General features: G+C 39.5%; 2 protein-coding genes and 1 pseudogene across 3 annotated transcripts; 2 read left to right on the forward strand and 1 right to left on the reverse strand.

The window, feature by feature from the left end:
- Positions 1-1531: 1531 nt before the first annotated feature.
- Positions 1532-10686, forward strand: LOC118816533 (CD209 antigen-like protein C). Of its 2 annotated transcripts, none has more exons than XM_036582963.1 (5): positions 1532-1670; positions 8195-8446; positions 8863-9008; positions 9290-9393; positions 9494-10686. In XM_036582963.1, exons 1-5 carry the CDS (start codon positions 1565-1567, stop codon positions 9633-9635), a joined length of 750 nt encoding a protein of 249 aa, XP_036438856.1. In that variant the 5' UTR covers positions 1532-1564; the 3' UTR covers positions 9636-10686. The 2 variants fall into 2 exon arrangements, with proteins under 2 accessions (XP_036438856.1, XP_036438854.1); XM_036582961.1 differs by lacking the exon at positions 1532-1670 and adding an exon at positions 4047-4385.
- A 9986-nt stretch (positions 10687-20672) lies between these two features.
- LOC118816928 (CD209 antigen-like protein E) lies at positions 20673-29001 on the forward strand. Its single transcript, XM_036583526.1, has 5 exons — positions 20673-21026; positions 22619-22774; positions 25296-25438; positions 26321-26433; positions 28785-29001. Exons 1-5 carry the CDS (start codon positions 20876-20878, stop codon positions 28930-28932), a joined length of 711 nt encoding a protein of 236 aa, XP_036439419.1. The 5' UTR covers positions 20673-20875; the 3' UTR covers positions 28933-29001.
- Positions 29002-32939: 3938 nt separating this feature from the next.
- On the reverse strand, positions 32940-45314 carry LOC118816534 (annotated as a pseudogene).
- Between the last annotated feature and the right edge of the window lie 26775 nt (positions 45315-72089).

Below are 72089 nucleotides of genomic sequence, written 5' to 3' on the forward strand. Positions count from 1 at the left end.
ACATTTTACAGGTTAATTTAAAAATTCTGGGTGATGATCTGCCAGAATATACAGTTCTACAGTGAACTGGGCTGAGCCTCAGATCTTTACACACTCAGCCAACTTATTTTCCCATCTGTATGATTTATATAGTGTAAGGGTTTATCTGCTTGTCAATTTCCACTGGGTGCATGATGGGAAATAATCTCAAAACTCTAGTTCCTGTCTTGCAAATAGTGACCTTGCAAGATCCCCAGTAATTGCAAAATCATAGTCTGTGACTGAAAACTGTGACATAGTCTTTAGATGTGAGAGGGTGTCAGACTTGGCAGCATTGGTCTCAGTATATGATTGAAAATACATTTTTTGCCTGAAAATAAAAGATTAAAAAAGTGATAGAAAGTGATAGAAAGCTTCACTTGCATTGTGGATCAGTGATAATCAGTAATCCGTGCTGTCCGTTTTTTAAAGTCACCTTCCCAATCTTGTCACACAACTTTAAACAAAAATAATTAAAAGACTGACAACCCGAGTAAACATAAAATACAGATTTATATGATAACTTTATTTATTAAGGGGGAAAATCTCATTATCCAGCACTAACAGACTAAATAGTAACTCAATCAGCCAGTTAACTAAATTTAGTTGATAGTTGGGAAGAGTTAAGCTAGACACTTCCAGACTTGATTAATTCAGTTTGGTCTTTATTTAAAAAAACATTGCAAATATATATATATATATATATATATGTTTTTTTTATCAACTTCATTGTCTTTTGTAAGAGCGCTTGTTCTGATATTAAAACATATATTCTGATACTGATATGAGGCGTGTCAAAAATTACGCAAACAAACACAGCACTTCTGACACCTGTTCCATGTCGTGGAGAGTTTTTTTGCAACTTGCTGTTTACCACATGCTTGAAATGACTGAATTTAAAGGGATTTTTTTACTGAGCAGGTGGGCCTCTACAGGCACTTGTATGAGACTTCACTATAAACCCTACATATTCACTTCAGGTTTGTGTGCTGTCTATCTTGTCTTCATTGGGGTTGATGTTTTGATTGCCAAGAACAGACGCATGCATTACAGAGACTTGCTGCATTGGTTCTTGGAGTTTATGTTGAGATAGGTGGTGACATGCAACACTGCAGTTATGCTGCCATTGTGGTGCTGCATTGGCCTTGTTTAACCAAACATACATTTGCACCCAGAAGCCCATACCCTGATGATCTGGTACTTGTCAGAACAGACTGCGAGACAGAGTATGAAACTGTGAAAGTATGAACTAGACTGGATTGGAGACTGGACTGCTGACCAGACTGGACTAGACTAGACTGGTGACCAGACCAGACTGGTGACACACTGATGACCAAGCTGTGCCCGTGCATGATCTGCATGCACATGAATAAGACTAGACTCCTGACACCGCTGATTGACTGTTGATCAACCACGCTGTATATGAAAATAAACTCCAGTCAACGCCGAAGCTCCAGTCTCCTGACTCTTTTTGCCGAATTTCTAACAGAGTGTTTATGATGATGATCTCTGGATCGAGGAACTGAACACAGAAGATTTAACAGAGATGGTTGTGGTTTATTATCAAAGTGTGGATGCTGTTAGAGGTCATGACCCCAACACAGACACAGAGGATGCCAACATAAAGACAACCCTACGATCAAAGAAAAAAGGTAAGAAATGCTTTTATACCCATCATTTAGACGTAGTATAGTTATCAAGCAGCATCACTGCACCACCACATACTATTTATCCAATTATTATACTGTATGAAACATTTTCAGGTCAGTGTTGTACTGCAGTTTCCTGTAGAGGACAATTAGTAAGGTCTGTTTTATCTGCGTTCTAAATCCATCTTGATTCTCAGCACACGTTTAGCTTCAAACTGCAAGGCTTTTACCAGTAGAGGTGGAACGTTTCTTCAGCACTGTAGTTCATGAATGGAAAAACAAAGATATGCCTTTTTTGCAGTCTGGTAGCAGCATGTTGCTCTTAACAAGCAGCAGAATCAGAGACTGGAGCAGCAGAAAAATGTACTCACTGCAGGGAAACTAAGTCTCATAATATAGTTAAAATCTCGAATAAATTTAATATGCTGGTGATTTCTGTGATTTATGCCTGATAATGAGCTGGTTGGTGACTGTGCCACATTCAGATATGGCTACCTGCTTGGAGTTACTGTCTATCTAATGCTGTATGGTGTGGTGGGCTACTTTTCATTCTCTGTATTCTCAGGGCTTTTTGTTTCCGAGGTCCTGTATCCACACTGTCCCATGTTCTCTCATTCAAGTTTTCAATCATATTTCCTCAACATGAAAATAAGAGTAAGGTCCAGAGCCAGAACTCTGAGTACTGCTGGTATATTTTATATACTCTGATGTTAAATATTCAGTAAATAATCTGACATTTCATCTTATGTACATGCTGCTTAAGGACAGGTGGAGGCTCTTGCTGGTGCAGACAGGCTTAAGGATCTGGTTGGGAAAACAGGTGGAGGCACTTACTATACAATTGAGGAATGAATTGGATGACAAATATTAGCACAGATGCTTCTTATATCAATGAACAGCTGACAGCCACCCAGTGGCAAGAAAGGACCGTCAGGTATTAAATACCTATTACATCTATATCTTACCTTGTTTGTGCTTCATTTGTTGTTCCTGAAGTGCGACTGATGATTTGGTGCTGCCTCACTTTGTTGGGTTAAACATAATGAGTACAGAGGTCTTTAGGAACAAGCAGCTGGCTTAAGAGCTCCTGATGGGAATGAGGTCCTTTTGCCACATAGTCAAACAGCAGATCCATGAGGTTGTCAACACAGCCTGCAGCTGTTATGAAATATAACGTAATTATTCTATTGATGATCAAAACACAAATGCTAAATGGAAGAATTTATAGTATAGGCTTTAATCACTGACAATTAATTCATTCATTTCTTTACCTCAGTGGATTAACAAATTTATGAGCAGCATCTAATAAATAGATTATACTTGTAAACCAAGTCATCAGGGTCAAGGTCAAGCCCAGGTCTCCTCAGGAAGTTTAAGGTACTAAAATTTTTCAGAAACGGCTTCAAGAGAACTGACCTGTCATGCCACCTTATTGTTATGTACTCTTGCCTGAGTAGCCGCACATTTCATAATAGAAATAATAATGCAGACTTTCATACCTACACAAACAGATATAAGTGAGCTCATGTGCCTGGACAAAGACATCATGCAGGCCCGTTGAATCAGTCTGACATGTCATGTCTCTGTAGTTTTTCACCTAAAAAAGAAAATATTATTATACTAATAATGTCTTATAACACCCGAAAAGAGCCAATTTGGCAAAGTCGAAAAAAAAAATCCTAATACTTCTCACCTAAATATTTCAGTTACAACTGAATCCATGCTGATGGATTGTGATAAGCCGTGTTGATAAGCTGTGTTTCTCTTCGTCAGAGAAAGTGCAAGTTTGGCTGCACAATACGGTAAAAAAACGACAAATGTAGATGACGCCATCTAATAGTTCATTTCCAACTGATGAAAAATGACAAACGTGTCGAGTGGGCTCAACTTTTTCTGTGATTTTCAGTATTAGCTAAAGTAGCCAGCTAGCTAGCTAGCTAAACATATAACACAGTGGAACCAGTGGTACACGATGGCTCGCAAAACTCTTGGCTGATTGTGAGCGCCGTAAACTTCATAAATGTTTACACAGTCCAGCGACTGTATCAGCACTGATAGGCTCGTTGTTGTCATGGCTGCCATGGTGTGGCGCAAATGCAGGCAAGCCAACTAGCTAATGTTAATTCATCTTCTACTTAATTTTCAGATCATTTAATTTCAGTACTTGACCACAAAATTACTTATTGGTGGTCAATTACAGCTTCACTTGGCATGGGTCTCTAGTATGCATGACCTCATTTTGACCTCATGTCGATTCTGATTAGCTCTTGTCTCATTTCACATTTATTTACATTAAATACATTACTGTATTAGGGCCAGAACAGACTGCAAGGCAGAGTATATAAGCTTCAGTGTTCACAGTTCCATCCTACACAGGAAACAGTTTAAACAGTTCTGCTCGCTAGGTCACTTCCTTTATTAGCGGTTAAACTAGCCAGGAAGTGCAGCACAGACAGACGCAGTAATTCAGCGTTTAGGTCTTTTATAGGTTAGAGATGTCTGAGAGTGTTTATGATGATGTCTGCATTGAGGAGCTCAGCAAAGAAGATAAAGTGGAGATGATGGTGGATCTTTATGAGAGTGCAGATGCTCATAGAGGAGATAAAGTGGAGCAGTTGATGGTTATCTATGAGAGTGCAGACAGTGTTGGAGGTCATGACCCCATCACAGAGACAGAGGACGTCAACGCAAAGAAAACCCTGCAAACACGGAAAAAAGGTAACCAATCTATTTACACCCATCATTTAAAAGTAGTATTGTTGTCTGGCAGCATTACTCCACTACCCCCTTTCCAAAAATGCAAAATGTAAATAAATACAGAATGCAATGATGTGCAAATCATTTAAACCCTGTATTTAATTGAAAATAGTACAAAGACAACATATAAAATGTTGAAACTGAGAAATTATTTTGTTTTTTTGAAAAAATATATGGTCATTTTAAATTTGATGCCACATGTTTCAAGATAAGTTGTGATGGGGGGCATGTTTACCACTGTGTTGCATCACCTCTTCTTTTAACAACACTCTGTAAATGTTTGGGAACTGAGGAGACCAATAGCTGGAATTCTGAAAGTGAAATATTTCCCCATCTTTGCTTGATATAGGATTTCAGCTGCTCAACAGTTTGGGGTCAAATGTTTTCAGTAGGTGACAGGTCTGGACTGCAGACAGGCTAGTTTAACACCTATACTGTTTTACTATGGAGCCTGACTGTTACATACAACATATGTTTGGCATTGTCTTGCTGAAATAATCAAGGCCTTCCCTGAAAAAGACGCCGTCTAGCTGGCAGGATATGTTGCTCCAAAACCTGTATATATCATCAGTATTAATGGTGCCTTAACAAATGTGCAAGTCACCCATGCCATCACATACCATCACAGACACAGCGTCCATGATTTCCAAAAAAACTTCAAATTTTGATTAATTGGACCACAGGACACTTTTCCACTTCGCCTCAGTCCATCTTAAATAAGCTTGGGTCCAGGGAAGGTGGTGTTTCTGGATCCTGTTTATATATGGTTACTTCTTTGCATGCAAATCTTGACTTGCATTTGTGGATGCAGCGACAGACAGTGGTTTTCAGAAGTGTTCTTGAGCCAATGCTGTAATTTCCGCTACAGACTTGTGTCTGTTTTTAATGCGCTGCCTTGTATTTACAGCTACACTGTAGACAGGAAACAGCATAAATAGCGTTCTGCTCACTTGGTCTCTTCTTTTATTAATGGATAAACTAGCCATAAAGTGCAGCACCACACTGTTTTTACAGAGAGAGACAAGCAGTAATTCAGTGTTTTAGTCTTTTATAGATTAGACATGTCTCAGAGTGTTTATGATGATGTTATCTGCATTGAGGAGCTGAACAGAGAAGATGTAACAGAGGTGGTTGTGGTTATTTATGAGAGTAGATGCTATTGGAGGTCATGATAGCAACAAAGAGACAGAGGAGACCAACACAAAGATAACCCTACGAACACAGAGAAAAGGTAACATATCACTTCGATACCCATCATTTAGAAATAGTATTGTTGTCAAAAAGTCACTGCACCACAACATACAATGTATCAAATGATTATACTGTGTGACACATTTTTAGTTCAGTGTACTGTATTTTTCTGTAGCAGACATATTTAAAACGAGTAAGGTCAGTTTATTTTGTCTGCATTCATCATTAATCAAAAACCTCACAAATGAACGGTGCAGGCCTCATGTACATCCACCTTTAAGAATAGGGCCATTCCATGTCAGCTCATCTGTATTATGTCACAGAGTTCCATGAAAATATTCAAGCAAAAACATCAATTTAATTGTTGCAAATGCATAAAATTCTAAAGCTATAAATTGCACACTATGTTTAACTACTTACAGAATGAATGAACTAGCTGAAATATTAACTGGCTATAAATATAAAACTAAGAATAATATCACTTTAATCACTTTAAATCAACTGGATTCATTGTAATAAATGTCCACAACTGATTGATCTTATAATTTATATGAATATATTTTATTAGAGCATATGCTGTTTTAGGTCAGGTTGTACAGTATTTCAAGTCTCTGCAAGTGTTTGGGAACTGAGGAGACCAATTGTTTGTAGTTTTGAAAGTTCCCAATTCTTGTTTGATACAGGATTTCAGCTGCTCAGCAGTTCAGAGTGAGTCTCCTTTGTCAAGTCAAGTGAAGTCAAAGTTTATTTATATAGTGCTTATTACAACAGGTGTTGTCACAAAGCAGCTTTACAGAAAAATCTGGGTCCAAGCCCCCATGAGTGTCACCAATGGAAAAGCTCCCTAAGAGCAAGAGGAAGAAACCAGGCAGAGCAATGGTTAATTAGATTAGTTTTAGTTTATGCAGCAGCAGCATCAGCAGGGGGTCAGTTCTTGCATGTGAGGTGCAGCCAAAAGAAATGGAGCTCTGGTGACGCTAGCAGCTCTGGTGGCTCACCAGTGGTGGCGTGTTTCACACCACTCTATCTGCCTTGGTATTGTGCTTGCATGCAGCTGCTCGGCCATGGAAACCCATGCCATGAAGCCCCCCGGCACACAGTTTTTGTGCTGATGTTAACGTTAGAGGACGTTTGGAACTCCACTTTAAACGCTAAATGCTTCCACTTTTCAATGATGCATCCTACTACAATACCTCACTCAGATTCAGATCACAAATGTTTGTAAAGGCAGACTGCATGGTTAGGTGCTTGATTTTATACATTTGTGGCAATGAGACTGAAACACATGAATCCAATGATTAAGAGGTGTGTCCTAATTCTTGTTCAAATAGTGTATATTGCTAAAAAAAAAAAAAAAGGTATTTATAGTTCAGCATTAATGGTACTTTCACAGAGTCACCCATGCCATGTGCACAACTTTAACAGAGTGGGGAATCCCTCCCCATCTTTACTTCTGAAAGATTGGAAGACTTTTTACATCTAGCAATGTTACTGACTTGATGCCAATTCACCTTATTAATTGTGAGATGTTTCACCAGGTGTTTTTTAGCACTACCTTCTGTTGCCCCCATCCCAACTTTTTTGAAACGTGTTGCTGGCATTAAGTTCAAAATGAGCATATATTTTTAAAAAAACAATACAATTTCTCAGTTTCAACATCTAATATGTTGTCTTTGGACTGTTTTCAATTAAATAGAGTCTTTAAATGATTTGCACTTTATTGCATTGTTTTTATTTTTTTTTTTTTTTTTGCACAGCATCCCAACTTTTTTGGAAATGAGTCTGTGTAAGAGACTAGTCCTTCAACATTTTTCCTAAAATAGAACTTTTGTGTCCAATGTTTCATTTTTTTAACATTCAAATATATTTGGCCTACTTGAAACAAAACTGTGTAGGACCAAGAGATGAATAGCATTACTGGGAATGCCTATAAAATATCAGGCGCATTCATGATTAAATTACACTGTTTTAATAAGAATGTGTTGTAGTGATGTCATTTTATACATTAATGTAATAAACAATATAATGTAAAAATTTTTACACATTTTAACTCGTGGTGTACCTTTAGATATGGCAGCCAGAAATGGAAAAAAATGTAGGACAACTATATAAAATCTAAATTTTGCACAAATAAATCTGAAAACTGACAAACGTCCTTGCATGAAAGGTACATGTTCCAATAAACTAACCTGTTGTGGATTTTTATTAACATGAGACCAATTAATTTAAATATTAAATTGTAGTATTATTCTTGGCATGGTATTTATAGCCATTTAATATTTCACCTCAGTTTAGGCATCCTGTAAAAACCTGATGGGTCAAAGTTTAAATTGCATAGTTACATTATTGAAATTGAAGTTTGAATTTGCTTGAATTCTTTCATGGAAATCCATGGCATGACTGTACAGGGTGTATACAAGTTGCCATGAAATGAACCAATAAATACAATAAAAAAAAACATGAGAGAAAGGAGGAAAAGAGAGAGATTTGTATCTCTTACTGTAACGGTGATGCTTTTATCAGTATTTAAACAGTGATTATTAATTATGACTGAAGCTCATGTATCTCTGTGTGTTCAGAGAGTCACACTGCAGAGAGCAGATTCTACAGACTGACTGCAGTGTGTCTGGGGCTGCTGTGTGTCCTCCTGCTGACGGCCATCATAGCACTGTGGATCAAACTTTACACCTTAATGACGTCAAAAGAGGAATTACACACCAAACTGACCATAGAGAGAGACCAGTTACAGACCAGTTACATCAACCTGACCATAGAGAGAGACCAGTTACATACAGAGAGAGATGAAATAAAGAAGAGGCTGTCTGAACTGGGTAAGAGATTTAAATTCTTTGAATAAGAATTCTTTTAAATCTTCCACTTTCACTAATTTATAAAAAAAATGCATGATTTAGTCATTAAAATGCAAACAATTTCATTCAAAGTGTTTTGAAATCCAGTTATAGAAAAACTTATATAAAAAACTAAACGAGTAAGAGGTGGTGACAGGAATCAGATATCAGAAGTGATTAATGCATGTAAAAGCTACTCCCTTTGTTCATATCCTCTCCACTTTAACCACTCAAGTTTCTTTACTACGCACTATTATATTTCACCCCAAAACTTTGATTGAATTATTGAATTATGCTGAAAAATGGGTGGAAATCCCAGTTAACTGAGTATGTTGTATGTGTCTGTGTTTCCATGGAAATGCAGAAAACAGCTCACATCTTACATTCTGTCTGAACAGAGAGAAACATTAACAATCCAGAATGGAGATACTTCAACTACAGTGTTTACTACATCTCTACTGAGAGTAAATCCTGGAACAAGAGCAGAGAGGACTGTAGAGAGAGAGGAGCAGACCTGGTGATCATCAACAGCAGAGAGGAACAGGTGAGAGAGAGAGAGAGAGAGAGAGAATGAATGCCTTTTTCAATTACAGGTCACTTTGCACCTGCAGATTTCTGAGTTTATTGTACTTTCAGTCTAAACTGCTTTTAAATGAGCACTCGAGCTTCAGACTGGGATAGAAGAATTTACAGTAATTTATCTGCTTCCTGCTCACACAACAGTGCTGATTCTAATAGAGGAAAAGTGTTACATGTGTTCATGATCAGGTGTGTATGAAGAGTGTGTGCAGCTGGAATGTATAAGCAGTTATTACACTTCAACAGGACTTTATTGAGAAGTTAAGAAGAGGTCAGGCTTGGATTGGTCTGACAGACAGTGAGACAGCGAAGGTCTGGAAATGGGTGGACGGCTCAGCACTGACCACTAAGTAAGAGACCATTGAACTGAACTGTGATCATGACGGAGTTACTGACCTCTACTGCTCACTGCTCTGATACAAACAGTGACACTCTGATTGTCTCTTTCAGGTTCTGGAGATCTGGAGAACCCAGTAGAGCAGATGAACACTGTGTAATAATTGGTGGGGGCTCTGATCCTGTAAACAACTGGGCTGATTATCCCTGTAGTTATTTGTTTGTTTGGATCTGTGAGAAGAGAATATTTGAATAGCTGCATGTTAACAGTTAAAGCAGCAGTTATTTATGTTTTTAATAACTGTCTGTGTACTAATTAGATTTGACCTGTGTTCTGATGACCTCTGTTGATTTACTGATGACAGCGTAAACAGGGATAATTCTGATGAGAAAACAAAGCCCAGTCTGTTTAAAAGACTGAACTCTTTGTAGAAGATTACAGAAGGCCGACCAACCACTGACCATCTCTGTGTGTTTTGTAATGGATTTGACCAGTTTATATTTTTGTGAAGACAAAGTAACATGTTACAGTAATGGGAAATCTTTTCCACTAACAGAGTAATATAACACGTAGTTTAAATTCTTGTAATCACCAAGTAGTAATGGAATACATAACACCGTTACATAATCAGGATACAAAAAAGTAACTGTATTCCGTTACAGTTACAATAAAAAGAGAGTAATTAGTTTACAGGTACATTAAATAAATAGGATGATAACCAGCCGGATTACATTCAAACACAAACTCATTGCCTTTTGATCAGATCCACCATTTTGTTGCCCACATGTAGATTTTAAGGATTTTTGAAGGTCAAAGGCGACAAGTTTTGCTACTATGAGAAACTTCAAAAGAAGTCTACAGACATTTTGGTAGATATGTTGTTATTTTTATTGGCATAACTAAGATCTGCAGTGTTTCCTCAAAGAATCAGGCGTTTACTCTGGTTTTACACCCCCCCCACATTCTACAGCATTTCTGATCTGGAAGTAAACTTTTTGTTTTTGTTCTTTGCTACATAAAAGTGCAGTCTGCCTTGCGATAAATCAAACTTTTGTGAATGTTAACTTGTCAGATTTTAATGCTGAAGGGATCTAATATTAACTGACAGAAAAAAAGAGCGCAGTCTGGTGTGAGGAAAAGTTTCACTGTTACACGTATGGTTTCTTTCTTCAGTAGTTTTCGAATCATAGGTACGTGGACATTATCATGATTTGTTAACTAAGACGATCAGCTCCCTCTTAGTTTTGGTGTGAAATCAATGCATTATAAGCTCATAAAACACGTTAATATCTATGAGCTGCTGAAAGGGGTTATGAGGGAGCATCTACACATTATGAGTCCAAACACGACGCACCAACATTTGGGAGCTGTGCTTTACTATCTAAACTTCTTACCTTTTTCACTGCTCACGAGCGTACGCGTCTAAACTCAGACTATTCATACTGTATCTTTATGTTTGAAATATTTCCATATATTTAGATTTCACTTCACTAAATGTGAGATCAGGGATTGTTTATGTGAAGCATAATGTCTGACTTGTGTTAAGTTAAATTCTTGTTTAAAAAGTCTTGTTCAAATTAACTACTTTTCTCATCTTTATTTAAGTATGCAACTTTAATGCAAAAGTAATGGAAAGTAAACAGATTAGGTTACTTTAATAGAGCAATTTAATAGAGGCTACAATTACATAATTTACTTGCAACAGAATACATTTTTAAAGTAACCCTCTCAGCCCTGTGGTTAATAAGGGATCTGAAAGGAAGATTCCAGGTTGATCTTTTAACTTAATAAGCAACAGATATTTTAACAAATAAGGCAAAATCTCCAAAAAGCAGTATAGTTTTTGACACCACTTGCATTTGCATGGCTGTTGAACTTAATGAACTGAATAATTTCTACAGTGATTACTTGCTTCTCTCTGTTTTAGTCTTAGAGTGTTTAGTCTCAGAGTATGACTGAGATTCAGTTTTTGCCAGGAAATAAAAGCTTAACAAAAGTAAAAGAAAGCCATCCTTGCTGTTGTGTGATTGTTGGCATTGCCATGACAACACCATCATCTCTGAAACACTCACACAGTGTGTTGTTATAGATTTTTACTTTATTTACATTGAGGAATGTTCTAACAGGTAATTAGTAATCTGTACTGTACTGTCATTATTAAAGTAGTATTAAAGTATTAAAGATAACCTGAGCAAACATAAAATACAATTTGTACACAAAACATGCATGTCAGTCATTATATGTTCCCCTCCATTTAATCCTTTGTAACTTTCAGAGTGCTTTGTTCTTTAAACAGTGTAATTTCGGATGCTACCTTTCTTGAACTACTGCTCTGTACTGAATGCAGTCCAGCAGCAGTATTGACTACCCCCAAAATGATGCTGTGGGCTGAACTTAAAAAATAAATAAAAAATAAATACACAAACAAATATTAACAGGCGTAAACATAATACAGATGTCTGTTGTTAGCGTGTTGTGTTAATGTGGGCCTGCTGCCTCCTGATTATTAAATAGAACCTTGATGGAATGCAGTAGAACCTTCAAACCTGATTATCTCAGATTTGGCTTTTCAGAGATGGTGAACTTGTCATAACTTAAAAATCTTAAATCTTATAAATTCAAAAAGCAACATATTTAAAACTCACAATAATTATGAATGTTAACAATTATTATTAATAGTTATTAACGATAATTAACTTCCAATAGTATTAAAAATAATACTTTCATTGAAGCCTGTATTTTTTAACTTGTAGAGATTAAAATTCCAACTTCAACTCTTGTGTTTGCTACATCTCTACTGAGAACATGGCTGTGACAATAACTGCATTACCGCGATACCATGGTCATGTGATGCCTACCTTGGGGTTGAGCTCATTACCATCACAGCAATTGTTTAATGATTTTTTTTGTAGTGAAAGTTACATGACTGCATATGGTGTGTGATATTAAATATAATCATAATAATCATTATTTAGTCGTCATTGACTGTCTATGCCTAAGGGATTTTGTAGAAACAAAACTTTTCTGTTTCACCTGGTGACTTCAGTTTCATGCATGAAGCGGGGACGGACAGTCCATTAAACCTATTGGGAGTTTCTTTTTTGTGTGCCTGATTATAATTATTTCTAGGCTTGAGTACTTGTGATATCTACAGATAATGTTCAATCGAATACATACACACACAATACAAAGACAGAAGTGTCACGTAAACACTTGAAGTTAGATTTTAATTGCAAGTGCTTATACCAAACACACTTCTCTCATGTCTTGAGAAACGCTAACGCTGGCGCTAGCCAGTTGACATTATTCGATTCAACAATGGCTACAAATCTTTAAAAAATTTCTTAGCTAAATGTTACATGATTTTGGCTTTGAGCCAGATCCATTTGCAGGAAAAAAGTATTCATCTTGTGAGGAAATATGCTAATCTAGGATCACATGCTGTATTTACATGTGTGTGGTAGACACATCAAAGCAAATTAGATATCCTATTTTTTTCAAAGGAGCCACAAGAAGCTGCATTCCACAGGCCGCAGTGGTGAGCAGATTCATCCGTCATGGGTTCAATTTTCCCAGATGCTTATGTTTTGGGAGCCAGGGATGCCAAATGTCTCGTTGTTACACTTGACACAAAATAAAAGAGTAGAGAGCATTCTCTTGCCTTTACCCTCCGATAATCAGTGGTGATATCCTCAAGGTACACTTTGTTAGGGAACAGAATTATAATACATTCTGTTGCAGATTACAGTCAACTCCAGACTAACACCCTTGATGTGGACGTTTTTGAGGGATCTTGGAACACTCCTTCATGAAGGACATCGCCAATTTCTTGATATTTTTGGGCCTTCACTTGTAGACTGCCCTTTTCAATGCATACCACAGGTTTCCAATTAGGTTTGATGTGTAATTAACCACGGCACGACTAAAAAGCTCAGCATATTTCTTGTGAAACAAAGTTTGTGAAGGATGCGCAAAGCCAAAAGCATCTTAACAAGCTTACAAGCTTGCATAGTTTCTGTGGTTTCGTTTTGCCTGCCGCATCTGCTCCTCTACTGCAGAAGACGCTATGACATTTGATGATAAGTTTCATGATTCTGTCTCTTGGTGCATTGTGAAGCCAGATAGGCAGGCCAAAGCTATGTACAATGAAAGGATCTTGTTGCCACCAGCTTCTCCACTCCAACCCTTCTTGTGTTTTTTTTTTGCTTTTACAAATTTGTCACAGAGGTTTTTCCACTTTTGAAGGTAAACATTTGAAACACTAGTGAGAGTTTCTACAATTTCTCTCCATGTGTTTAAAACAATCTGTGTCTTTGTAATCTCTCAGCAAAGAATCATAAAGGGTGTTGATGCCTTTGTGCCTGCTCTAAGAGCTGCTCCTCAAAGTCACACGCTTAATGTTTTCAACTGTGGAGTTCGTCCAGCTGCCATATGCCCAACACGGCAAGAAAATCCTCTTCATAATGCCTGCAGTTGTTTGTTTTCTCTGTGAAATACGACATGTTGTTATTGCCGTCATATTGGTGAACGTTGTCTCCACAAGAAATGTGCTGAGACCTTAAGATGTATGGATGAAAAACACCCATTCATAATTTCTATTAGCTAAAAAGAGAAGACCATACATTAAATTTCAAAATAAGAAAAAAAATTACAGGAACATAAAAAAGGAAACATGATTAAAAGAAATAGGCTAATATAAAGAGTCGAGGAAGTGAGAGTGAGAAAGGGTGGGGCTTGAGGTTTCTTTTCTATTTAACTCAAACTTGTTCAAAGCAGTTATTTATTATTTATTTGAAGTATTATTTATATAAATGTTGACTTAGCAAGACTACTATTCAACTGGATTTAGCAGGGAACTCCCTCATAACACCCACATGAGGCCAGCTAAATGGGGAGGATTATGTTAGACATTTGCGTTTATCGGCACGCCAGAGCAGTATAAATGCACCATCAGTCTCGCCCAAAGCCTTAAATGTTCCTGAATAGTCACTGCAATGCCCCTCATATCCAGTTGAATATATTAAAGGTGGGCGTTGGGTTTGTTTGTAGTTTAACTAATGAAACTCTTTATTTGGCTTCCTGTCTTTTTCAGCGTAACCCTCAACCAAGTCTTTAAACTTAAATGAAAGAAGTACTGTGTGGGTAACCCTACTAACAGCTATTATCTGTGGTAAACAGTAAAAAAAAATAAAAATACAAATAATAATAATAATAACAACAACAACAACAACAACATCAGTACCATTAAACAATATGAAATCCAATAGTTCAGTAGACAAACATTAGAAAATGGGTTCATTTCTTGTAGTACCAACTCTCAGTAATCCATTAAATATTTGGTTCTCAATTTCAGCACAGACAGAAGGCAAATTCTGTTATTTCAATGAAACACAAAACTTGTATTCTCACTATGTTGAAAGCTCACAATGTGTGGTACCAAGCTAATATGGACCCTTTAATATGTCTAAGCTGGCTGACAAAACAACCAACAAAACTAGCTGCAGGCCTGACCGTGGCTGGGGTGCATTGTGGCCAAAAGGAAAAGAACACTGGCCCCTTCGCTCACTGAAAAAATATAGATACCTGCAGCTGTAGTTTAAATCCAACGCTTGTGTTCCACCGCAGTTCCGCCGTCAGACAACGAGCATCAGCCATCTTTGCCCTCGTGAAGAATCCTCTATGCCGCAGCACGCGCCACTTTTTACAAACTCTCCTTCAACTCTCACTGAGGCTTTATAAATGACTTGCTGTACAGTCCAACTTAGCCAGCTAAACAAATGGAAAGACCCGAGCATCAAGCAGAAGCTCGTCACTTGAGTGAATATACAGTTAAAAAAGTACTTTAAATTGGTAACAAGATATTGGTAACAATTTAGATAGCTGACAGTAGGCTGGCTTTTTTCTTAAACATTCTCAAACACTGCTGCATTTTTTTGTTTTTGTTTATTTTTTCACACATGACGCTGATGATTACTGATTGGCTACTGGATCATAAAGACTGTGATGAGATGGTTGAAGTTATTGTTCATTTTTTAGTCTCTCTCTTTATATATTTAGATATTTTTCCTTTTAAACTGATGTGTAGTTGTGTATGTTTTATTCTTTTTTGACCTACATCATCTTTCACCCAGTTCCAAAATGATGGAAAAACCCAGTTCTAGCTCCTGTAACATAGGCTCGTAGGATAGATGGGAGATGGGCATAAGTTCTTATCTCAAGTCACGACGTCCTTCTCAAAGAACATAATACAAGCCGAAGACCTATTATTTCTAGGTGTAGGAAATATATTTTTAAGAAAAACATTCCATATTAAAAAGATGCAAATTATTTGATTAGAGGAGATAATCCCTTCAGGTTCAGATGCAAAAATGGAGCCATTGTAAACTTCTTTGTTGTTGTTTTTCATTGTGTGATTGTGTTCCCATAACCATTTCTGTGTGGATCTTTTGTGTTTGGGGGTCATTACCTCACTAAAAGGTTGATCCCCCCAGTCAACTGGCAGAGGCAGACCAATTTTAGGGTAAAGTCTCCTGGTATTTGGTGATATTGGTGAAAAACCCTTTGGGACAACTTTGTGAAGTACAACAAAAATACATGCCAAGTGGTTCAGGCAGAGGCACCCAAAAAAACTGGAAGTATGCCTGAGTCATGTTTTTCCTTCTTACTCACCAACAATCTAGAAGGTGAATCCACCTTCTCAGCAAAACTACAGGTGGACTTCTCCTTCTTCCATGGCATGTCTGATCCATGATCCATTTGCTTTTCTTCCATGCTGCCTTTGACGTGTTCGGTAGGTGATATTTTATGCACTTGTTCTCCGCAGAAGTGGGCAGCACTGCGTAATTTCCAGCCTGCAGCTCTACTAGTCTCTCCTGTCACTGAGCCAGCTGTGGTGCTGTTCATTCAAGGGTCGACCAACGCTTCACAAAGGTGATCCAATCCAAGTCAAGATAGGCATTAGTCATTGACGTCATGTGGCTCAAAAATATTAGGACTTTGAGTGCGACTACCCTGGAGGATCATGTTTTTAGCCATGGAAGCAGCAGAAGCTACGGTACACAACTGCAAACCAGACAAGAGGAGAGTTGAGGCATAGCTAGCATAAGCTAACAGAGAAGTAGTAGCCTGCTAGCTCTGTTCTGAAAGAGGCCGCTCTGGCTAGCGCATCATCCAGAGACACAATGTGTTCACTTTGCCTGAAGTCGGGTGAGCATGGCTACTTAAAAACACTGCATAGCTTAGCTGAGGTTAGCAAAACTAGCACTGTTTAGCGCTCTGGTGAAATGAGGTGTCTGTTTGGCCTACTCTCTTAGTCTGCAGCTGGCATAGCTAAAGATCCATCCACTTGGTAAGAACTGCCCTGGTGGTCAGAAGATACAAAACATAATTAGCAATACTTTTAACAGAACCTCATTAAAAACACAAACTAAATCAGTTTCAGCTGATTTAAAAATGTAACCAGTTAATAAACAGCAGGTATTTTAATAATGTAGTAGAAGCACAGAAAAACCTCCTTAACTGCTGTACCATTTTGGTTTTTTTTCCATGTGGTCTGCCACCTTCCCAAAAACATTGGATCAAACCTGGCCACTCTATTGTAAACATTCTTGCTATGCCTCTGTTCTTGCTCACAATTTTATTATTATACTGTGATTTTCTGTGCAAAAAAAGAGAAAAAGTTCATTAAACGACCCTGTGACATTGTGAAGTCGTCTCAGAACGAGGAGAGTGGAAGCAGGGTAGAGAGACAGACTTTCTTTTATTTTGACAGACTAAAAAAGAGAATAAAAACAGTTCCGCTTTTCAGCTCTGATAACTCGAATTCTTGGCTCAGTCTTTAGGTTTTCTTCCTGTGCCTCTATTGGTCTCCTTCTCTCTCTGTGCTTTCCTCCCTACTGAAAAAAAACTATAAATAGGCTGGTAGAGACGACAATTAGGTGAAGTGTATCAGCTACTTTGCCCGCTGTTTCACTGTGACTTTCACTGATACTTAGACATAAAATAAAAAAAAAAGAAAGTCTGTTACATCATAGAGAATGAACAGAAGAAACAATCTACTGCATGCAATAAAGAAGAAAATTAAAATTTTGTTTACTATGATTGAAGATCTGCTGTGGCAATATTACTTTAGTTTGGACTGAAAATTGTCTCAGGGTAGACAGACCATCAGTGTTTGCTTAAGACACAGCTGTGCAGTAGTGATGAGCCTTCTGGCTCTTCTCAGCGAGTCAGATCCACTGGCTCAATAAGTAAGTAGAAGTTACCCTTTATTAATCCCACAATGGGGAAATTCACCTCTGCATTTAATCCATCGGTGCTGTGAAACATACATACTAGTGAACACACACTAGGGGGCAGTAAGCATGCTTGCCCAGAGCGGTGGCCAGCCCCATCCACAGTACCCAGGGAGCCATTGGGGGATCAAACTGGCAACCGTCTAGTCAAAGAATTACATGAAAACGAAACCAGAAACACACCATCACAACAGGCAGACGGTTTGGAGAAAATTAGGGGCAGAGCTAGAATGTTCCAAGGACATCCAAAACAGGGGTTTAGTTCACAAACTACACATCACTACTCCACAGGTGCACAGTTTATATTCTGGAGGTGAACTCCTCCTGTGAAACTCTGTAACACAGTCAGGTGTATAAATATTTGGACATTTGAAGTTTGTTATTTCAGCTGTCTTCCACAGCATATTGGATTTGAATAACTAATGAATGAGCTCAAAATGCAGATTTTCAGCTTTTATAGATAGATAGACAGATATATAGATAGATAAACAGACAGTAAGATAGACAGACAGAAATATATATAAATAGATAAAAGGTAAACAGACATATAAATAGATGTACAGAAAGATAGATAGACAGGTCTCTTTCTTCTAATGGACCAGTCGAGAGGGGCTGAAAAATTGTGCAGCAAAAGATGGGCTAGGTTCAGCAAATATAAACTTAGAGAGTGCACCTATATGGAGGTGTTTCTGATAATATGACCAATGACAGTAGATACAGTGTAAGACTACCTAATAAACTGGAAACTCAGTACCTGTTCCAGACAGTACAATACCAAGACATACTGTTACCTGCACTGGAATAAAGCTGCTTGACAGATTAATACTATGTCCTGGATGAGCCCCCAAATGTTACGACCCCAAGTTTTGTCTAGAATGCTGTGGAATCAGTAACATGTGTCATTAAAATACTGAACTGGTGATGATGGATTAAAAGCTTGAGGAACAGATGAATGGAGCTTTTGAAGCCATTTTATTAAAACCAACCACAATAAAAGTGGTGTGCTATGATGCCTAGTACCACACTAGAAGAGTCAAACTGGACGGCACTAAAGAAGAAAACAAAACAAAAACTTACCACGCTTACCTACTCTGAAACAGGAAGTACTTAGCTAACCTAAAAGAAAGAAAACAAAAGCTAACTACTTTACACTTCCCTGGCCAGTAACCAAAAGTATATATGGCAGTGCCTGCCCTTTGACCTAGGGAACTAAACAGAGTAGACTAGATCTACCTGGTGTGAATGTATAGGCACACCCCTCCTGTTTGAAACCCCAGGTGGTACAGACAATTTTGGAAAACAAAGTTAAAAGTGTGCACCAGTAAAATACCTAAAACAAAGCACACTCCCAACACAAGAGATTAAAAACAGTAACTAAAACACAGCACACATGATCAGTCCTCTCTCTTCAGCCATCTTGAAGGCCTCTTTTAAAACCTAGGCTCCTCCCCCAACACATCAGCCAGGCCTCTGATTGATTAGAGGTCCTCCTCACATGACTGATTGCAGAGCTGGTACATATGTGAAGGGAGAGACCAGGAGAGAGAGAGAGAGAGAGAGAGAGAGAGAGAGAAATATGTGCATACATTTAACACTGTGTGTATGCGTATAAAAGGGAGTCTACCTGTTTCTACCTGTTTGTTGTTTTTGTAATGTCCTCTTTGTGTTGGTCCTCCGCCTCTGTGTTAATTTCATGGCCTTCTGCAGCATCGGCACTCTCAAAGTTTTCCACCAGCAATCAAGAAAACACCTCAAATCTCTAAAAACACACTGAATTACTGCATCTCTGTCTGTAGAAACACTACAGTGCTGCACTGTCGTAACTGTTGTAGTGGTTTTAATTTAGGAAGTGGCCAAATTATTAGAAATATACTTTAACACTAAAAACTGTTTCAGAGTTGTGGTCCTTACTGTCATGCAAAAGTACATTTAAGAGATTTTATAGTGAAATCTGTGTTTAGTTTCTAGGGGTGTGATGATTCTGAAACCGAGACCAAAACCACAACACAAACATCCACAGTTTCGTGTCGCAGTTCCGGAAGATGGAACAACGATGCCCCCCACCACTCCCAACCCCAACCCACTGCCATAACTGTGTACCATGTTTTTTTCATTAAGTTAATGTTTCTTTAAACTTATGAGAATTTGTAGGTAATATTAGCGAAAGTTATTGGAACATTCCTTATTAGCTGGGACAAACAAGACTCACAAGTGAAAACAATGATTTTAGACAGGGTCCAGGGTGATGCTACCCTAGAATGGATAGTTTCCCAAGCTATTGACATTGGTTTGGCTTTCGCAAGGGCGCTGTGAGTGGGCTGAAGGAAAAGGACACCACAACAGACTGGCCCTGTTTTTTGTGGAAAAGCATGACTTTGTGTAATACAGTCACGAGTGAACTATCTTCTCTTTTTACAATGTCTCACACTTAAATGTCAACTGTTGATGTAGTTTAAGATACTTGTGTAGAGTTCTTTTGCTGGCTATCCAATAACTTTAGCTGCTCAGCCTGTCTTGCTCACTGGCTGGGTTGCTAGCTATCTCTTCCCTGATATAGGTAAACAAAGGGTAGCAGTATAGCAGCCTATCTAGAAAATCTGATGAATGTCAAAATTCAGTTGACTAAAGCACATGCCTGCATTATTTTGCATGATTGTACTAGTGTCATTCTACAATTCGCACTCTATCCATGTACCTGCTAAAATATACTCAGAGACTAATCAGATCAGGGCTGCCCAGTCCTGGTGCTGGCAATCTACCACTCTGCGGAGTTCAGCTCCAGTCCTAATCCAACACACCTAATCCAGGTTATAAAGGCCTTCAGTGGCATCTGAATATTAGAGTTAGTTGTGCTGGATCTGAACTCTCCAGGGTGGTAGATCTTCAGGATCAGGATTAGGAGATGCTGTTTCAGGCCTTGTGGCTTATTTGACGTGTCTCCTCTAATACAGCATAAAACCACAGTCAGAAACACCAGAGTAAGAAAGGGGAAGTGGACTTTTCAAGGGAAGGAAATCTCAGTTGCTTCATTCTCAACTTCCTATCCAGAGTTCATGAATAATACCACCCACACAGACATGCATTCACACGCAGACAGACAGTCACCCTGGAAGCTGCTGTAGATTAGGTACCACTTAAAAGTGTTACTGATACATCAGAGCTGGTTTTCATATCAAGATCAGGACTAGTGAGGAGGCCAGAATGGATATGAGAGAAGACCTAAATAAAATATCAGTAAGAGCTGCAGAGAAATTTCCTCATCCAGATAACAGCTTTAACGTGTATGAAGAAATGAAAGGAGGTCGTGTGGAGTGTCACATAAGAAGAAAGAACCAGAAACAGCAGAGTTCAGGTGCATATGTTCTCTCTTTCTCTCTTTTTCTCTCAAATACACACGCAAACACAAATTCTCTGATGGTTTGTCATTTACACTGAGGGTGTAACTGAATATGAATGCATTATTCAGAATGAACAGGCATGGCATTCTAAACAGTGACCAATACAAATACGTATTTGCATTCATGACTTTTTGCTTTAGAAATATGTTCATTTATAGCTGGAAGATGAGCTGAAGTTGAATCCTGTGCTGAGTGCATTTGGAAAGCATGTGATATTACATAGGGGAGGGTGGGGTATATCGAGCCAGTGGGTAAAATGAGCCATCCTTGAGTTAACAAATCCAGGAAGAAAAGCTCAATTCACACGAATTCTGACTGAGATGAGCATGCAAAGAGAGTGGTGGGGTAACCAGAGCCGAAAATGTGATTTTTCTCATGCCATGTGAAATTATAAAGGTTGAGATGTTTTCAGTCTTGCATGTTGAAAGAAACAGATAAGCGTGGGTTTTTTTACATACTAGTTTGCAGCAGTATGAGCTTCAACATGAGCTCATAAACATTGCATAACTGTGAGTGTTAGTTCAGGTGTGCAGCAGTTTTCTCAAAATAGGGGTTGTGGGGTAAACTGTGTCACTAGTCTTGGGGCAAAAATCTAATGTATACTCACTTAATCTTATTCTTCAGGGTATATTTTGGTTTGTCCATCTGAATTTACGTGACCAAATCGTAAGGCAAGTTATTCAGTAACTGCATGAAATAAATGTAAATTTTTATTTTATTTATTTTATTTTTTTTGTAAAAGTTCCCCTCAAATTAACAGAAAATGTTTTTTATGATCATACACATATTACTATATGCTTACAATTTACAGATGAAAGCCAAAAATCTTAGACGCTCTTTGTATTATTTTATTAAAAATAATTTTTACAGAGTATATCACTGAAGAGACGCCATCTGTTTATAGTTTATAGCCCAGACTTGTGGAAAAATGGGTCGACTTTCAGCTTCTTTTATTATAAGGGTTTAAAATTACATTATCCATCTATTTGACTGGAAAGAAGACAGTTACAGCTCTCATATGACCCCCACCTTTTGAATGTAGCTTATAAAATATGTTTGAAGGTATGAAGAATATGACGAAGTGCATTTACATAATTAGATTAAACACATTCATGATACTGTAGTGATATTGCAAAACACAGAGCAAGTTGGTTATTTAAGCTTTCTAAAATTGTTTATGGTGCTTGTTTTATTACACCGTTGTTTGTAGCATAGCTGACTTTTCGCCGGTTCCGTCCCCTGAGCCGACAGGACGTGACTGATATCCTTATGTAATTAATATAATTACAAGATTTATTTAACAGACATAATCCAGATTTCAAGTATTTCTATGTTGATTTCATTTGTCATAACTTATTAAAATGAATTAGAATCATTAAGACATAAAACTGCTAGACAGACAGTTCTCAGCACAACAGTGATACCAACAGCAGGTGCATGTTAGTGTGTTACACTGATACGTTTGTATATTTATTCTATATAGAACCCCTAATGTGAACAATTACTCACATACTGTGATGCTTCAGTGTTGTTGCTCTCGTTACAGCTCATGAAAAAGCTAAGAGCAGATGCTACAGGCTGGCTGCAGTGTGTCTGGGGCTGCTGTGTGTTCTCCTGATGACCGCCGTCACACTGCTGTGTGCGAAGCTTACTGCAGAGAGAAACCAGTTACAAAACACTTACACCAAACTTTCCTATTTGGGTAAGCAAACACATTTAAACCATGATGAATTAAGTTCTCATTCAAAAGAATAAAAACAAACAAAAATGAAAGAATCTGCAGATGGGCAGACGTGCAGAGAAACAAATGAGCTAGGTTGCTAACTTGGTCATGCTTGCGACGTCAACTTTCACTTGCTGTAAGTTACTCAGACTTGAAGAGAGACACTGAGGTGCTGTGTGAGCAGCACAGCCCACATCAGATTACGACCTTCCAATTTACACTGTAAGGGAGATTTTTAGTGAATTGCATTGGTTTAAATTTGCATCATATTAGTGTGTAACGGGCAACACTATATGTTTTGTTCCACATGTTACAATTCACAATAAACAACATGTAACAGTTCATTCTTTCCACCAAACTCTTGCGAAGTTGGGTGGGTTTTCAGATTTACAAATACGCTACAGTATATTGCCAAGTTTTTCAAAGGTATTCTGAGCACAGTTACAGTTCCTAGGCTATGAACGACCAGCAGGGTGAACTAATATGCTATAGCGCCACCCTGAGGCAGACCAGTGCTGTGTAGTCAGGTAAGAGAAATAAAGACAAAAGCTCACTGATTGTGAAGTGGGATAAACAATGGCCATTCCCTGAATTTGAGTGTATATGATTCCCTAACAGACAGCATAGCTTCATAACAAGTTGATTTTCAGGGACTCCCCAGAAACTTCATTTCCAGACATTCAGGGGGCCAAGTGATTAATTAGGAGGTCCCAGACCCCTTAAGACCCCCTGTATTTCACACCTTGCCAGTATACATGTTGTGCATTGGATGTTTCAGATGCTATAGCTAAGCATGAAAAATGTAGAGCAAACACAAAAATACAACATGTAGTGGCAGCAGATGAAGACTCAATTTTGGGGTTTTGGAGTCTTGCTCTAATTTGGACTCAGCCCCCTTTAAACTCAGTCTTGACCCAATCTTGACTAGTTATGATCTTGGACTTGGTGGTGGACAGTGCAGGTCTTGAATACAGCCCTATCTAGAACCAATAGGAATCAAATGCTGCCAATAAAGACTAATAAGATCTGAAATCACATAACAGTGTGTGCTCAATAATCTGCATAACAAAGTGTTTGTTGTGCATTATTACAACTAATAATGCAATTATTTGTGATTTTCAAGTAACTGCCCCAACTGTATTAACACAGGACACAATTTATAAGGCTTAGTACTATAAACATCTGCCTGTTGAAGTTTTACCTGAATCAGTTATTCATGCTAAGCTATATGTTTTCTCACCTCACTAGTATACATGAAAAACTTGGCTTTAATAATGTTCATGAATGTTCTTCATATTCTTTGAAAAGGGTTTGTTTGGCAGGTTGGCTTGTTTAGTTGCAAGACACAGTCTTGTTTTTTGAATTTAGAGAAAAGATTTTTCATACCAGTGGTCTCTAAATCTTCTGTCCATGTACTCAATGTTACTCTTTGTTTCCATCATTGCCTCATATGTGGTAGCTACATACAGAGCCAGTCCTAACCTCCCTGAGGTCCTAAAGAAAATTCTGCAAAGGAGCTCTCCTACCTCATCTGTGAGGCATGTTAATCATTTGCAATCGCCACACAGTCACACCTGACACCCCAGTGCTCTCACTACAACCCTCCCTCAGGATGCATTAGCCCTTTCAAACTGTCTCTCCTAGATTTCCTTTTATAGATTTTCAAATGTAAAATACTATGTATACTATGGCTTGGCTGAATCCTTAATTACTTAATTATTATCTACTGAGAGATGTGCCTCCATATTGCCCAGTATGCCCAGCTAATCAACATTTTAAGCCAATATTTAATCAATAGTCAATGTCAGTCCATTGCTTTCCATTTTCCATTAGTCCTGAGTTGTAACTAAACCTTGACTGAGAGACTAGATAGACACTGTCTTGTTTTAAAACGATGTGCACCAGATGGATACTTCTTTATTATCTCATCAAAATTGTAACGGAAAGCTTTGACACCAGGGGGAGGCAGGGCTCTTGTGTAATTTGCAGGGCTCTACGCACCATGCATGGTGACAGCCTACAGATGTGCTGTCACTTCTGCATTGCGGTTAATGATAACTGTGTGGTGTAAAAGGTCATATTTTTTTCTTTGTACATTTTTTTAGCAGAATATGTAGTGTTTAGAGTCAAGCCAAGATTTATTTGTATATTGCTTTTTACGACAGTTATCACAAAGCAGCTTCACAGGCAGTCCAGGTCCCCCAAACCAGCAAGCCAAGGCCAACAATGGCAAGGAAAAACTCGAATCCTTGAGCAGAACCAAGAAACAAAAGGGAGACCTATCCTCCTCTGGTCAAAGCTTAACAGCAAAACAGTAACACAGCACAAGCGATATGAATAAGAAATAAGATTTGACAGTTGATAGACAATATTGAACATAGGATAAAAGAAAAGAAACCAGCCTGTGTTTCTGGAAGTACCAGCATTTACTATGTCCTGTTTAGTTTAAACTAGCCTGTTATAGACTGTGGCTAATATCATCGTAAATTCTATTCATTAGAAAAGGCAATCCAGGAGGGTTGGAGGTATTTCAACTCTAGTCTGTATTTCATCTCCACTGAGAAGAGGAGCTGGACTGAGAGCAGACAGGACTGCACAAAGAGAGGAGCAGACCTGGTGATCATCAACAACAGAGAAGAACAGGTAAACAAAATCATAATACATTAATTAATCATTATTCATTATAACAAATTAATAATGAATAATACGTAATGTACTACAAATCCACAAACTGAATTTATATTAGCTCAAATACATGTACATAACAATATTATTACAAATATACTTCTGGACAAAATATAATTGTTCTTACTTATGTTTTTTGGGCTGGTCAGAGTCCAGATTTAAACCCTAGAGAGAATTTTTGGTCTCACATTAAACACGAACTCAGCCATATTTTCTAACTATTTGAAGCCATCAGTGCTGAGAGCAAAAGAAAAGACTCTTCTTTCTGTAAAACACAAACTATCTATCTTTATGGGTCTTGGGGGGTGCCGGAGCCTATCCTACCGGTCAATGGGTGGATGGTAGGGAACACCCTGGACAGGTCATCAGTCCATCACAGGGCAGACACACAGACATGCACACTCACACCTAGGGGCAATTTAGCATCTCCAGTTGGCCTGACTGCATGTCTTTGGACTGTGGGAAACCCACACAGACACAAGTAGAACATGCAAACTCCCCACAGAAAGAACACTGGTCGCCCGGCTAGAGAACCAAACCCAGGCCCTTCTCCCATAAGGCAACAGTGCTACCCACTGTGCCACCGTTATTAAATGGATGATTTATTGTTAAACCATTACAAGCTTTATGTTTTGCCATGTTGTGCCATTTGGGCTTGGGCCATTTGTTTTGCCCAGAAGTGTATATACAACTGTTTAAAATCATATAGTGAAGTTGTTTACCAAATCAAGCTTATATCAAATAAATCATTGTGCTCTGTCAAGTAAAAGGACTCTTAACAGAGGAAAAAAAATGAATATTTCTAAAATCTGTCCTTGTTGTTCTGTTTCACCTCAACAGGAGTTTGTGGATTCCTTGAGTAGCTGCAAAGATGCTTCGGTTTTTATTGGTCTGACTGACAGAGACTCAGAGGGGGTCTGGAAATGGGTGGATGGTTCAGCACTGACTACTGCGTAAGAGACCACTGAACTTTGGCCATGTTGCAGTCATTCACTCTTGTCCTTGATTAATAGGGTTTAAGCCATTATTTCCTGTTTTTGGTTGACCTGGTCTCACTGTGGAACAATGCTTAATTACCTCAATCCTGTAATGCAAAGTCGGGTTCTTTACATCTTTTTTTTCAGGGCAGGGATTACGATTAGGTTTTAGGTTTTGGGTTTAGGTTAAGATGAAGATTAGGGTTAGGATTAGGGCCAGGGTGAGGGTTAGGATTAGGTTTTGGCTTTAGGTAAAGATTAGGGTTAGGATTAGGGCCAGGGTGAGGGTAAGGATTAGGTTTTGGGTTTAGGTTAGCAATTAAGATTAGGGCCAGGGTGAGGGTAAGGATTAGGTTTTGGGTTTAGGTTAGCATTAAGATTAGGGCCAGGGTGAGGGTAAGGATTAGGTTTTGGGTTGAGGTTAAGATTAGGGTTAGCATTAGGGCCAGAGTGAGAGTTAGGATTAGGTTTTGGGTTGAGGTTAAAGTTAGGATTAAGGCCAGGGTGAGGGTTAGATTGTGAGTTGAGGTTAAGGTTAGGGTAAGGTTGGGTATGGTTAGGTTTTGCTTATTAGAAGTACCATATAAAGTCTACTTCACGTAATACATCAACAACACATCTACTTAATGTAAGTAATGTATCAACAGAACATCTTCAAGATATTTACCTCAATGTATTCAGATGCTGCACTACTGCTACTTCACCAATATGTTGATGATGTGTTACTGATAATCTGTTAAGAGTTTATTAATCATCTACAAAGGACCACTCAAAATAAATAGTTATCAAATGTATAAATAGTTATATGACAATAAATACAAAATAAGAAATAAAATGGAAATTGAATCTCACATGACTTAAATTACAGGGAGAACAACAATGAACAAGTTTTTGGCTTTGGAAAATTGTTCTCCCAAGTCTTGGCAATCGGGAAATAAAATGAACATTCTAACCAATATACATCAAGAACTAATTACATTTTTAAAGAAAAGTCCATCTGTTTTCATTTACAACAAACATTAGTTTTACATGCATGGAAAAAAAACTTCCTGCTCCACACCTCCCATCATCTGCACTTTCAAGAATAAGTTCAAGTGCCTTTTCCCTGGTATATCATCACTGTGATGCCATTTTAGGAAAGCAGAAATAACCCTCCGTGTGAAAAAAAAGGAATTTGTCCCCATGCCTCATCTCCGTACACTCGTGAAAAGCACTATTATTTTGAGTGCTTCCCTAATTATATATATATTATGAAAAGAATGGTCAGGACCCCCATGGACCCTCACAGGGCAGGTACTATTTGGGTGGTGGATCATTCTCAGCACTGCAGTAACACTGATGTGGTGGTGGTGTGTTAGTGTGTGTTGTGCTGGTACGAGTGGATCAGACACAGCAGTGCTGCTGGAGTTTTTAAACACCTCAGTGTCACTGCTGGACTGAGAATAGTCCACCAACCAAAAATATCCAGCCAACAGCATCTTGTGGGCAGCGTGCTGTGACCACTGATGAAGGACTAGAGGATGACCAGCACAAACTGTGCAGCAGCAGATGAGCTACAGTCTCTGACTTTACATCTACAAGGTGGACTGACAAGGCAGGAGTGTCTAATAGAGTGGACAGTGAGTGGACACAGTGTTTAAAATCTCCAGCAACACTGCCGTGTCTGATCCACCCGTACCAGCGCAACACACACTAACACACCACCACCACGTCAGTGTTACTGCAGTGCTGAGAACCACCCAAATAGTAGCTGCTCTGTGAGGGTCCATGGAGGTCCTGACCACTGAAGAACAGGGTAAAAGGGGGCTAACAAAGTATGCAGAGAAGCAAGTGGACTACAGTCTGTAATTGTAGAGTTCAAAGCTGCATAACAAAGCTTCTGAAAAGGTGATGATTGCACTGGGGCCCTCATTGAAACGGCATAATGCTACCCTTCTGGGCAAAAAAGAGTAATTCTCTAGCTTACAGCATTCCCAACATATTTGGTTTCTTATGTATGTCGCCTACAACATCATTGATCTGTGAAGGTTGAATGGGTTACATCAGAAGATTGTACCATACTGTAATGAAATGCCTGCTCCACAAAGATTTTGTTCCATATCTAACCTTTTCTTTTCACAAACCATAGTTGGTCAATTCAGTCACATTTGCAGCCAAAAGTCAGGAGATTCATTATTATTTTGATAATGTTACCTAGCTGACTTCTCTCATTCAGGAATAATGGTAAACTAGGCCTCACTGATATTGCCCAATGATTACAATGTACAATTATGTGTATGCCCTGTTATTTATGAAAATGACAATGTATGTTATCTGTGCTATTTCAGATACTGGATGAGTGGTCAACCCAATAATGGTGGATGGAAAGGCCCACAGGACTGTGTTGTAACGAGGTCTGAAGCTGGGAAAAGATGGAATGATAAACCATGCCAAGATGTCCTTTATTGGATCTGTGAGAAGAAACTCTTTTCCTGATTTCCAGGAACCGAGAATGATCACATGCATTTGGAAAAAGTTTATAAAAAGAGCAAAAGATACACTCTATGTCCAAAAATATCTAGACACCTGCTCTCCCTTATAAAAAACTCACAAATATTTCACATGTGAAGTGTGCAACAACATCTGTAAGAGCTTCCAACTTTTCCTTTAAAACCAAAGCTATTTACAGGGAGTTTGTCCTCTACTCTTCTAAGGAGGCTTTGCACTAAATCTTGGAACACTGCTACAGGGAATGGCACTCAGTACCTCAGTAGTTCTAGCTTGCAAACAGCACAATGCATGTCAACAATAGGTGTGCCTTGAATTAGAGCAGGTGTCTGGATAGTTTTGGCTTCAAAGGACCCTTAAAGAGACATATAAAGTATTAATAATAGATTTTAAAAATGTAATTTTTGTAAGTGGTGATAAATTCTAAGATGACGTCTGAAGAGCTGGCAGAAAACAGTGTATATAGTAATCTAATTTATAATGGTATGTCAGAAACTATAATTCCGTATATATATATATATATATATATGTATATATATATATATATATATATATGTGTGTATATATATATATATATATATATATATAAATTCCAGTACTGCAATATTCTGCTAGTAACAAAGCAATAGCTTAGCAGTGCATTTAATAATACACATTGGTACTGACCACTGAACGCATATTTAATATGTGGGGCCAGGCATCAGTGGCCTGGTTGCTTTAATTCAAATGTTAGCCTGTTGGCATTAATGGAGGCAAATGTCAAAGTAACTGAACACTTACCTGTTAAATTCCTGACCAATCAACAATCACCCACTTGCATTTTGTGCACTTTAACTGTTGCAGCACGAAACAGACAGAAACAAATGAAAATGATAGAATGCAACAAAAAAATCAAACACAAAAAAAGCTAACAGACTGAAAAGAGAGCAGTTAATGGTGATAAATAGGGAAACTGCAAAGAGAACTTGTATCTATGACATTTGTATACATTTGAAAATATATAGGCCTAAACATGTTGATTTTCCACTTTCACCCATTCACACCTTTAAAATAGATACAAATCTGACTGCTCAAATCAGTTCACCTCTGAGTGAATCTCCAGCAGTATAAAGCAGTGGAAGAGCTGATTTACAGTTCCCTACACTTCACCCTATCCCTCTATCTCAACAAAGATTGGGACACCCTACCCTCCTAGGTGTGAACACCCCTAATGGAGGGGCAAGGGGTGAAATGGGATTGAGCCTAGGAGTCACAAAGAGACAGGGGTCTACAATGACTGTACCATTTTCTTTTTTCAATCCACTAATTAAATAATAATTAATTTTAAACAGAATGCAGTGTACTTTGTGACTCAGTGTGGATAAAGTACAAAATTTCATGATGTATAGCTGCATAAACAAGAATGTTTGTGGATATTTTAGACTTTGAATAATTTTTTTCTCACTTATCAATCATCTAAGCTGTTTATCCTAATAATGACTCTGTTCTTTACTAGTCACAAACTGTTCATTATACAGTTTGGTTTGACAGCAAAGATACAATCCATATGGACATGGACAGGCCTTCCCTGAAAAAGACGTCATCTGGATGGCTGCATATGTTGTCAAAACATGTATATATCATTCAGCATTAATGGTGCCTTCACAGATGTGCAGGTCACCCATGCCATGCACACTAATGCACCCCATACCATCATGAATACTGGCTTTTGAGCTGTGCATTGATAACAAGCTGAGTGGTCTTTAGCCCGGAGGACACAGTGTCCATGATTTCCAAAAGGAATGTCAAATGTTGATTTGTTCGACCATAGGACACTTTTCCACTTCCCTTCAGTCCATTTTAAATGAGCTCAGACCCAGAGAAGGTAGTAGTGTTTCTGGATCCTGTTTATGTACAGTTTCGTCTTTGAGTTTTAACTTGCATTTGTGGATGCAGCAACGAACTGTGTTCACAAACAGTGTTTTTCAGAAATGTTCCTGAGCCCATGCAGTGGTTTCCACTGCAGAATCATGTCTGTTTTTAATGCAGTGCTGTCTGTGGGCCCAAAAATCACAGCCAGCAAATACTGGTTTTGGCCATGTCCCTTGCATACAGATATTTCTCCAGATTCTCAGAATCCTTTAATGTTATTATGTACTGCAGATGATGAAAAACAAAAGTTCTTTGCTATTTTATGTTGAGAAACGTTATTCTTGAATTGTTGCACTATTTGCTTCATCAGTCTTTCACAGAGTGGTGAACGCCTCCTCATCTTCCAATCCTGTTAATGACCTGTTGACAATTAATGTTTTTTTTTTTGCATTACACAACTTTACCAGCCTTTTGTTGGAATGTGTTGTTGGCGTCAAGTTCAAAACAGGCATATATTTCTCAAAAAACAATAAAATTTCTTTATTTCAACATTTGATATGCTTATACTTTTTTCAATGAAATATAGGGTTTAAATAATTTGCAGATCATTGCATTGCATTTTGCACAGCGTCCCAACTTGTTTGGAAATGGGATTGTACAGTAATTAATAATATTATAAAGCAATGAAATAAATTTCAATTCACAACAGCAAATTGTCCTGTCAGATTTATTCAAATCCCCCAATCCATCAGGAAGAGAATCTGCTAGCACTTCTGGCCTTGCTGGTTTATCTGATTCTGTGAGTTTTAAGGAGGTTGAAGTTAAAGCTGGGACGATATGGCCAAAAATGTTATCGTGATAAACAAAATTCATATCGTTCGATATCGATACATATCATGATAAATGTCAAATCATTATTTCTTTCAAGTTTGAATGTTGATTTGTCATTTTGCTGCTGAGTGGTTAATTACTGTTTTAAACTATCCTTTATGGTCAGAACATGACAGACACTCGCCACACAGTGGAACATTTCACAAATCTGGGAGAGTGAGAGAAAGTGTCTGGTTAGCTGTTTTTATCAGCTTGAAAAGCACAGCCGTAGTTTTTGTAATAGTCATAATTTAAGAAAGAAAACCGATTATTTTTAGCTGTCTGGTGACGAGCGCTCGGCTATCCCATTATAAATGCTAAACAAGTGGCCAACAACAGTGCTAAACTGTTTAGTTTCTCAACAACGTCAGCTTAATACAAACAGCAAACATTAGCTGCCTCAGTACGTCAGTGATGGATCACACCACCTTACTGCCATGACTCCTACCACACCCATATCAGAGCATATCACAGTATTCAAACTCAAGCTAGCAGACGACTGGATTTCTCTATTCTATCGTAGTAATTTGAGGGGTGAACCGCAATATAAGACAAACAGAGTCCTCCTTTTATGTATGTTTAAACTGAAAGCGGTGCTTTTTGTGTTGAGTTTGATCTACAGTATCATCAGTTCGCCATGTTGTGCGAGTTACAGAGCGCTGCTTCAAGTTAGCCAGATGCTAAAAACAGCTAGCCTGGAAAGATAGTCCTCTCCCACTTTACAATGCCTCTCAGCTTCCTCAGTTTACTTTCGTTTAAATCGGGGCCCACTTATTTCTTTCACTTTCGTTGCTTGGGAATGCACTAATACTTATATATGGCTGTTTGAGCACTGTAACAGCTTTCGTTGTGAGGAGCGGCCGGGATTTAATGCTGCTAGATCTTGTTAGGATGTATGGAAAGAGGTGAGTTTACTCTAGGACAGTATAGTTATGCTACTTGTCTAGTCACTCACACTTGATCACAGGAGAACAGATCGCCGATCGCTCAAACAGGGAATGTATAACTCCACGTTTCAGCTGTTGCTAAAGTATATTTGGCGAACCTTTTTTTACTCGTCGCCCCCCCCCCTTAATCAAAAAACTCGGAAGTGTGCCCTCTCCTGGTGACAGCACAGTAGTGTAACTTTCCTTGCAGTAGAAAACGTGTATTAAATCGATAATGTATCGAACCTTTCTTATCGCTCTATCAAGGAAAACTTGTATTGCAATAATTAGCATTAACATTTTATCGTCCAGCCCGAATTGAAGTACAGTGTAGATGTCTGACTCTGTCTACCCCTGTCCAGCTTTCTTTCCTGTGTGAGTACGCTGGTGTTTTTGTAGACCATGATGCAGAGTGAAAGTCTTGCCACATTCTGAACAGTAATATGGTTTCTCTCCTGTGTGAATGCGCTGGTGTGCTTTGAGGTGACTCTTCTGATTAAAACTCATCCCGCATTCTGAGCAGTGATATGGTTTCTCTCCTGTGTGAGTGCGCTGGTGATTTTGGAGATTACTCTGTTGTGTGAAACTCTTCCCACACTCTGAGCACTGAAAAGGTTTCTCTCCTGTGTGAATGCGTTGGTGCACATGGAGCTGAGGCTGTGTAGTAAAACATTTCCCACACTCTGAACACTGATATGGTTTCACTCCTGTATGAATGCGCTGGTGTGTCTGGAGAGAACTCTTTTGATTAAAACTCATTCCACACTCAGAGCACTGGAACGGTTTCTCCCCTGTGTGAATGCGCTGATGTGATTTGAGATTACTTTTTTGATTAAAACTCATCCCACACTCAGAGCACTGATACGGTTTTTCCCCTGTGTGAATGCGCTGGTGTGTCTGAAGGGAAGAATGCACACTAAAGCTCTTTCCACACTCAGAGCACTGATACGGTTTCTCCCCTGTGTGAATGCGCTGGTGTGTCTGAAGGGTAGAACGCACACTAAAGCTCTTTCCACACTCAGAACAGCGATACGGTTTCTCTCCTGTGTGAATGCGCTGGTGTTTTTGGAGACCAGGTCTGGTGCTAAAACTCTTTCCACACTCAGAACAGTGGTGATTCCCCTCTTTGCTGGTATTTTTCTGCATTTTTCTGTGAGGTGTGTTGGTCTGGAGAGTATCGAGTAATATTTGCTGGGTACCAGAGCTTCTTCTTGTTGCCTACTAAGTCTGTCTGGATTTCAGAAGTGTTCCTCTAGCAGGTCCATATGTGTTCATGAAGGTTCACACTAGAAGCAGGAGATGACTTGAAAAAGGATGTTATTCTTCCTGCAGGAGAAAAAGAAAATATACATATATAAAATTCAATTTCAAATACAAGAAACTTTTTTGAGTGTAAAATTTTTAGGTGTCAATGTTTTTTAAGGTTTTAAATAAAAAATAATAAATACACAGTTTAAAGTAGTCAAATGGAAAAAGGTTGTATCAGCTGCTGGGTTTACAAGGTAGTTTTACAGACAAAGATGACCTCCAATTATAGACAATGTGTTTTCATTAAGATTCAATTATAAAATAGTTTAACCTAGATTCATAAATGAATACAGTAACTGAGTCTTGAAGATTAGTTAGTAAAGTATTCCATAATTTTGGTGTACTGCATGCAAATGCCTTTTCTTCAGCTTTTTAAAGAAATCCACCTTTGAAGTAATAAAGACATGGAAAATAGTAGTTTTACATATATTAAGTAATTGGTTATTCAGAGCCAGTTGTGATGCAGAGTTCTGTAACAGTTCTTAGGGCAACAGAATAGAAATCAAGACTTCAGTAGATAATCATATTTCTGCAGTTATCTGATTATTGTAAAAAGCACACTCTGATTTCTTAGATCAGAGAAACGTTTAGAAATCTGATTAAGAAATCTGATAGAGAGAGCTGGATGTTAGCTCAGTAATCAGATTTCTCAGTGCATGTAAACTCTTACTCTGATTTCTTTCGTATTTCTCAGTCGCACGTGCAAAACAGGCCACGGTACCGGAAATAGCAGTGTTTCTCTGAGATGACAGCAACAGACTTTTGCAGCAATGATGAAACCAACTACTTTCTTGACGAAATGAAGATTTGAATATTCTTCACTTCTAGATGCTGTACTAAGTAACCAGTGTTTTCATAAACAGCTGTACACAACAGACCACTACCCTCCTATCAGCTATCATATCTACCCCCATCACAGTCTATTCACACTCATGCTGTGAGATCAAGGACATCAGGCAGTTTCTACCACCAGTCATCAAGCTCCTGAAAAGGCTCTTTTCTCTCCCTCTTAAAAGCCCCAAATCACCCACTATAGACAATTACCACCTTTCATAAGATACTTTATCTTTCTCTAAGATCAGCTCTTTTCTTTCCACATTTTATATCCACTTTGCATTATATCTGTGTCTCTGTTCATACTCTCGCATTGTTTATAGCTGCACATGCAATATAGCTTGATATCTCTACATAACAGTGTGTAAGATCTGTTTGACGTACAGAAATTAATGCAAGTCATTTTTCTTACACTGTAACATCCTCATTCTCACTAACACACAAAAGAACAGAAGAAACACACAGGATACACCTCTGCCTTTGGGACCAACTTAGCAAAGTTTGCTCAAAATGAAAACAGCATTATTAATCTCCATAAATAACATTACTTACCACAGTTAATACACTAATGCATGCTTTCAGGATATATAGTGTGAATCTTAAATAAGGAATCAACAAAACCTTCAAATTCAACAAAAATATCAAGGAACATCAAATCACAAGCACAAGAGCAAACAGTACCAGTTTGGACAAAAGCTCCTTCAGTGTTGAGTGATATTTTTAAATCCTACTTTCAAAGAGTGAACATCTCTCCAAGAAGGTCAATTAAAAGCACAATGTTAACCAAAAAAGTGTTGAAAAGATCTTTACCTTCAGTAGTGCAGCTCCTGTCTCTCTGCCCAACAACACTGGCCTGGACTGCTGATCAGAGCAAGTACAACAGCACCAGCGAGGGGCTTCACACTGGAACCACATGATCACAGCAGCTCTTGAGGGTGTTATTTATACCCCACCCATATTCTGTAAAACCCCACCTCCTGTGCTAGGATTGGCTAATAGATAATAGATGATAAGTGGTTCACATCACTGTTGGAACAGAATAGATGAGAACATGTGACACAGGAAAACACCTCTATTTCATTATTTGACTGTATATGAAGTATTATTGAGTCTCTAGTAACAATAACTAACCAACTTTACATTCTAAGAATGTTTATCAGCATTTAGACTCTCAATCTTCAACACTGAGAACAGATTAGGATCACTGAAATCGAGGGTGGGAGAAAGGGGAGCAGGAGAACAATGGATGTATCATTAATTTACTCAGTGCTACATTTACACCTAGAAGTATGTGCTGCCATCTTTGTCTCATGGGGACTTTTCTTTCAGCAGGAAAAATTGGGGCTCATGACAGAAGTCCCACCACCCCATTTTTTTAAAGGTCATTTTGAATGAAAGTCTATGGAAATACATGCTTTTTGGCACCATGCAGGATTTACAGCGTTTGGCCACAAGAGCTAGCCAGGAACAATCATACAGCCAAACCCTTCCCCCCACAGAGAACTCTGGCACTCTTGGTTCTTTGTGTTTTTTTGGAACAATCCACTGTTCTATATTAGTAAAGAAGGTGGAGGCCCTCTTACCACTAGAAGTCATACATCACAAACCTCTGAAAGAAAACTCTCTTCACACTCATGCTGTCTGGAGTGGGAGTGAGAACAAGAACCATCAGCTTTTAGCACAGTTTCTCTGACCAGGCCATCCTGAACGGCTCTGTTCTCACCCTGTTGAAAAGCCCCCAATCACCCACTTTAGCTCTTAATCTAGAAGCAACTAAGCAGCAACAACCATCTAAACATTACCATCTGTAAGTGCTTTCCTCCACAAAACCTGGTACATTCCTGGCATAGCTTTTTTTGTGATTGGTGATCAAATAACACTCAAACCACATTTCTGAAAAGTTGAGAATTTTGTAAAATGCAATAAAAAATGAGAATCTGTGATTTGTTAATTCTCTTGAATCATTATTTACCGACAAAAGTACAAATAAATTACTTTTAATGTTTTAGCTGGCCAACTTGATTGTATTTTATGAATATAAACAAAATTTGAATCTGATGCCTGTATCACCCCCCTTTAAACAAAAATAGGGACCGGAGCAAAATAAGAGTGAAACGTTTAAATACTGTTCAAGTTACACTGTTTTAAAACATTCCACAATAATTCATAACAGCTGAGGGAGAGATGCTTGTATGTTTTGTGCTTGTTTATGTGTGTTAACATCATCTACTGTATGCCAAACTCAGTCAGTTGGTACAGGGAACAGTTAGTGACTTTCAGGGGCAACATTTCACCTGATATTAGTCCAGAGTTTATTCAAAAACCTTCAGTCTTTCCAGTTTGACTCTGGACAGCACGTATTGCACTCAACTTTCAGTCAACAGTCAACTTTCTTTAACTGCAAACTGTTCTCCCAGATTCTGCTGGAATGTAAACTTCAAGAATAACGTTTCTCAACATAAAATAGCAAAGATCTTTCATCATCTACGGTACATAATATCATTAAAAGATTCATAGAATCTGGAGAAATCTCTTAATGTAAGGGACAGGGCCAAAAACCAGTATTTGCTGACCGTGATCGTTGGGCCCTCAGATGGCACTGCATTAAAAACAGACATGATTCTGTAGTGGAAATCACTGCATGGGCTCAGAAACACTTAAACAACTGAAAAACGCTGTCCGTGAAAACAGTTCAGTGCTGCATCCACAAATGCAAGGTAAAACTCTTACATGCAAAGCCAAAATCCTATATAAAAAAGATCCAGAAATGCTGCCACCTTCTCTGGGCCTGAGCTCATTTAAAATGGACTGAGGGGAAGTGGAAAAGTGTCCTGTGGTCCGACAAATCAAAATTTGAAATTCTTTTTGGAAATCATGGACACTGTGTCCTCCGGGCTAAGACTGCAGTCCAGACCTGTCACCACTGAAAACATTTGGCACATTATAAAATGAAAAGTACTAAAAAGTAGACCCCAAACTGTTGAGCAGCTAAAATCCTATGTTAAGCAAAAATGGGAAAACATTTCACTTTCAAAACTACAGCAGTCAGTCTCCTCAGTTCCCAAACGCTTACATAGTGTTGTTAAAAGAAGGGGTGATGAAACTGAGGTAAACATGCCCCCGTCTCAACTTTTGATTTGTTGTCTTTGTCCTGTTTTCAATGAAATATAGGGTTTAAATGATTTGCACATCATTGAATTTTTTTCTTTTTATTTACATTTTGCACAGCGTCCCAACGTCCCATTTTTGGAAATGGGGTTGTAATTCAATTGCTTTTTTGGACCATCAAAAAAGTTTTATAGTATTCATTCATTTTGCTGGCTGGGTGGGGAAAGAGCAGCATTATTTAATCACCCTCTTACTTACTGTAATCTAGCACCATTTTGAGGAATGTAAATCTTACATTGAGAGTTGGTCAAGCTGAAGTGCATCCACATCCCAGAGGTGTTCTATTGGATTCATATTTGGTGACTGGGAAGGCCACTGAAGAACACTGAACTCATTGTCATGTTCATGAAACCAGCCATTGGAAGCTGGGTAACATATGGCCATGATAGGATGCACATGGTCAGCAACAGTACTCACACATACTGTGGCAATTCAGCAATGACTGATATTTTTGTAGCCATCCACCTCAAGGATCAACAGGCATTCTGAGGTGCTCTTCTGTTCACTATATCTATACAGAGTGGTTGTCTGAGTTACCATAGCCTTTCTGTCAGCTTGAACAAATCCGGCCATTCTCAGCTGAAATACAGCGTTCTTGTTTGCAGAACTGCTGCTTACTGAATGTTTTAAACACTACAGACTGCAGCAAGTGAAAATCCCTGGAGATCCACAGTTATAGAAATGCTCAAACCAGACTATCTATTTTTTTTGGCATCACTATGTAATGTTCTGCTGTGACCCGGTCTAGGTAAGGCTGTAAAAGAATGGTGTGCTGAGAAATGTATGAAATGTATGCTTAGTGATTGTGTGTGTAGTGTGTAATAATGAGTCCAAAAACAGAAAATGGTTCTTAATAGCAAATTCACAGTGTATTCCACAAGTGTACCATAAAATCACCAGTTTGTGTTCAGGTTTGACCAAAACAACAGAACCCACACTAATTTCAAGATACGAACTAGCCTAACATAACAGTATCAAAACATTATCTAACTCCCTGATGGGAAGCAAAAACACAGAGAGATGTGGTTTATAATTTTTAATTGTGACACAATTTAATCCACGTGTCAGTTAAAGAAGAGCATAGAAGCCCATTCTTTTTTGCTTTTTTGTCAACTGCCACTAGATGGTGCTGCAGTAGTGCTGCTGCTATTTTGGACTGAACGCCAAAAGGAACAGCATAGAACCTTTGATATATATTACATTAATTAGTAATATTGTAAAGCAATGAAATCTATCAAAATTTTAATCTAATAATACTTTTATAACAAACACAAGAGCAAACTGTCCAGACAGATTCATTCAAAACCGTCGTCCAGCAGGAAGAGAACCTGCTAGTACTTCTGGCCTTTCTGGTTTATCTGCTTCTATGGCACAGTGTAGATGTCTGACCCCGTCTACTCCTGTCCAGCTTTCTTTCCTGTGTTAGTGCGCTGGTGAATTTGGCGACTGTGAAGCACAGTGAAAGTCTTGCCACATTCTAAACAGTGATATGGTTTCTCTCCTGTGTGAATGCGCTAGGGTATTTGGAGGTGACTCTTCTGTGTGAAACTCTTTCCACATTCTGAGCACTGAAACGGTTTATCTCCTGTGTGAATGCGTTGGTGCACTTGGAGCTGAGGCTGTGTAGTAAAGCATTTTTCACACTCTGAGCACTGGAATGGTTTCTCCCCTGTGTGAATGCACTGATTTGATTTCAGACAAACATGTTAAAGGCAAAGGCCATAAGACCATCTCCAGGCAGCTTGATGTTCCTGTTACTACAGTTGCAAATATTATTCAGAAGTTTAAGGTCTACAGGACTGTAGCCAACCTCCCTGGACGTGGCTACAAGAGGAAAATCGTTGACAAATTGAAGAGACGGATAAAACTAATTGTAACCAAAGAGCAGAAGAACTTCCAAAGAGATTAGAGGTGGACTCCAAGGTGAAGGTACATCAGTGTCAGATCGCAATATCCGTCGCTGTTTTAGCCAAAGTGGACTTAATGGAAGACGACTGAGGAGGAAACCACTGTTGAAAGCAAATCATAAAAAAAGCGAGACTGGAATTTGCCTGAAAGCTTGGTCTCAGTCGCAGCTCATGGGTCCTCCAACAGGATAATGACCCAAAACACACAGCTAAAAACATCCAAGAATGGCTATGAGTAACGCATTGGACTATTCTGAAGTGGCCTTCTATTGAACCACAATTCAAAAGCAATGTCTGGTTTTCATTAGTTGAATTTCAGTACATTTTTATTTATTATTACTTTTATCAGTTACGAGTCATTTCAGTGGCCATTGTCGGTTTTTCTTTCTTTAATGGAAGGGTACCGACAATTTTGCCCACATGTGTATATTAATGCAGTGTCAGTACTGTGAGGAGTCCTGAACCCAGACTGAAAAAAACATCAAGTATATTGATTCCTCTTAGGAAAGGAAGTGAACTGGTCAGTTACTGCCTTTTGTAAGATCTTTGTGATAAACTGAATGTCTGATATCTGTAATTGCAAATATTACTGGGGTCTAGATTTGAATGGTGACCACTTATGATAGATTAATCTCTGTTTATTAGCTAGCCTAACTAACCCTGTAAGTATTTGACCAGATCTAATGGGAAACACTATATGATATACTGTTTGAAGTAAAAATAAGTACACAAAATTGTTAATGACCTATGATAGTTTGGGGTTGTATGGCAGCCAGTGGCACAGGAAACATTGCACCCCTTCTCCTGATTGACCACCAGGGATATGAAGTAAGAGAACAGCACACTCTCCATAGCCAAGAGAGTCCAGCAATGAATGCTTTTCCTGAGACACTGAATCTGCCACAGAGCCTGATGATCCAGATCTTCACAGCAATCCTTGTATCCATCCTCCATCATCCATAACCATCTTGTTTAGTTACAAATATTCATATCAGTCTGTAATATTCTGTAGGCAATAGTTTTTTATAGTATGTATCAGATGTTTGTGCAGATATTCACACTTCTCGACACTTTATTATTTATTAATCTTTATTCTGTTTATTGTATTGTTATATTCATTTTCCTTCAGCCAAATAATTATTAACAGTCTGTGTTCTTGTCTGGTCTGTTTAGCATGTTACATGTTATACATGTGTGACTCACCAAGACAAACTCCTTGTATGTGTAGCATACTTGTTGAAATAAAGTGATTCTGATATGTAGATGTTTGTAATCAGAAATAGATTAACAAAAATGCAAATTTTACTGGATCAAAACTAGTAGAACTAAGTAACCAGTGTTGTCATAAACAGGTGTACACAACAGACCACTGCCCTCCTATCACCTATCATATCTACCCCCATCACAGTCTATTCACACTCATGCTGTGAGATCAATGACTTCAGGACAGGTCCTACCACCACCCATCAAGCTCCTGAAAAGGCTCTTTTCTCAGCTTCTTAAAAGCCCCCAACTCACCCACCATAGACAATTAACACTTTTCATAAGATACTTTATCTTTCTCTAAAACATTTTATATCCACTTTGGATTATATCTGTGTCTCTGTTCATACTCTGGCATTGTTTATAGCTGCACATGCAATATAGCTTGATATCTCTACATAACGGTGTGTAAGATCTGTTTGACGTACAGAAATTAATGCAAGTAATTTTTCTTACACTGTAGCATCCTCATTCTCACTAACACACAAAAGAACAGAAGAAACACACAGGATACACCTCTGCCTTTGGGACCAACTTAGCAAAGTTTGCTCAAAATGAAAACAGCATTATTAATGTCCATAAATAACATTACTTACCACAATTAATACACTAATACATGCTTTCAGGATATATAGTGAGAATCATAAATAAGGAATCAACAAAATCTTCAAACTCAACAAAAATATCAATTAACATTAAATCACAAGCACAAGAGCAAACAGTACCAGTTTGGACAAAAGCTCCTTCAGTGTTGAGTGATATTTCTAAATCCTACTTTCAAAGAGTGAACATCTCTCCAAGAAGGTCAATTAAAAGCACGATGTTAACCAAAAAAGTGTTGAAAAGATCTTTACCTTCAGTAGTGCAGCTCCTGTCCCTCTGCCTGAAAACACTGGCCTGGACTGCTGATCAGAGCAAGTACAACAGTACCTGCGAGGGGCTTCACACTGGAACCACATGATCACAGCAGCTCTTGAGGGTGATATTTATACCCCACCTATATTCTGAAAAACCCCACCTCCTAATATATAATAGATGAAAAGTGGTTCACATCACTGTTGCAGGCACAGAATAGATGAGAACATGTGACACAGGAAAACACCTCTATTTCATTATTTGACTGTATATGAAGTATCACTGAGTCTCTAATAACAATAACCAACCAACGTTACATTCTATGAATGTCCCTTATCAGCATTTGGACTCTCAGTCTTCAACACTGATAACCGATCAGTGTTGATCAATTCCTCTTACTTAACTACTAATTACTGATTTTGTGTCCCTCCAAGTAAAGTGACAACACAAAAGCAGTAATTAATGATTAAGTAAGAGGAATTTAAGAAGCAATGAATGGTTGATTAAGTGGAATTTAAGAAGTAATTAATGGTCAAAATGTAAAGATCTAATGGCCGTGGGCCCTTTTCACCAAGTGTCGCGATTACGTCCGGATTAAGCATTAGCAGTGAACTATAATGCTCAAATACTGAGCTACAACAGACATATGTTAGTTTTTGTGCACTATCTTGACAAAAGGAAGTGAATGGAAGCACTGATTTAACTTTAAACAGAGCTAAAATGCTGTGCGTGGTGTAGCCCTGCTTACTGCTGCTGCAGCTGCTCACATCAAGCAGTGTCTCTGTAGTTGTACAACATGCCAGCGATTTCTGTAATATTTCTGTTTTCAAAAGAAATAAAAGTTCTTCTATGTAGTATGAATTTGGTAGACGTTGTTTAGTTGTAGCTAGCTAGCAACGCTAGAAGCCATTTCTAACTGTAGCTGTATTTCCAAAATAAAGAAGCTAGTTAGCTTTCATTAGCTGCTGCCACCAGCCGGCTAACGTGGAGCAGGTTCTGTGACACATTTATCTACATGATGGCAGTGACTTCTGACATAAACACAAACAAAAACTTTTACATGTAAAGTCTATTTTACAGACCTCGTTTAAACTGTATTAGCTTACGGTAGGCTAGCAGGCTACAGTCGCTAATTAGCTAGCCTACCATTAGCAGTTTGAGGAGCACCAGCTTCGTATGAGCATCAAACTTTAAAGCTAAGTTAGCTCTAACGCTAGCTATGTTAGCGATCTGCCAAACAGCATTATTCTTATAGTTTCATGGCAATTTTTGAAGCAGCACTTCAGAAAACATCCACCTTTCACTGCTCAGTCAAAAACGCGACTCCTAGCTGAAAAAAAAAACATCTGAAAAAGCTGCTTTATGTTAGCCGGGCTAGTTTTGTTAGCAGTAGCTTCTAGCCAGTATAGCTAGCTTAATATAAACAAAGTCTATAACATTTCAAGATTACCGAAATCGCTGGTGTGTTGTACAAAGACACAGAGGCTGCTTGATGTGAAGCAGAACTGCAGTAAAAACAACCTACAGCATTTTAGCTGTTTACAGTTAAATCAGCGCCTCCGTCCACTTCTTATTCTCACTGTCACAACCGTGCAGGAAAACTAAAATACAACTGTTGTAGCTCAGAGTTTGAGCATTACAGTTCACTACTAAACATTCTGACAGCGCGTCTGCAGTAGCTTTAAGCCACAAACTAACGGCAAACTAACTTATCAACTAACAGTGTACTTAATTACTAATTGATAAGTGCTTAATCAATTACTAAGTAATAGCTAATGCTTAATGAAGAGTTAACTAATAACTAAATAATGGGAAACTAATAGTTGATTATTATATATTTAATGATTGATTAGCGACTCTTAATGTAAAGTGTTACCCAGATCAGGATCACTGAAATCGAGGGGGAGAGAAAGGGGAGCAGGAGAAAGATGGATGTATCATTAATTGGCACCTATTTTTCTCAGGGGTATTTGCTTAGTGCTGCATTTACACCTAGAAGTATGTGCTGCCATCTTTGACTCATGGGGTCTTTTCTTTCAGCAGGAAAAATTGGGGCCCATGACAGAAGTCCCACCACCCCATTTTTAAAAGGTCATTTTGAATGAAAGTCTATGGAAATACATGCTTTTTGGCACCATGCAGGATTTACAGCGTTTGGCCACAAGAGCTAGCCAGGAACAATCATGCAGTCAAACCCCTCCTCCCACAGAGAACTCTGGCACTCTTGGTTCTTCGTGGGTTTTTTTTTTTGGAACAATCCATTGTTCTAGATTAGGCAAGAATGATGAGGCCCTCTTACCACTAGAAGTCATACACCATAAACCTCTGAAAGAAAACTCTCACTCTCTTCACACTCATGCTGTCTGGAGTGGGAGTGAGAACAAGAACCATCAGCTTTTAGTACAGTTTCTATGACCAGGCCATCCCTGAACGGCTGTCGGGTAAGGCTGTAAAAGAATGGTGTGCTAAGAAATGTATGAAATGTATGCTTAGTGATTGTGTGTGTAGTGTAAAATAATGAGACCAAACACAGTAATATTGTAAAGCAATGAAATCTATCAAAAATTTAATCTAATAATACTTTCATAACAAACACAACAGCAAACTGTCCTGACGGACAGTTTCTGGTTTATCTGCTTCTATGGCACAGCGTAGATGTCTGACCCCGTCTACTCCTGTCCAGCTTTCTTTCCTGTGTGAGTGCGCTGGTGAATTTGGAGACTGTGAAGCACAGTGAAAGTCTTGCCACATTCTGAGCACTGATATGGTTTTTCTCCTGTGTGAATGCGCTGGTGTATTTGGAGATGAATCTTCTGTGTGAAACTCTTTCCACACTCTGAGCACTGATACGGTTTCTCTCCTGTGTGAATGCGCTGGTGCACATGGAGCTGACTCAGTTCAGTAAAGCATTTCCCACACTCTGAGCACTGAAACGGTTTCTCTCCTGTGTGAATGCGCTGATGTGATTGGAGATGACTTCCCTCAGTGAAACTCTTTCCACATTCTAAGCAGCGATACGGTTTCTCTCCAGTGTGAATGTGCTGATGTGATTTGAGATGATTCTTCCGATGAAAACTCGTCCCACACTCTGAGCACTGATATGGTTTCTCTCCTGTGTGAATGCGTCTGTGAGTTTGGAGACGACCCTGTGTAATAAAGCATTTCCCACATTCTAAACACTGGAATGGTTTCTCCCCTGTGTGAATGCGCTGATGTGATTTGAGATGACTCTTTTGATTAAAACTCATCCCACACTCAGAGCACTGATACGGTTTTTCCCCTGTGTGAATGCGCTGGTGTATCTGAAGGTTTGAACGCATACTAAAGCTCTTTCCACACTCAGAACAGTGGTGATTCCTCTCTTTGCTGGTATTTTTCTGCATTTTTCTGTGAGGTGTGTTGGTCTGGAGAGTATCGGGTAACATTTGCTGGGTACCAGAGCTTCTTCTTGTTGCCTACAAGGTCTCAGGATTTCAGAAGTGTTCCTCTAGCAGGTCCATATGTGTTCATGAAGGTTCACACTAGAAGCAGGAGATGACTTGAAAAAGGATGTTATTCTTCCTGCAGGAGAAAAAGAAAATATACATATATAAAATTCAATTTCAAATACAGGAAACTTTTTTGAGTTAAAACATTTTGGGGTTAATGGTTTTTAGGTTTTAAATAAAACATAATTAATACACAGTTTAAAGTAGTCAAGTGGAAAAAGGTTGTATCAGCTGCTGGGTTTACAAGGTATTTTCACAGACAAAGATGACCTAATTATAGACAATATGTCTTCATTAAGATTCAATTATGAAACAGTTTAACCTAGATTCATAAATTACTACAGTAACTGAGTCTTGAAGATTAGTTAGTAAATTATTCCATAATTTTGGTGATCTGCATGCAAATGCCTTTTCTTCAGCTTTTTAAAGAAATCCACCTTTGAAGTAATAAAGACATACTAATGTCTCAGCAGATTGCATTTCTAAACTTGATAATAGTTTGTACTTGAAAATAGTAGTTTTACATATATTAAGTAAAACAGATCAAGTTATGATGCCGAGTTCTGTAGCAGCTCTTAGGGCAACAGAATAACCATCAAGACTTTATCAGACGGTAAAATTTCAGATATTCTTAGAGCCAGTGATTACTTTTACATGCACACAATAATTCGATCATAATCATATTTCTGCAGTTATCTGATTATTAAACCGGTCGTGTAAAAAGCACACTCGGATTTCTTAGATCTAGATCAGAGAACCATTTAGAAATATGATTAAGAAATCGTAAGAAATACGATTTCTTGACGAAAAGAAAGATTTGAATATTCTTTATCATCTGCATGATGTATGTTCATATTTTCAGGCAAAGAGCAGCAATGTTAAAAAAAGGCCATGGCATGAAGTTTGAGTTTTACATCATATTTACGTCACATCTTCTGTGAGCTTATTGCCTGGTTGCAAAGCAGAAATCTGATTACTGCCTGACTCACATAAACCTGGAATTTCCCATTATCTAATAACTTAAATGCATGTAAAAGTGTTGATTGGATTACTGACAAAATCTGATTTTCTGCAGTTATCAGATTACTTAAATGCATGTAAACATACTCAATGAGCTTGGTAAGTTTTGATAAGATCACAGTAGGTGATCATTGCGAGATCATAGTTCCTCTGCCTTAACAAACAATGGTAGTTTTGTATTTTTGGCATGATATTGACAATCAATTCCATGTTGCAGATTATATCTGCCAATGGTAACATATACACACATGGACAAAATTGTTGAGACCCTTCCATTAAAGAAAGAAAAACCCACAATGGTCACTGAAATAACTTGAAACTGACAAAAGTAATAATAAATAAATTTAAAAAATACTGAAAATCAACTAATGAAAATCAGACATTGCTTTTGAATTGTGGTTCAAAAGACTAATTTTAAAAAACAAACTAATGTAACTGGCCTAGACAAAAATGATGGCACCCCTGGAAAAGATCGAAAATAATTTGACCATAGGGACATGTTAAACTAAGCTGTGTCCTGTAATCAGCATCACAGGTGTCTTCAAACTTGTAATCAGTCAGTCTGACTATTTAAAGGGTGAAAAGTAGTCACTGTGCTGTTTGGTATCATGGTGTGTACCACACTGAACATGGACCACAGAAAGTTAAGGAGAGAGTCGTCTCAGGAGATTAGAAAGAAAATTATAGACAAACATATTAAAGGCAAAGGCTATAAGACCATCTCCAAGCAGCTTAATGTTTCTGTTACTACAGCTGCAAATATTATTCAGAAGATTAAGGTCTACAGGACTGTAGGCAACCTCCCTGGATGTGGCCGCAAGAGGAAAATTGTTGACAAATTGAAGACACAGATAATACAAATTGTAACCATAGAGCAGAAAAACTTCCAAAGAGATTAGAGGTGAACTCCAAGGTCAAGGTACATCAGTGTCAGATCGCACTATCCATCGCTGTTTTAGCCAAAGTGGACTTAAGGGAAGCTGACCGAGGAGGAAACCACTGTTGAAAGCAAATCATAAAAAAGCGAGACTGGAATTTGCCCAAATGCATATTGACACGCCAAAAAGCTTCTGGGAGAATGTCCTTTGGACAGAAGGGACAAAACTGGAGCTTTTTGGCAAGTCACATCAGGTCTATGTTCACAGATGCAAAAAATGAAGTATACAAAGAAAAGAACATTGTACTTACTGTGAAACATGGAGGAGGCTTGGTTATGTTTTGGGGGTGCTTTGCTACTTCTGGCACAGGCTGTTTTGAATCTGTGCGGGGTACAATGAAATCTCAAGACTATCAAGGCATTCTGGAGCGAAATGTGCTGCCAAGTGTCAGAAAGCTTGGTCTCAGTCGCAGGTCATGGGTCCTCCAACAGGATAATGACCCAAAACACACAGCTAAAAACATCCAAGAATGGCTAAGAGCAAAGCATTGGACTATTCTGAAGTGCCCTTCTATGAGCCCTGATCTAAATCCTATTGAACGTCTGTGGAAGGCAAACAGCTAGAGCAGTTTATTCACAAGGAGTGGGCCAAAACACCTGTGGGCAGGTACAGAAGTCTCACTCAGAGTTACAGAAATCACTTGATTGCAATGAAAGGTTGTGCAACAAAATATTGAGTTAAGAGTACCACCATTTTTGTCCAAGCCAGTTTCATTAGTTTGTTTTTTAAAATTGTTCTGTTGAACAACAATTCAAAAACAATGTCTAATTTTCATTAGTTGAATTTCAGTAAAAATTTTATTTATTATTACTTTTATCAGTTATAAGTTATTTCATTGACCATTGTGGGTTTTTCTTTCTTTAACAAAAGGGTACCAACAATTTTGTTCACATGTGTATATTAATGCAGTCTCAGTGCTGTGAGGATTCCTGAACCCAGACTGAAAAAAACATCAAGTATATTGATTCCTCTTAGGAAAGAAAGTGAACTGGTCAGTTACTGCCTTTTGTAAGATCTTTGGGACAAACTGAATGACTGATATCTGTAATTGCAAAGATTACTGGGGTCTAGATTTAAATGGTGACCACCTATGACAGAATAATCACTGTTCATTAGCTAGCTGAACTAACCCTGTAAGTATTTGACCAGATCTAAAGTGAAACGCACACTATATGATATACTGTTTGAAGTGAAAAGAAGTACACAAAATTGTTAATGATCTATGATGGTTTGGGGTTGTATGGCAGCCAGTGGCACAGGAAACATTGCACCCCTTCTACTGATTGGAGTAAGAGAAAAACACACTCTCCATAGCCAAAATAGCACAGCAATGAATGCTTTTCCTGAGACATTCAATCTGCCACAGATCCTGATGATCCAGATCTTCACAGCAATCCTCGTATCCATCCTCACATCATAGATAACCATCTTATTTAGTTGTTCACTTGTTGAAATAAAGTGATTCTCATTCTGATATGTAGAAGGTCGTAATCAGAAATAGATGAACACAAATGCAAATTTAACTGGATCAAAACTTTTGCAGTAGAACTAAGTAACCAGTGTTTTCATAAACAGCTGTACACAACAGACCACTGCCCTCTTATCACCTACCAGACCCACTCCCATCACAGCCTATTCACACTCATGCTGTGAGATCAAGGACATCAGACAGTTTCCACCACCAGTCATCAAGCTCCTGAAAAGGTTCTTTTCTCAGCCTCTTAAAAGCCCCCAAATCACCCACCATAGACAATTACCACCTTTCATAAGATACTTTATCTTTCTCTAAAACCAGCTCTTATTTTTTCACATGCTGCACATTTTATGACCACTTTGGATTATATCTGTGTCTCTGTTCATACTCTGGCATTGTTTATAGCTGCACATGCAATATAGCTTGATATCTCTACATAACAGTGTGTAAGATCTGTTTGACGTACAGAAATTAATGCAAGTAATTTTTCTTACACTGTAACGTCCTCATTCTCACTAACACACAAAAGAACAGAAGAAGCACACATGATACACCTCTGCCTTTGGGACCAACTCAGCAAAGTTTGCTTAAAATGAAAACAGCATTATTAATCTCCATAAATAACATGACTTACCACAGTTAATACACTAATACATGCTTTCAGGATATATAGTGAGAATCTTAAATAAAAAATCAACAAAACCTTCAAATTCAACAAAAATATCAAGGAACATCAAATCACAAGCACAAGAGCAAACAGTACCAGTTTGGACAAAAGCTCCTTCAGTGTTGAGTGATATTTTTAAATCCTACTTTCAAAGAGTGAACATCTCTCCAAGAAGGTCAATTAAAACATGATGTAAACCAAAAAAGTGTTGAAAAGGTCTTTACCTTCAGTAGTGCAGCTCCTGTCCCTCTGCCAAACAACACTGGCCTGGACTGCTGATCAGAGGAAGTACAACAGTACCTGCCAGGGGCTTCACACTGGAACCACATGATCACAGCAGCTCTTGAGGGTGTTATTTATACCCCACCCATATTCTGTGAAAACCCCACCTCCTGTGCTAGGATTGGCTAATAGATAATAGATGAGAAGTGGTTCACATCACTGTTGCAGGAACAGAATAGATGAGAACATGTGACACAGGAAAACACCTCTATTTCATTATTTGACTGTATATGAAGTATTATTGAGTCTCTAATAACAATAACTAACCAACTTCACATTTTAAGAATGTTTATCAGCATTTAGACTCTCAGTCTTCAACACTGAGAACAGATTAGGATCACTGGAATCGAGGGGGAGAGAAAGGGGAGCAGGAGAAAGATGGATGTATCATTAATCGGCACCTATTTTTCTCAGTCATATTTTCTCAGTGGTGCATTTACACCTAGAAGTATGTGCTGCCATCTTTGCCTCATGGGGTCTTTTCTTTCGGCAGGAAAAATTGGGGCCCGTGACAGAAGTCCCACCACCCCATTTTTTTAAAGGTCATTTTGAATGAAAGTCTATGGAAATACATGCTTTTTGGCACCATGCAGGATTTACAGCGTTTGGCCACAAGAGCTAGCCAGGAACAATCATGCAGTCAAACCCTTCCCCCACAGAGAACTCTGGCACTCTTGGTTCTTCATGGGTTTTTTTTGGAACAATCCACTGTTCTAGATTAGGCAAGAAGGTTGAGGCCCTCTTACCACTAGAAGTCATACATCACAAAACTCTGAAAGAAAACTCACACTCTCTTCACACTCATGCTGTCTGGAGTGTGAGTGAGAACAAGAACCATCAGCTTTTAGGACAGTTTCTCTGACCAGGCCATCCTGAACGGCTCTGTTCTCACCCTGTTGAAAAGCCCCTCAATCACCCACTTTAGCTCTTAATCTAGAAGCCACTAATTAGCAACATACCTCTCAACATTACCATCTGTAAGTGTTTTCATCCACAATACCTGGTGCATTACTGGTGTAGCTTGTTTGTGATTGGTGATCACTCAAACCACATTTTTGAAAAGTTGGGAAACTATAAAATGCAATAAAAACAAGAATCTGTGATTTGTTCATTCTTTTGAACAATTAATTACTGACAAAAGTACAAAGAAATTACTTTTAATGTTTTGGTTCACCTACTTGATTGTATTTTAATAATATAAACAAATTTTGAATCTGATGCCCCCCTTAAAACAAAAGTAGAGACCGGAGAAAAATAAGAGTGAAAAGTTTATAGAATGTTCAAGTTGCACTGTTTTAAAACATTGCACAATAATTCATAACAGTTGAGGATGAGATGCTTGTAGGTTTGTGCTTGTTTTTGTTTGTTAACATCATCTATTGTATGTCAAACTCAGTCAGTTGGTGCAGGGAACAGTTAGTGACTTTCAGGGGCAACATTTCACCTGATATTAGTCCAGAGTTTATTCAAAAACCTTCAGTCTTTCCAGTCTGACTCTGAACAGCACGTCTTACATTCCTCATCTAGAGTCCTCTTTCTGTAACTGCAAACCGTTCTGCTCTCCCAGAGAGTTTTCTTCTTGCATTTTGGTCACTGTTTACATTCTGCTGGACGTGCACAAGCAACAAACAGAAACTGCTGACTAAACAGATAATGAAAGCAGGAAGAGGGAATCTGGACTCACTGCTCACCATTAAAGGGAGACTTTAACAGCTCAAATCTAATATGTGCCCAAGTACAGACAACATGTTAGGTGTGCCACAAAAGAAGGGGATATTTTGGGTCATTATTACACCACTATTGAAAACCATGAATGCAGTTGTCAGTCATTCCAACTACAGCCTTGTTGACCTCATCTCAACATACAGGCAGGACCTCCAAACCAGCAAGCCTGTCATCACAACAGTGAAGAGCTGGACCAGTGGAGACACTGAAAAGCTAAAGGGCTGATTTGAATTCATTTCTTTTTGAAGAAAAACAGACAGTCTAGATGAAAACCCAGATACTGTGGCATCGTACATCAGTTTCTGTGAGAAGAGCTGCATTTCATCTACAGCACGGGTGAAATTCAGCAACAATAACGCATGGTTTTTGGATGACCTCAGAGTTTCGAAGGGCAGAAGTCTGTACAAGTAGGTCAAATATAAGCTAGAGAGCAACCCAACTTTGGTCTGGGGCCTTCAAGAGATTTACCAACTACAGGGTGAGAAAGACTCACCCTCTCCTGAACGACTACCAATTCACCAGTACCCTGAATGAGTTCTACTGCTGAAAACTACCAGTGTATTCACACTGGAAAGAAATCTGGACATGGGTAGACGGGGACAGATCAGATCAGCAGGCAAGGTCAAGGTTATTTTCATTCTTTAATATAGATAGTGGAAAGCAGTAGAGTGGAGAGGATGGATCTCCCAGATCACAAAATAATCAGCTCTTATGAATATTAGTGCTTTTATGTTTTTCCTTCTTGACTTTCCTTCTACATCCCCATTTCCAAAAAAGTTGGGACGCTGTGAAAAATGTAAATCAAAACAAAATGCAATGATGTGCAAATCATTTAAACCCTATATTTCATTGAATAAATATATGTCCATTTGAATCTGATGCCAGCAACACATTCCAAAAAAGTTTCATCATCTATGGTACATAATATCATTAAGAGATTCAGAGAATTTGGAGAAATCTCTTAATGCAAGAAACAAGACTTAAAACCAGTATTTGCTGGCTGTGATCTTTGGGCCCTCAGACGGCACTGCATTAAAAACAGACATGTTTCTGTAGTGGACATCACTGCATGGAAACACTTCTGAAAAAAACTGTGTGTGAAAACAGTTCAGCGCTGCACCCACAAATGCAAGTTTACACTCTAAAATGCAAAGAAGCAATCCTATATAAACAAGATCCAGAAATGCTGCCACCTTCTCTGGGCCTGAGCTCATTTAAAATGGACTGAGGAAGGTGGAAAAGTGTTCTGTGGTCCGACAAATCAAATTTTGAAATTCTTATTGGAAATCATGGACACTGTGTCCTCTGGGCTAAAGCCCGGGTGCTAAACTGACCTGCCTGCAGTCCAGACCTGTCACCACTGAAAACATCTGGCACATTATAAAATGAAAAATACTAAAAAGTAGACCCCGAACTGCTGAGCAGCTAAAATCCTATGTTAAGCAAAAATGGGAAAACATTTCACTTTCAGAACTACAGCAGTCAGTCCTCAGTTCCCAAACGCTTACATAGTGTTGTTAAAAGAAGGGGTGATGAAACACAGTGGTAAACATGCCCCCGTCCCAACTTTTTTAGAACATGTTGTTGGAGTCAAATTCAAAATGGCCATATATTTTTCAAAAAACAATAAAATTTCTCAGCTTCAACATTTGTTAATCTTTGCACTATTTTCAATGAAATGTAGGATTTAACTGATCTGCACATCATTGAATTTTGTTTTTATTTATATTTTGGACAGCGTCCCAATGTCCCATTTTTGGAAATGGGGTTGTAATTTAATTCCTTTTTTGGACCATCAAAAAAGTTTTATAGTTTATAGTATATTCAAATTTGCTGGCTGGTTGGGGAAAGTGCAGCATTATTTAATCACCCCCTTACCAAATGTAATATAGCACCATTATAAGAACATAAATCTTACATTGAGAGTTAGTCAAGCTGAAGTGCATCCACATCCCAGAGGTGATCTACTGGATTCATATTTGGTGACTGGGAAGGCCACTAAAGAACACTGAACTCATTGTCATGTTCATGAAACCAGCCATTAGAAGTTGGGTAACAAATGGCCATGATAGGATGCACATGGCCAGCAACAGTACTCACACATGCTGTGGCAATTAAGCAATAACTGATTGATATTAACAGGCCCCCATTGTGCCAAGGAAACATTAGTCACACCATTACACCACCTTCACCAGCCTGGACTGTTTACACAAGGCAAGATGGGCCCATGGATTTGTGTTGTTGGTGCCAAGATCTGACCTTATTATCTGTTTCTGTGCCTCAGCAAAAATCAAGATTCATCAGACCAGGTTACATGTTTTGTAGTCCATCCACCTCAAGGTCCAACAGGCGTTCTGAGGTGCTCTTCTGTTCACTGTATCTATACAGAGTGGTTGTCTGAGTTACTATAGCCTTTCTGTCAGCTTAAACAAGTCCAGCCATTCTCAGTTGAAATATCCCAGGAGACCTGCATTTACAGAAATACTCAAACCAGAATATCTCTTTTTTTTTGGCATCACTATGTAATGTTCTGCTATCACCCGGTCTAGGGTAAGGCTGTGAAAGAATGGTAGGGTGAGAAATGCTTTGTGACTGTGTGTGTAGTGTGTAATAATGAGACCAAAAACAGCAAATGGTTCTTAATTGCAAAATTACACAACTGTACCATACAATCACCAGTTTGTCTTTAGGTTCGGCCCAAACAACAAACAGAACCCAAACTAATTTCAAGATACATACTTAAGCAAAACATTATCTAACTCCCTGATGGGAAGGAAAGACACAGAGAGAGGTGGTTTATCATTTTTAATTTTGACTCAATTTAATCCACGTGTCAGTTGATGAAGAGCATGGAAGCCCATACTTCTTTTTTGACAACTGCCTCTAGATGGTGCTGCAGTAGAGCTGCTGCCATTTTGGACTGAATGCCAAGGGAATATTGTAAAGCAATGAAATTTGTCTAAAATTAAATCTAAGAATACTTTTGTAAAAAACGCAACAGCAAACTGTGCTGACAGATTAATTCCAAACCCTCATCCGACCCGAAGAGAACCTGCTAGCACTTCTGGCCTTGCTGGTTTATCGGCTTCTGTGGGGTTTAAGGAGGTTGAAGTACAGTGTAGATGTCTTGACCCCGTCTACCCCTGTCCAGCTTTCTTTCCTGTGTGAGTACGCTGGTGTTTTTGTAGACTGTAAAGCACAGTGAAAGTCTTGCCACATTCTGAACAGTAATATGGTTTCACTCCTGTATGAATGTGCTGGTGTATTTGGAGACTGTGAAGCACAGTGAAAGTCTTGCCACATTCTGAACAGTAATACGGTTTCTCTCCTGTGTGAATGCGCTGGTGTGTTTGGAGATGAATCTTCTGTGTGAAACTCTTTCCACATTCTGAGCAGTAATACGGTTTCTCTCCTGTGTGAATGCGCTTATGTAATTTGAAATTACTTTTCCGATTAAACCTCGTCCCACACTCTGAGCAGTGATACGGTTTCTCTCCTGTGTGAATGCGTCTGTGAGTTTGGAGACGACCCTGTGTAGTAAAGCATTTCCCACATTCTAAACACTGGAACGGTTTCTCTCCTGTGTGAACGCGCTGATGTGATTTGAGATGACTCTTTTGATTAAAACTCATCCCACACTCAGAGCACTGATACGGTTTTTCCCCTGTGTGAATGCGCTGGTGTATCTGAAGGTTTGAACGCATACTAAAGCTCTTTCCACACTCAGAACAGTGATTCAGTTTCTCTCCTGTGTGAATGCGCTGGTGTCTTTGGAGACTAGGTCTGGTAGTAAAACTCTTTCCACACTCAGAACAATGGTGAATACCATCTTTGCTGGTATTTTTCTGCATTTTTCTGTGAATTGTGTTAGTCTGGGGAGTATTAGGTAATATTTGCTGGGTATCAGCACTTCATCTTGTTGCCTACTAAGTCTCTCTGGATTTCAGAAGTGTTCCTCTAGCAGCTCCTCATGTGTTTGTGAAGGTTCACACTAGAAGCAGGAGACGACTTGCAAAAAGATGTTATTCTTCCTGCAGAAAAAAAAAACACATATATATATGGTTTAAAAGTTTTAAGTGTTCAAGGTTTTTTATGTTTTAAATAAAACATAAAAAATACACAGGTTAAAGTTTTCAAGTGGAAAAAGGTTGTATCAGTTGCTGGGTTTACAGGGCAGTTTTAAAGACAAAGGTGACCTCTAATTATAACAAATTTGTCTTCATTAAGATTCAATTATAAAACAGTTTAACCTAGATTCATAAATTATTACAGTAACTGAGTCTGGACGATTAGTTAGTGACGTATTTCATAATAAGAATTCTGGTGCTCCAGCTTTCAGTAATACAAATTTGTAAAAATACAAAGTAATAAAGACTAATGTCTTTGCATGGTTAAGGGATTTCTAAACTTGGTAACAGTTTGTACTTAAAATAAGAAGTTTTACATGTATTAAGAAATTATTCTCTATTCATTCACTGCTGTGCAGTCTCCATAGCCAACACAGCACAGCAGAGAATGTCCTTCTTGAGACATTCAACCTGCCACAGAGCCTGATGATCCAGTTCTTCACAGCAGTCATCGAGTCCATCCTCACATCATGCATAATCATCTTGTTTAGTTACAAATATTCATATCAGTCTGTAATATTCTGCATATAATAGTTTTTATAGTATAGTCTGTCTATTGTATTGTTATATTAAATTTCCTTTAGCTAAATACTTATTAACAGTCTGTGTTCTTGTCTGGTCTGTCTAGCATGTTACATGTTATACATGTGTGACTCACCAAGACTGATTCCTTGTATGTGTGACACACTTGTTGAAACAAAGTGATTCTGATTCTGATGTGTAGAAGGTTGCAATCAGAAATAGATGAACACAAATGCAAATCTTACTGGATCAAAACTTTTGCTCTCAATTAGTAGAACTAAGTAACCAGTGTTTTCATAAACAGTTGTATACAACAGACCACTGCCCTCTTATCACCTACCAGATCCACCCCCATCACAGTCTATTCACACTCTCTCTGGAGAGAGAGTGAGATCAAGGACTTTAGGACTGTTTCTACTACCAGACCATCAAACTTCTGAACTGATTCTTTTTTCACGCCCCCAAATCACCCACCACAGACAATTACTTTGTCTTTCTTTAAAATCAGCTCCCATTTTTGCACATTGGTTTCATACAAATTCATAAAATCTGCTTAACATATGCAGAAATGAATGCAAGTACAACATTTTTCCTACACTGTAACATCCTCATTCTCACTAACACCCAAAAGAACAGACACACAGGATGCACCTCTGCCTTTGGGGTCAACTTAGCAAAGTTAGCTTGAACGGAAAACAGCATTATTAATGTCCATAAATAATATTACTGACCACAATTAATACATTAGTACAGTTTTTTTTAGGATATATAATGTGATTCTTAAATAAAGAATCAACAAAACTTCTAAACTCAACATAAAATATCAAATAACATCAAATCACAAGCATAAGAGCAAACAGTAGAAGTCTGGACAAAAGCTCCTTCAGTGTTGTGATATTTCTAAATCCTACTTTCAAAGAGTGAACATCTCTCTAGTGTTTTATTTAAAGGTCAATTAAAAGCACAACATAAACCATTTGAAAAAAGTGTTGAAAAGATCTTTACCTTCAGTAGTGCAGCTCCTGAGTCTCTCTTGCTGACAACACTGGCCTGGACTGCTGATCAGAGCAAGTACAACAGCACCAGCGAGGGGCTTCACACTGGAACCACATGATCACAGCAGCTCCAGGCTGTTATTCATACCCCACCCATACTGTGAAAACCCCACCTCCTGTGCTAGGATTGGCTAAGATCAGCCAGTTGAAAAGTGGTTGACATCACTGTTGCAGGCACAGAATAGATGAGAACATGTGACACAGGAAAAGAAAACTTCTCTATTTCATTATTTGACTGATAGATAATCAACTTTACATTCTAAGACTGTTCCTTATCAGTATTTGGACTCTCAGTCTCCAAAACTGATTGAGTTGTGAGTTGGTCAGTTGCTGCCTGGGCCAACTCAGATTAACGCTTGTCTGTTGGAGAGCCTTAATCTTAATAAAAGAAATAGTGCCTTTCCTGCCAGTACTGGATTTTTATTTCAATTTTTAAGTATAAGTTGCTTGCTTTGTCACGACACACTCTCAGCTCTTCATGTTTTTTAGGAACAATCCACTGTTCTAGATTAGGCTAAAAAGATGAGGCCCTCTTACCACTAGAAGTCATAAATCATAAACGTCTGCAAGAAAACTCACACTCTCTTCACACTCATGCTGTCTGGAGTGGGAGTGAGAATAAGAACCATCAACTTTTAGGACAGTTTCTATGGCCATCAGTCTCCTGAATGGCTTTGTTCTCACCCACTTTAGCTCTTAATTTAGAAGCTTTAACAATCAACCCCCATCTAAACACTGCAATCTTTAAGTGCTTTCATCCACAAAACCTGGTACATTACTGCCATAGCTTTTTGGTGATACTGACAAAAGTACAAGAAATGACTTTTAATGTTTTGGCTCACCAACTTGATTGTTTTTCATGAATATAAACAAATTTTGAATCCGATGCCTGTAACACCCCCCTTTAAAGCAAAATTAGGGGCTGTGGCAAAATAAGTGTGAAAACTGTAAAGAATGTTCAAGTTACACTGTTTTGAATAATTCCACAATTAGCAGGTGAGTTAGTAAGAGGTGAGGGTGTTGTGATGGGGTATCCACCAAAGGTTTTTCAGATTACCAGCTACAAGGTGAGAAAGAATGACCACAAGCTCACCAATGACCTGAATGAGTTCCACTGCAGATTTGAACAAACAACACAGACAGCAAGCATGTTCGGGCCGGATTACCTTGACTGTCACAAAGTCCTCCTAGCAGTCGCATCTGCATTGGGGACTTGTGCCACATTTGGGCCAAGTAACTGTTAACAGCACTAGACACACTGCCGGTCCGCGGTCTCAGAGCGCATTGGGGCCGGATCTTTAAAACAGACGCGCCTCATTTAAAATGTGCACCTCATTTAAATTTGCCCCCCCCCCACTCAGTTTTCTGCAGTCGTCAGTTGACTTTGACTTTGACTGTAAAACTCGCTGCTGCTTTTGAGGTAAGGTGTATTTTGTATTTTAAATATTTGCACATTTCTTAGGATTACGATCAGGTATCTTGGATTTTATCGTTCAACTTTTAATATGTTATTCAGTTTGACAAGCAAATAAGATGAGCATTGGAGGGGAGGACGTCAATGCTAGCTAACCTAGTTATGTTAACTTAGTTGAGGTAGTGAGTCTAAATGTCTAATTCCAACCTAAATTAACAGTCGAGATTTCTCTTTAATTATGTTTAATAACGACACACTCTTAATCTTACATGATATCCCCTCGCCTGGCTGTGTAACTAGCTAGCTTAGCTGGGTTGTACTATGGGAGGCAACTGTTAGCGTTCATTGGAAAATGTGAAAATGTTCTAAGAGCTGCTTTAATATCCATTAGCTAGAATCTAAAGTTACCCTATATTGTGGTGTGTGGAGCTAGCCAGCTAACGTTAGCTAACTAGCTAAGCTGTATTAGCCAGTGCAAGCAGTAAGTTAGTTGTTAGTTGTGGTTAGTTTAACCATCTTATTTTTATTTGCTTTTTTATAGTGTCGGATTTTATTATTTTTTACTTAAAAAATGGTAGGTTAACGTTACTTTTAATTATTTTTTTTCTTGAAACTGCTGAAATAACATAAACCAGTAACAGAATCCTCGTATTTGGTTAAAAGTGTGTAAAATAACCCTCAGAAACAGACCGGGGTTCCCTTTGCTTTATCTTTTATTAGACGAAGCTTCAGCTCTCACACTGCTGCTCCTGCGGCCACTTCAGACTCAGGGTCAGTCTCAAAATTCTCAAAATTGCGAAAAAAGAAAGTGTTTCTGCTATCATTACTAGCATTATTATTGTCTTTGTATGTACATCTTCTGATATGTTCAGAAGCCTCAGCAGAGCTATTTACAGAGATACTAAAGCTACTACTACTAGTAATAATAATAATAATAGCTTTACTTGTGTCGTCTTGTAATTTTGAGACGATCGCTGACTCTGAAGCAGACACGGACAAGCACAGTGATACCGTGAGTTGAACCTTTTGGCAAAAATAAAAGAATAAGAACAAGAAAAGAATGGCGTTCAGTACAAACTGGGTTTGTTGTGTTTGTTGTCTTTAATATGGCCATGAAAGTGCAATTAATCTAATAAGACAGAACGCAACTACGAATCTCACACAAACTTTACCGTCCGATGTGGTGTGTGTAGCCTGATTGTGCGAAAGCTGAGATATGGCCGTGGTGGTCTGAGGTGGTCCTTAAACGGTCACAGTAACGCAGCCGTTTTTTTAAACATACATGCAGCTGCCTGCAGCACCGAGCGCGTTTAACTGTCGCAGCTCGGTCATGTAGGAATACTGTTTCACGCTATGGTTTGCATTAAATAAACCAATAAAAGAATGTGTTTTACCGTCATTATGGGCTGTTACTGCGGTAGCTCGATATATAAAATGGACGCGCCTAAATAAAAAAAAACATTCCCCTTTCTTTTTTCCTGCTCAGCGGTCTACAGTCATCTGTTGATATTGACCTATAAAGTTTGCTGCTGACTTTGAGGTAAGTTAATCATTACTTTCGATATCTGCACATATGTGATCAGGTATCACAAATTATTACATTTGTTTAAATTATTACATTTATTTTTAAATATTTTATTCAATTTGACAATCAAATAAGCTTAATTGTAGAGGAGTACAGACAATTTTAGTTCTGTTAAAACAAATTACCGTTAGAGTCTTCTCTTTGATTGTCTTTAAGTTAAAAACAAATTTTGCCTCTCTGCCAAGGCCAGCCTCCGACACCTCTCCGCCAGGGCCAGCCTCCTACACCTCTCCCCGCCAGGGCCAGCCAGTCTCCTACACCTCTCCCTGCCAGGGCCAGCCAGTCTCCTACACCTCTCCCTGCCAGGGCCAGCATCCGACACCACTCCTCCAGGGTCAGCCTCCTACACCTCTCCGCCAGGGCCAGCCTCCTACACCTCTCCGCCAGGGCCAGCCTCCTACACCTCTCCCCACCAGGGCCAGCCAGTCTCCTACACCTCTCCCTGCCAGGGCCAGCCAGTCTCCTACACCTCTCCCTGCCAGGGCCAGCCTCCTACACCTCTCCCCGCCAGGGCCAGCCTCCTACACCTCTCCGCCAGGGCCAGCCTCCTACACCTCTCCGCCAGGGCCAGCCTCCTACACCTCTCCCCGCCAGGGCCAGCCTCCTACACCTCTCCCTGCCAGGGCCAGCCTCCTACACCTCTCCGCCAGGGCCAGCCTCCTACACCTCTCCCCGCCAGGGCCAGCCTCCTACACCTCTCCGCCAGGGCCAGCCTCCTACACCTCTCCCCGCCAGGGCCAGCCAGTCTCCTACACCTCTCCCTGCCAGGGCCAGCCTCCTACACCTCTCCGCCAGGGCCAGCCTCCTACACCTCTCCGCCAGGGCCAGCATCCTACACCTCTCCTCCAGGGTCAGCCTCCTACACCTCTCCCCGCCAGGGCCAGCCAGTCTCCTACACTTCTCCACCAGGACCAGCATCCTACACCTCTCCCCGCCAGGGCCAGCCAGTCTCCTACACTTCTCCGCCAGGGCCAGCCTCCTACACCTCTCCCCGCCAGGGCCAGCCAGCCTCCTACACCTCTCCCTGCCAGGGCCAGCCTCCGACACCTCTCCGCCACCTCTCCGCCAGGGCCAGCCTCCTACACCTCTCCGCCAGGGCCAGCATCCTACACCTCTCCTCCAGGACCAGCCTCCTACACCTCTCCCCGCCAGGGCCAGCCAGTCTCCTACACTTCTCCACCAGGGCCAGCCTCCTACACCTCTCCCCACCAGGGCCAGCCAGCCTCCTACACCTCTCCCTGCCAGGGCCAGCCTCCTACACCTCTCCTCGCCAGGGCCAGCCGCCTACACCTCTCTCCACCAGGGCCAGCCTCCTACACCTCTCCCCACCAGGGCCAGCCTCCTACACCTCTCCCCGCCAGGGCCAGCTGCCTACACCTCTCCCCACCAGGGCCAGCCTCCTACACCTCTCCCCACCAGGGCCAGCCTCCTACACCTCTCCGTCAAGGCCAGCCTACTACACCTCTCCACCAGGGCTAGTTTCCTACACCTCTCCACCAAGGCCAGCCTCCGACACCTCTCCGCCAGGGCCAGCCTCCGACACCTCTCTGCCAGGGCCAGCCTCCTACACCTCTCCGCCAGGGCCAGCCTCCTACACCGCTCCGCCAGGTCCAGCATCCTACACCTCTCCGTCAGGGCCAGCCTCCTACACCTCTCCCTGCCAGGGCCAGCCAGTCTCCTACACTTCTCCGCCAGGGCCAGCCAGCCTCCTACACCTCTCCCTGCCAGGGCCAGCCAGCCTCCTACACCTCTCCCTGCCAGGGCTAGCCTCCTACACCTCTCCCCGCCAGGGCCAGCCTCCTACACCTCTCCTCGCCAGGGCCAGCCGCCTACACCTCTCCCCACCAGGGCCAGCCTCCTACACCTCTCCCCACCAGGGCCAGCTTCCTACACCTTTCCGCCAGGGCCAGCCTCCTACACCTCTCCCCACCAGGGCCAGCTTCCTACACCTTTCCGCCAGGGCCAGACTCCTACACCTCTCCCCACCAGGGCCAGCTTCCTACACCTCTCCCCACCAGGGCCAGCTTCCTACAACTCTCTGCCAGGGCCAGCCTCCTACACCTCTCCCCACCAGGGCCAGTCTCCTACACCTGTCTGCAAGGGTCAGCCTTCTACATCTCTCTGCCAGGGCCAGCCTCTTTCACGCCCTTTCTTTAGCCACTTTATCTAGACTGGCCTCTGTTGTTTTCTTCTGTAACCAACCTCTTTCACCACTTCTTTATATCCAGCTTCCTCCATGTCTGGTATAGGGTGAACATTCCTCTTCTAAGGTTTCAACCATCCTTTGAAAGGTCATGACCCCAATAAAACTGTGGGCTGCAAATATTGGCTGATTTGGGCCAACCAATGACTTGGTCAGACTCTTAATTGGACAGTAGTGCCAGTACTCCTATGGCAGCGGACTCATTCTTATGTATTTTCAGTGTTGTAATTGTAATGGCTATTACAATTTCAGTGTACATCAAAAAATCTAGATTAAATCTAGGAGAAATCACTAGATTATTCAATTACTAAAATAATCGATAGTGACAGCCCTGTTTTAAATAAAGTTGTTAATATGTATAGACGAAAACAGTTAGGAACATTGTTGTTCCTGCTTTCTTGCTGCAGCACCAGTCATTGCATGGATTTGTTCAATTTCATCAGCAGCACACTTGGTTCAGTTTAATGTAGAGTTGACTGAAGCAGGTACTGGATGGTTACTGTAATAATGGGCTTCCTCAATGAGAGCTTGAAAAAAAGGTTGTAAAGATCGTTACCATTCAGTTCACCGTTCAGCTGTTGACCACAGCAGTGATGAACTGTAAGAATTTTAAGTGATTTGAATCCCAGAACAGGGATTAGAGCCCAACCAATATGAAAACTGTGACTGATACCAGTAATGATTGTTAAGAGGCTGGAAGTTATGTTAACACTTAACAATATTGGCTGGTATTACTTTATATTGTAGTATTTTATATTGTATTGTTTTATACTCCAATTCATTTTAGTTGAACTGTGCTTCACTGATTGTCACTTCTCAATGGTTACACTTCTTAATTTGACATTGTAAAACTCAGCATGGTTGTATTTTGTGTTCAAATTGCCAGTTAACCTGTATTATTGTGATGACATGAGAAGAGTTTAGCAGTCTCTATCAGTGTTAAAGTCTGTTTTTTTATGTCAGTTTATTACAATTGAAAACAAAGCAGCTATTTATCGCTTCTTTAATGGCAGGATTTTTTGCTGATAAGTCTACACCTCAGTACTGGCATTGTATTTTTTCTTGTTTGAATTCATTTTTCAAAAAAATGCTGTGTTGAAAACATAATGACATTCAGTAAACCTTTTTTTGAGATTTTTGGTTTTATGTTTCCTCTTTTGAATTTACCGTTTTTTGAAAAAATTCACTGTTAATGATTTGTAAATAATTATGTGGGATATGGAGCTGTTGTTGACTCTGGAACAGATCCAGTGCAGATGCAACAAGTCAGGGCCGGATCCATTCCAGAGACAGCTGCTTATATCAACTTGAGCTTGGACCTCTTCTGAACTGGGTCTGTGCCACATTTGGGCCAGATATGAAGATAATATTCAGACCTGCACCAATTCAGGGCCAGATGTAACGCTGTTCTTTGCTCATCTGGGCCGGTTTTTAATCTGTTTTGGCGCAGATCCGTAAAACGGATCAGTTCCGGTATTGGGCCGTTGTGCAAAAAGACACCGGGCCAGCTCTGCTTTGCGGATCCGGACCGGATGCAGCGCTACATTTGGCCCTAATCAGGCGCAGTGTACATTTGTTGTCTGGGAAAGGACACTATTTGGCATCTCTGACAGACCCTTGCCCTCCTCCTCCACACTGCCTCTCTCATCTCTGCTCTCCACATCTCACCATTAATGAGTAGGATGTTAACAGGACTTTTCAGCAGACAGAAGGTTAGAAAAGCTCCAGGACCTGAATTAGTCTGTCCATCCACCCTAAAACACAGCAGTGGTCAACTAGCACCAATTTTCACCAACATCTTCAACAAATCACTGGAACTCTGCTCTGTTCCCACATGCTTCAAAACATCAAACACACATTAGTGGACTAAATGACTACTTCATTCTTCAGTATAGATAGTGGAAAGCAGTAGAGTGGAGAAGGTGGATCTACCAGACCACAAAAGGCGTTCTGAGGTGCTCTTCTGTTTACCATAACTATACAGAGTTATCATAGCCTTTCTGTCAGCTTGATCAAGTCTGACCATTTTCAGTTAAAATGAGGTGTTTCTGTCCTCAGAACTGTCACTGCCTGGATGTTTTTTCTTTTTTGCACTATTCTGAGTAAACACTACAGACTGCTGCCTAAACTCCCCTTCTGACACTAACAATCACGCCACGGTCAAAATCACCAAGATCACATTTTTTTCTTCATTCTGATGGTTGATTTGAACATTACCTGAAGCTTCTGGCCTGTATCTACATGATTTGTGCACTATACTGCTGCCACATGATTGGCTGATTAGATAATTGCATGAACGAGTAGGTGTACAGTTCTTCCTAATAAAGTTTTTGGTGAGTGTATGTAAATGAGCTCTGTTCTGATTGGTTGGCTTGTTTTATGCTTTACTCAAAAAGCAGTCTGAGCTGAACCGCTGTGAACTGGTGGGGCTGAACTGCTGTAGGCTGTATGGGCAGGTGCATGCTATATGGACAAAAATATTGGGACACCTACACAATATGCCTCTTCACGGCTAAGCTGTTGTTGCTCCTGGGTGCTTCCATTTCACAATAATAGCACTTACAGTTGACAGGGGCAGATCTAGCAGGACAGAAATTTCACAAACTGACTTGTGGCAGAGGTGGCATCCTGTGGCAGTGCTATGTTTGAAGTCACTGAGCTCATAAGCATGACCCATTCTACTGCCAGTGTTGTCTATCGAGACTGCAAGGCTGTGTGTACATATGTAAAATTAAAGATAGAGACGTCAAGTACATTTCTTGTCTTCACTATGTAATGTTCTGTTATGACCTGTTCTAAGAATGGTGTGGTGAGAAATGTATGCTTAGTGATTGTGTGTGTAGTGTATAATAATGAGACCAAACACAGCAAATGGTTCTTAATAGCAAATTCACAGTGTATTACACAACTGTACCATAAAATCACCAGTTTCTCACACTAACTTTAAGATACATACTAGCCTTAAGCAAATCAAAAGAATAAACAAAAGACAGACAGCTTTTCTAACTCCTGGATGGGAAGCAAAGACACAGAGAGATGTGGTTTATAATTTTTAATTGTGACTCAATTAAATCCACATGTCAGTTAAAGAAGAACATAGAAGCCATACTTTTTGCTTTTTTGACAACTGCCGCTAGATGGTGCTGCAGTAGTGCTGCTGCCATTTTGGACTGAACGCCAAAGGGAACAGCATAGAACCTAAGATTTTAATATATACACACATCTTCTAAGTCTTTATCTGTTGTTATGAGGTTTAAGGAGGTTGAAGTACAGTGTAGATGTCTGACCCCATCTACCCTTGTCCAGATTTCTTTCCTGTGTGAGTACGCTGGGGTATTTGGAGACTGTAAAGCACAGTGAAAGTCTTGCCACATTCATAACAGCGATACGGTTTCTCTCCTGTGTGAATGCGCTGGTGTCTTTGGAGACCAGGTCTGGTAGTAAAACTCTTTCCACACTCAGAACAGTAGTGATTCCCCTCTTTGCAGGTATTTTTCTGCATTTTTCTGTGAGGTGTGTTAGTCTGGAGAGTATTGGGTAATATTTGCTGGGTACCAGAGCTTCTTCTGGATGCTTACTAAGTCTGTCTGGATTTCAGAAGTGTTCCTCTAGCAGCTCCTCACGTGTTTGTGAAGGTTCACACTAGAAGCAGGAGATGACTTGCAAAAGGATGTTATTCTTCCTGCAGGAGAATATATATATAGAAAAAAACTTTGAATTTAACATTTTTAGGTATTAAAGGTTTTTTTAAAAGACATAAAAGACTGGATGTTGGATAAAACAGAGGTTCTACTTCTTGGTCCAAAAGCAGCTAGAAACAAACTGTCTAATTTTTCACTTTAACTTAACAATTTCTCTCCCATTATGAACCATCACGCCTACTTAGATCACAAGGTGCTGGCTTACTATTAGTACCTAGAATTAATAAAGTTACGTCAGGGGGAGAGCCTTCTCATACAAAGCCTCAGTCTTTAAGTCTAGGCTAAAAACATACTTGTATAGTCAAGCCTTTGGTAATTAGTTTTCCCTGTCGGTTCTATACCTGCCAGAGTCTCTGCTGCTCTGCTAACACTTTAATCTGTGATCAGTCACCCATTACAGAACTGACTCTCTGTGTGTTTTTCCTTTCTTTCTTTTCTTTGCCGAGTTGAACAGCTGCCCATCCTGTGCGTCTGATGCTGCTGCCTCTTCTGCCTTGATCGGGTGCCACTGCTGCCAGCCCTCTGGACTGGCTTGACCACCATTGAGCTTCATGCTGTACAATGCCATGCAAATCTCACCCTCACATCCTAACCCCACTGATGCTGCTGCTGCTGCATAAACTAAACTAATCAAATTAATCAGTGCTCCACCTGTTTTCCCCGTTTTTGTACTAACAATGTTTACTATCCGGTGTCAACCAGAGGAGGATGGGTTCCCCTTCTGAGTCTTGGTTCCTCTCAAGGTTTCTTCCTGTCTCTTAGAGAGTTTTTCCTTGCCACTGTCGCCACTGGCTTGCTCATGGGGGCTTGGACCCGGATTTCTTTTTGTAATGCTGATTTTTTTTGTTTTGTAAAGCTGCTTTGTGACAACACATGTTGTAAAAAGCGCTATATAAATAAACTTTGCTTGCTTGCTAATACGTACCACATATGTTTTAGATTGTCTTGCTGAAATAATCAAGGTCTTCCCTGAAAAAGACACAGTCTAGATGGCAGGATATGTTGCTCCAAAACCTGTATATATCATCAGTATTAATGGTGCCTTCACAAATGTGCAAGTCACCCATGGCATCACATACCATCACAGACACAGCGTCCATGATTTCCAAAAAAACTAGATAGCTAATGTGTTAATGTTATATACAATTAATAATACATTAAAAACACAAACTAAATTAGTTTCAGCTGATTTAAAAATGTGATTAACCAATTAATAAACAGCAGGTATTTTAATAATGTAGTAGAAGCACAGAAAAACCTCCTTAACTGCTGTAACATTTTGTTGTTGTTTTTCCATGTGGGTCTCCCTAAAAACACTGGATCTAACCTGGCCACTCTATTGTAAACATTCTGGCTATGCCCCTGTTCTTGCTCACAATTTTATGACTATATCTTGCAAAAAAAAGAAAAAGTTCATTAATTGACCCTGTGACATTGTTAAGTCGTCTCAGAATGAGAAGAGGGGAAGCAGGGTGCAGAGACTTTCTTCCTTTTATTTTGACAGACTAACAAAGAGAACAAAAACAGTTCCGCTTTTCAGCTGTAATAACTCAAATTCTTGGCTGGGACTTTTCAGTCTTTAGGTTTTCTTCCTGTGCCTCTACTGGTCTCCTCCTCTCTCTGTGCTTTCCTCCCTACTGCGAAGAGACTCTGCTGTAAATAGGCTGGGAGAGACGACAAACAGGTGAAGCGCATCAGCTACTTAGCCTGCTGGTTCACCGTGACTGACTCTCAGTCCTGCATGTGATGCTCGACCGCGCCCCCTACTCCACAGACCCCATGCTCTATTTTTATATTTAGTTTGGCACCTTTCTTTTATCTATAATGATGTCACTGGCTTTTCTCTTGATGGCCTCTCCACCATGAAACCTCACCGCACTGCTTCCGCCATCGAACCGTCACACTGTCTCGACCATTGTGGTCTTTCACCAGACTCTGTCTTCCTCTGCAGCTCTGCATACCATGTCTCTAGAGCCCTCTCTGTGAGTGGGAGCAAGTGCCAGCCATCACAATACTTGGACATAAAATGAAAGTATGCACTGGGGGCAGTGTTCAAAAAGAATGTACAGAAAATGAACAACAAGTAGAAAGTCTCAAGTTACATCGTAGAGAACGAATAGAAGAAACAATGTACTGCATGCAATAAAAAAGAAAATAAAAATTTTGTTAACTATGATTGAAGGTCCGCTGTGGCAATATTACTGGTTCTGTTTTGGACTCAAAATTGTCTCAGGGTAGACAGACCATCAGTGTTGCTTAAGACACAGCTGTGCAGTAGTGATGTAAGTATGTATAAGTTATCGTTAATTAATCCCACAACAGGGAAATCCACCGCCTCATTTAATCCATCGGTGTAGTGAAACACCCACATACACACTAGTGAACACACACACTAGGGGGCAGTGAGCACACTTGCCCAGAGCAGTGGACAGCCCTATCCATGGCACCCAGGGAGCAGTTGGGAGTTAGGTGCCTTGCTCAAGGGCACCTCAGTCCTGTCTGCTCAGGGGATCGAACTGGCAACCTTCCAGTCACAAGGCTGGTTCCTCAATCTCCAGCCCACACCTAAAGTCTATCCTTTATTTAATGCAATTGCATTATGTCTGTTATTAAAAAAACAAACTAAAAAAGCAGAGAAGTCTGATGTTGATAAGCTTCACTGGATGAATCTAAGAATTACATGAAAACAAAACCAGAAACACACCATCACAACAGGCAGATGATTTGGAGAAAATTAGGGGCAGAGCTAGAATGTTCCAAGGACATCCAAGATGGGGGTCTAGTTCACAAACTACACATCACTACTCCACAGGTGCACAGTTTATATTCTGGAGGTGAACTCTGAGCTACATTTACCTGTGAAACTCTGTAATACAGTCAGGTCTATAAATATTTGAACATTGATGAAGTTGTTATTTCAGATGTCTACCACAGCATATTGGAGTTAAATAACTAATGAATATGAGCTCAAAATGCGGACTTTCAGCTTTAAGTGTGTTTAAACTGGATGAACAGTGTAGAAATTATAACCATCTCAGACATAGCCACCCCACTCAAAAGTAATAAAATGCAGCTACATTCTTTTGGAAGTCTTTTTACTGAAATAAGAAACAGTAAATTCAACTGTTGATATAGACAAACAAATATACAGGTATAATCAATCGATCGATAGATAGATAGATAGATATACACAGACATATAAATAGATGTACAGAAAGATAGATAGACAGGTCTCTTTCTTTTAATGGACAAGCAGAGGGGTCTGAAAAATTGTGCAGCAAAAGATGGGCTACAGTCAGCAAATGTAAACAAGCACACCTATATGGTTGTTGTTTCTGATAACATGGCCAATGACTGTAGATGCAGTGTAACACTACCTAATAAACTGGAAACTCAGTACCTGTTCCAGACAGTACAATACCAAGACATACTGTTACCTGCACTGGAATAAAGCTGCTTGACAGATTAATACTATGTCCTGGATGAGCCCCCAAATGTTGCGACCCCAAGTTTTGTCTAGAATGCTGTGGAATCAGTAACATGTGTCATTAAAATACTGAACTGGTGATGATGGATTAAAAGCTTGAGGAACAGATGAATGGAGCTTTTGAAGCCATTTTATTAAAACCAACCACAATAAAAGTGGTGTGCTATGATGCCTAGTACCACACTAGAAGAGTCAAACTGGATGGCACTAAAGAAGAAAACAAAACAAAAACTTACCACGCTTACCTACTCTGAAACAGGAAGTACTTAGCTAACCCAAAAGAAAGAAAACAAAAGCTAACTACTTTACACTTCCCTGGCCAGTAACCAAAAGTATAGCCATACCTGTCCTCTGACCTAGGGAGCTAAACAGAGTAGACATCTAAGTGTGCACCGGTAAAATACCTAAAACAAAGCACACTCCCAACACAAACAGTTACTAAAAACAGTAACTAAAACACAGCACACATGATCAGTCCTCTCTCTTCAGCCATCTTGAAGGCCTCTTTTAAAACCTAGGCTCCTCCCCCCAACTACATCAGCCAGGCCTCTGATTGATTAGAGGTCCTCCTCACATGACTGATTGCAGAGCTGGTACACATGTGGAGGGAGAGACCAGGAGAGAGAGAGAGAGAGAGAGAGAGAGAGAGAAAAATATGTGCATACATTTAACACTGTGTGTATGCGTATAAAAGGGAGTCTACCTGTTTCTACCTGTTTGTTGTTTTTGTAATGTCCTCTTTGTGTTGGTCCTCCGTCTCTGTGTTGATTTCATGGCCTCCTGCAGCATCGGCACTCTCATAGTTTTCCACCAGTAATCAAGAAAACACCTCAAATCTCTAAGACTAACACACTGAATTACTGCATCTCTGTCTGTAGAAACACTACAGTGCTCCACTTGGCTTATATGGTCAGTGGTTGTAGTGGTTTTAATTTAAGAAGTGGCCAAAATATTAGAAATATATTTAAACACTAAAAAATAGTTTCAGAGTTGTGGTCCTTACTGTCACAGAATAGTAGATTTAGGAGATTTTATAGTGAAATCTGAGCTTAGATTTTAGGGGTGTGACGATTCTAAAACCGAGACCGAAACCACAAACATCCAGTTTCGTGTAGCAGTTCCGGCACAATAGATGCTTTATTGTTATTTCAAAAGGGTTATTTCACAAAAAATAAGCGCTCAGGCAGGTAGAGTAATCCAAGACATAATCAAAATGCATGACCAGTGGGTCTTATACATGAAGCATGGGTACACTTGAAAATGTTGCTGAGCAGCTATCTGTACAGATATGAAAGTGAGACTTCATATTTATGAAATATTTAAAAGTGAGACACGAGGAAATGCGGACTTGGACATCACTGAATCTTTAATAGGTTCACATATGTGTGTAACAAGACAGAAGGAAGCAGACGCTTGCGGGTAAAAGTAGAATGAGAGGCTTTAATGATGAAAACACAATCCAAAATCAAAGTCAATAAACAAGCATAGGTCAGATCCAAAAAAGCCAAAAAACACAGAAGCACAAATATACAGGCAAACAATCCGAAAAAGGGTCAGGCAAAAAGTCAGAACCAGAATAACAAACAGATATGAACACTCAGTAGCTCTATAGACAGAAGCAATACCTCACAGAGAACCTATCCTACAAGCCTGGAGAGCTAGAGCGCTGATTGGAGCGTGAGAGTGAGGCAGGAGTCATGTGATCCCCAGGGTGTTCTGGGAGATGGAGTCCAAAGAGACCTCAGAGCCGAAGGGAGTCGTGACAATGTGTGTGTGTGCACGTTGTTCAAATCCACACAAATTTTCCCAACACTTCATTCAGATGAGCTAAATCAGGTGTGTTTGAGCAGTAAAATAACCAAACTGTGCTGGACACCGGCCTTCCATGACCAGAGTTAAAGGACCTTATATTAGGAACATGAACCAGCTAGGAATTTTTTGTTCTAAAAATGTTCAGAGAACATTACGCAATGTTCTATTAATGTTTTCAGCAGGATTTTTTTTCTTCTGGAACAAACAAGACTCACAAGTGGAAACCATGATTTCAGAAAGGGTCCAGGGCGATGCTACCCCAAACTGGATAGTTTCCCCAACAGCTACTGACATTGGAAGTGGTTTGGCTTTCGCAAGGGCGCTGTGAGTGGGCTGAAGGAAAAGGACACCACAACAGACTGGCCCTGTTTTTTGTGGAAAAGCATGACTTTGTGTAATACAGTCACGAGTGAACTATCTTCTCTTTTTACAATGTCTCACCCTTAAATGTCACCTGTTGATGTAGTTTAAGATACTTGTGTAGAGTTCTTTTGCTGGCTATCCAATAACTTTAGCTGCTCAGCCTATCTTGCTCACTAGCTAGACAGTGGTTGCTAGCTATCTCTTCCCTGATCTAGTTAAACATGCAAAGGGTAGCAGTATAGCAGCCTATCTAGAAAATCTGATGAATGTCAAAATTCAGTTGACTAAAGCACATGCCTG

This window comes from Colossoma macropomum, unplaced genomic scaffold, assembly GCF_904425465.1.
Source record: "Colossoma macropomum unplaced genomic scaffold, Colossoma_macropomum, whole genome shotgun sequence".
In the NCBI taxonomy this organism is placed as follows: Eukaryota; Metazoa; Chordata; class Actinopteri; order Characiformes; family Serrasalmidae; genus Colossoma; species Colossoma macropomum.

Excerpts from the sequence above, each read along its gene's own strand:
- LOC118816533 (XM_036582961.1), top strand. The coding sequence starts at position 4,163 with ATGTCTGAGAGTGTTTATGATGATGTCTGCATTGAGGAGCTCAGCAAA. Across the intron at positions 4,386-8,194 it reads CCTGCAAACACGGAAAAAAG|AGAGTCACACTGCAGAGAGC; the intron begins GTAACCAATCTA and ends CTGTGTGTTCAG. Across the intron at positions 9,009-9,289 it reads TCAACAGCAGAGAGGAACAG|GACTTTATTGAGAAGTTAAG; the intron begins GTGAGAGAGAGA and ends ACACTTCAACAG.
- LOC118816928 (XM_036583526.1), top strand. The coding sequence starts at position 20,876 with ATGGATATGAGAGAAGACCTAAATAAAATATCAGTAAGAGCTGCAGAG. Across the intron at positions 22,775-25,295 it reads CACCAAACTTTCCTATTTGG|AAAAGGCAATCCAGGAGGGT; the intron begins GTAAGCAAACAC and ends TCTATTCATTAG. Across the intron at positions 25,439-26,320 it reads TCAACAACAGAGAAGAACAG|GAGTTTGTGGATTCCTTGAG; the intron begins GTAAACAAAATC and ends TCACCTCAACAG.